Here is a 72,089-nt window from a genome sequence, read left to right on the forward strand (position 1 = left end):
AAGTTAATAAAGATGTAATCGAAGCAATTATGCATATTAATGGGAGAAACACAAAATCAACAGATCAATAAGTGGGCATTATGCTATAACAAATTTGGCTTGCTTAAAATGAAAAAAACTTGGGGAGGCAACAATGATGGGTGTAAGAAATGATGATGATTGTTTATGATCAAACAAAATGAGTGACATCTGCTGCTGTCTATATATATTTGTGTGGCTTATTGCCTGAATGCAACAGAAAAAGGACTGGTTGAGAATTGTACTATCTGATATATCTATAAGTTTCCATGACATAAGAGTAGTGGAATTTTAATTTTTAAATTAAATTTTTTTTTTTGAGTTGCCCTTTTTCCTTCTGAAATGATGCAGAAAATTAGTTTGATGTCATTGAAGGGCAGCACCACCTTGATTGCTCTTTCCCAAGTCACATTGTCCAATGATTCGAGCAATAATTGTGTCCTAACTCTCTCACATTTTAAGGAAGTACTAGTCTTGCAAGATTTTTGCTTCTTCCTTAGTTTGAATTGAAGTGAGGTGTGTGTGTGTGATAGTATTATTATTATGGAGAGAATTTCATTCCAACAAATTCATGAGAATGACTCTTCAATGTGGGCCAGCCATCAAGATTGACATAGACATCTCATGAGGGTTATTACCCTCTTGCTTGTGTTGTGTGTGTGGGTTAAGACAATAACTCATGACAAAAACTATACTTGTGTGTGTGTGTTTTTGGAAGTTTTGGTTAATAGTAATACAAGAGCACTCTTTTCCATGCATACAAGGGTGGGGGCTCATGGATTTCAACTTAATACAAGAGCACTCTTTTCCATGTGAAAGATAATGGATTTTTTCTTTTTTCAAGTGGAGATCAAAAGCAAAGATCTCTCTTCTCTCTCTCTTGTCTCTCTGCTTTTGCTTTTTCATCAGCTCTCCCTTTAGGACTATTCCATCTTCTAATAAAGCTCAATTACACATTACTATAGTGAGCATTTGGTCCCATTCCTGTAGGACAAATTAAGGAGGGAAAGAATAAAGCACAAGAAAAAAAGAAATTAAAAGAAGATGGAGGGAAAAAAAGCTTTCTTGGTTGCTTCTCCCATGCAGTCTATTCATGCTAACATAATTATATTATATATTGAACATTCTTAAAAAGAAAAACAAACATTGTAATGATATAATAATAATCATCATCTTTTGCTTCTCTTACATCCTACCCTATGTTGCAGGCACATGAGCCCTCTTTTCAGCTGTGGGAATTGCATTGCAAGAGAAAAAATGCTTGCTTTTAATGCTCTCTCTGATTAATACCACTTATACATCAAAGTACACAAACCTTGTGTCCTCAGCTACTAATTAATTAGTTAATTAATTAAGCTTTTTTGCACAATTTTCACAAATAATCTTCTGGGATTTTCTGTCAGCATAAAATCTTTAGCTCATTTCCCACAACCTCTTTTTTCTAATTTAAATAATTCAGTCAAGAAATAAAGAATATATAGAAGAAATTAATTTGAAAAATTTGGTAATGCTCCTTGTAAAGGGTACAGTGTGTGAGCCATGCAGAATCTTGAATGAATGCAGGAAATGGTCCCAAAAATTCAGATATAGTATACTTTTGTTTTCATGCATTGCTAAAATACACAAAACATTAAATTACTGAAAACTACAATGCAAATCCACACATCTTTATGCTGTCACTCTCATTACATGGGGTCAATCATATATATACTAGATGAGTATCTTTGTAATAGTGGCATTAATTGATTACATTAACCCCACCATTTTTATTTATTTTTTAATTTTTTTAGATATATATCGATGAAGAAGACGACCATGGCTATGATATATATTTATCAGAAATGAGTGAGCCAGCTCAGCCATTTCTTGATTGCTCAAAGTGCAATTTCATCACCTCCCACTCAAAAGTGAAAGAAAAAAGCAAAGAAAAAAACTATATTTTGATATCTCTTCGTTTAAAGATATGAAAGTGTGACATTGTAATTTGAATAAAGAGAGGGAGCAAGAAAGAAAGTGTGTGTGTGTGTGTGTGTGTGTGTGAGAGTGAGAGAGAGAGAGAATCAACTTTTGCTTTTTGTTTCTTCATAATCTCTCAACTTTAAATTTCTGTTATCCAACGGCTGTTTTTAACCCTCTCTTCTTCTTCTTCTTTACTTGGGCCTAACCTCGTGCTTAAAATTAAACCTCTGCAAAAAATCAAAATTTTCAAACATGTTCATCTCGGATGAGCTGATGATGATCAAAGCAAAAGAGGAAAGCAAGAAAAGGCGACGCTTAGCTTCTTCCTTGAAGTTGAAGTCTCTTTTTGCAAGATGATTGATTCTTTACCTCTATACAAAAACTTCAACTCTTTCATATTCCCTCTGCTTTCATCCCTTCCTCTCCAAATCCTCCATTAATTTCTCTTACACAAAAAAATGGTGCCCCTCATTGCTCTACTACTAATAGCAAACACCTTCTTCGTCTCCTCCTCCACCCTCATATCCGACTTCCACGCGCTGATCGCGTTGAAGCAAGGGTTCGAGTCCCCAAACCCGGCGATCAGCGCGTGGAACTCCTCAAACCCCACCTCAATCTGCTCGTGGCCCGGCGTGAGATGCCTCCACGGCAGGGTGGCGTCTCTCGACCTCTCCAACATGGCGCTGTACGGCTCCGTCTCCCCCGACATTTCAAGGCTCGACCGGCTGGTGGAGCTCTCCCTCGACGGGAACAACTTCACCGGCGAGATCAAGCTCGACACCATGAGCTCCCTCCGCTTCCTCAACCTCTCCAACAACCAGTTCAGCGGTGGCCTCGACTGGAACTACTCCACCCTCCCAAACCTCCAAGTCTTCGATGTCTACAACAACAACCTCTCCTCCGCCCTACCTCTCGGCGTGGTGGAGCTGAGCAAGCTCAAGCATTTGGAGCTCGGAGGGAACTTCTTCTACGGAAGTATACCCCCGAGCTATGGCGAGCTCGCCGGATTGGAATACCTATCGCTGTCCGGGAACAATCTGCAGGGGAGGATTCCTAGAGAGCTCGGCAACCTCACAAGCTTGAAGGAGATCTACCTAGGCTACTTCAACGTGTTCGAGGGCGGGATCCCTCGAGAGTTTGGCAAGATGATGAATCTTGAACACATTGATCTATCCTCGTGCGACCTCGACGGCTTGATCCCTCCGGAGCTGGGCAACATCAAGTCATTGAACACATTGTACCTGCACATAAACCGCCTGTCGGGGCCCATCCCGAGGGAGCTGGGCAACCTCACGAGCCTCGTCAATCTTGATCTGTCTCTGAATGCGCTCACCGGGGAGATTCCCTACGAGCTGGTGAACCTCAGGCGGATCCGCTTGCTCAACCTCTTCATGAACCGGCTGCACGGCTCCATCCCGGACTTCGTGGCCGAGTTCGTAGAGATGGAGACGCTCGCCCTCTGGATGAACAACTTCACTGGGGTGATACCTAGGAATCTTGGACGGAATCAGAGGTTGCAGATTCTTGATCTGTCTTCGAACAAGCTCACCGGTACTGTTCCTCACAGCCTGTGTGAATCTGGGGAGCTTAGGATACTTATTCTTCAGAAGAATTTCCTTTTTGGGTCGATTCCGCAGGATTTAGGCACGTGTTTGAGCCTGGTGAGGGTGAGGTTAGGGATGAACTACTTCAATGGCAGCATTCCTAGTAGCTTCATCTACCTGCCTCAGCTCAACTTTCTTGAGCTGCAAAACAATATGCTGTCTGGTTCCCTATCCGAAAACACCGATGCCGAGAATCGAACTCAACTGGGGCAGATGAATCTCTCAAACAATCAGCTTTCCGGGCCCTTGCCCTTTTCCCTCTCCAAATTCACATCGCTCCAAATCCTACTGCTCGGCGGCAACAGCTTCTCCGGCCCGATTCCGCCTTCTGTCGGAGAGCTGCACCAGGCGGTCAAGATTGATCTAAGCGGAAACTCTCTCACCGGAGAAATCCCTCATGAAATCGGTGAATGCCTACATCTCAACTATCTGGACTTGAGCAAGAACAACCTCTCCGGCCCAATCCCGTCGGAGATATCCAACATCCGAATCCTCAACTACCTGAATTTATCACGGAACCATCTGACCGACGCCATACCCCAATCGATCGGCGGCATGAAGAGCCTGACGACCGCCGACTTCTCCTTCAACGACCTGTCGGGCAGGCTGCCGGAGACAGGGCAGTTCTCGGTGTTCAACGCCACCTCTTTCGCGGGCAACCCCAAGCTCTGCAACCCCTGCAACGCCACCGGCGCCGCGGCGGCGAGATCGCACAACGCGTTCAAGCTGGTGTTCGCGGTGGGGCTGCTGGCGTGCTCGCTGGTGTTCGCGACGGCGGCGATCGCGAAGGCGAAGTCGTTCAAGAAGAGCGGCGGCGAGTCGTGGAAGATGACGGCGTTCCAGAAGGCGGAGTTCACGGTGGCGGACGTGGCGGAGTGCGTCAAGGACGGGAACGTGATCGGGCGGGGCGGCGCGGGGATCGTGTACCACGGGAAGCTGGCCAACGGCGTGGAGATCGCGGTGAAGAAGCTCCTAGGGTTTAGCAGCATCAACAGCCACGATCACGGCTTCAAAGCCGAGATCCGGACGCTGGGGAATATCAGGCACAGGAACATCGTGCGGCTGCTGGCCTTCTGCTCCAACAAGGAGGCCAACCTCCTCGTGTACGAGTACATGAGGAACGGCAGCTTGGGGGAGGCGCTGCACGGCAAGAAGGGGGGATTCCTCACCTGGAATTTGAGGTACAAAATCGCGCTTGATTCCGCCAAGGGCCTCTGCTATCTCCACCACGATTGCTCGCCCTTGATCGTCCACCGCGACGTCAAATCCAATAACATTCTGCTCAACTCAACCTTCGAAGCTCACGTCGCCGATTTCGGCCTCGCCAAGTTCCTGGCCGACGGCGCCGCCTCGCAGTGCATGTCCGCCATTGCTGGCTCCTACGGCTACATTGCTCCAGGTACTTTCAATTTCAATTTTTACCCCCAAAAATCGAGCAACAGCGACATTAACCATAACCCTAATGGAGTGAATTGATTGGAAATTGCAGAGTATGCGTACACGTTGAGAGTGGACGAGAAGAGCGACGTGTACAGCTTCGGCGTGGTGGTGCTGGAGCTGGTGACGGGGCGGCGGCCGGTGGGGGAGTTCGGGGAAGGGGTGGACATCGTGCAGTGGGCCAAGTGTTCGACGAAATGCCGGAGAGAGGAGGTGAGCCAGATCCTGGACCCGCGGCTGACGGTGGTGCCCAAGGATGAAGCCATGCACCTCTTCTTCGTCGCCATGCTGTGCGTGCAGGACAACAGCGTCGAGCGCCCCACCATGAGAGAGGTCGTGCAAATGCTCTCCGAGTTCCCCCGCCGCGCCTCCACCTCCAACCACCAATCCGATCACAAATCACTTAATTAATTAATCATTCAAAAACCAAACCCTTTTTCTTTTCTTTTTTCAAGCTTAATTATGTGTTTTTAATTTTTGTTTTTGCGGAAATTAGGTGGAGAATAACTGATTATATAAGTAGGGAGGTGGTAATTACTAATTAGTTTGCTTTAGTGTCCTTGTATTATATAGTGTACACACAGAGAGTATTACCATTTTTTGTTTAATTTTGGGGTGAATTACGTGTTTTCATTTCTATCAACTTTTTTTTTTTTTTTTTTTTGGTAGGTTTAGTTAAATATCTCGAGATTGTGTGGAGTTATAATAACTAGTGTTATACCTGTGCGAAGCACGGTATGAATATTCATACATATTTGTCATGTATAGTAGAATTACTATATAATTGTAAAAATATATTTAAGCGATACAAAACATAATACATAAAAATTAAACAAAATTGAAAATTTACATTATATAATACAAAAAATAGAAATTAAAAAAACTAAAGAGTTTTATATCATACAGTTTATATTATAAGACAGTACAACACAAATATAATGTGATACACATAGAATATTAAATTAGTGATTGTGAAAATTTATACATTACTATTGAAATATAATTTATCGTGTAAACATACCCTAAAGATAACAAATTCTTTTTGATATAAGCATGCCCTGAAGATAACAAATTCTTTTTTTAAAATTTTGAAAGAATCCCATAGTTTATGCCAAACGCATTAATGTATTTGTATTATCATTTTGCAAGTAAACTTACTATTTTCTATGATTTCTTAAACTTTTTTTACAAAAGGTAGTGTTTGTAAAAAAAATAAAATAAGAGATAATATCTTTCTCTATCGTTTTATATATTTCTTCGGTAATGTTAACTAAACATTCGATACCACAATCTTCTTAATTTTTTTTTAAAATTATATTTACTTGTTTACATAAATATGCGGCACAGAAAAAGGATATGCCGTATGCGCGACAGAAAGGGATATACTAATTTGATGTACTAACAATTAATAAAAATTAATGAAACATTGGTAAATTTAATGATGTGACTAAAAATGGTCCATAGTACTTAAGATAATGAAGCTAATAAATATACTAATTTGACAATGACATAAGGAGATGCAGATTAATCTAACATATACTTAAGTTGGAGTAAAAAATATATAAAAAATTATACTACCATTTAACTTTTGTATTTAAGTGCATAATTATGAAAATCATCTTAAATACTACAACAAATATGATAATAATATAGTGGGCGTGTCTTCTATTAAACAGAGAAGTCAAATATAAATTATAAATTCCGAAAAATTTGTTCATAAACCACATTATCAGTACTATTACATTATTCATCACCATCACCACATACCAAGATTTTTAAACCTTGCCGACTGATGACCCTTGAGATAGCAACATAAAGTTGATCATGGCTGAACACAAGTTTCTTCAAATACAAGCTCACATCTGCCAATGATTGTCCTTGACTTTTATTAATGGTCATTGCATATGAAACAACCAATGGAAACTGTCGTGTTTGGAATTTGAAAGGCAATCTTATATCAGAAGGTATCATATTGAGCCTATGGATCAAAACTAATTGACCAACATTGCCACCACTTAGTAATTTTTCCTCCAACACATGAGAACCCAACTTTGCAATCACAAGTCGAGTGTCATTACACAGTTCATTATGATGATCAATATTTCTCAAAAGCATTACCGGAGTCCCAACTTGTAACACCCCGTACTTTTCCTTATGTTGTGAGGTAGTGTCTTAACACTATTGAGAGTACTGAGATGTCGAGATGCGAGACTACTTTTTTTTATGACCAGATAAGACAGATTGTCTTTTTAATAGAGATATGAGTGGACAAACCAATGATAGAGTTAGAGTGAAGAGATTTAAGAAATGAGTTGAGTTAGAGATACTGATTGAATTGAGTTGAGATTTTATTTTATTTCCGACTACCGGGAATAGAATTACCGGATACCGAGTTATCAGAGATTTACTGTCCTATTAAGAAAATAGGAATAATGAGTTTGACATAGAGTCGAGGAAGAAAGAGTGAGAACCTTGATGAAAAGAGTCGGTCAGAGAGACGTCTAGTTTGTTTGTGTTTGCCGACTGCTTTGACGTGATATTATGTGAACTTACGTGACTAATTGATTATGTGATTTTTGTTACGTATGTCTTTATGAGCAAATTATTATATTTTTTATTTGAGGACTTTAGCGCTTGGAATTTTGATTAAGTTTTCAAAGCAAGTGCGGTTTATTTTTACCGAGAAATCGAATGATGTCGGTTTATGGAAATTTTTCCAAGCATAATATTTTTTTAAAATTATTTTTCCTACGAAGAGGAATATTATAATTGAGTGAGTGCACTAATAATAGTGCTATAATTATTATTTTGGTCACATGAATAATTATACTATGGTATTTTATTAATGAGTGACATTTCCATAGTTATTGTGATTTTTATTTAATCACCCTTCTCACACTTTATTTTAATTTCACTACCATATGTTATATGCCTTAAATGACTAAGTATAGAGTTTGAGAGAGTAGAGATTGAGAGTATATTATGGAGAGTGTAGAGATTAGAGAGAGATTAGAGAGAGAGAGATCATCCATTAATTGCAAATATTCTCCAAGATTTGGAAATCTCCTTTAAAGATCACAAGATCAAATTCAATCTTGCAAAGCCAAACCTCTCTCTCCCTCACTACAATTTTCGGCCATCATCTCTCTCCCTCACACACATTTTCTCCCAACACACACTCATCTTCTCCATTTATCAATTCCACCATTTTCCTCCATTGATGGAAACCTTCGAAGCTTCCTAAAATATTACCAAACACTTCAAATCACTCTAATATCCTCTATAAACCTATTCTATCCACTTATAATCAAGAAAATCCTTGAAGAAGAAGCTCCAAAGTAGAGTGAGAAAGTGAGAATTTTGGTGAGAACTTGGGTAAGTGGCCATGTTTTTTTTTAAATTCTTGCTTGAAGGATGTTGTGTGAGTGTATTCTTGAAAGATGAAGCAAGAAAATCACCCCTCCCTATTTTCCATAATTTTCGAAAAAAAGGGTCTCCATCCCTTCAAAAAAAATTTCTTTTTCTTTTCTTGATTTGGGGTGAAAAATGAGAGTTATGTGATGTGTATTGATGTTTGATATATGTTGTGAAATATGTGTCTTGAGATGTGAAACTTTGATGGAAGTTAGTTTACCCAAAAAGGGGAACTATAGAGTCAATGAGTTAAATGATGAATTGATAAGGTAAATGAGTCTATGAGATGTATATGATGATTATTGATGGAGTAATTTGAGTATATGATGTCAATTGGAGTTTTTGATGTGAGTTAGTTTACTAAAATTAGGGATATGTGTATACATGCCCTTATTGGTGAATTGATGGTTTTGATGTGGGATTAATTGGTTAAAAATGAAAGATCTATAAGTTGATTAAAGATTTGTGTGTGTTTGTAAAAAAATTTCAAAGAGTTAGTTTAGTAAAAATTAGGACTTTCTAGTCTATGTGTTATTTAAGTGGTTTTGCTTGAGATGTATGTTTTTAAGCATGATAGTAGTGTTTTTGTATATTTGATTAAGTCTATTGTAGGCTAAATAAAATTTTGGCTTATTTTAGTTTGTATGAAATTTTGAGTTTTTATATGATGTGAGTTTGATGCTTTATAAAATAAGGTTTAATTGCTCTATGATCATTATGAGAACTTTATCCTTGTTTGTTGAGAGTTTTATGTTGATACATGGATTTTCTATAAAATCTAGTTTATATGATAAAAAGAGAGTAAATATGTGAATAATGAGTTATATGATGTAAATGATCATATTTGAGTATTTGAGAAATTTCGAGCATGATATTGAAAAGGAATTTGTTAGATACGTTCGTTGAAATGTTTTCTATGAGATTTGAGTTGATGATGAAAGACAAGAGTCGAGATTGTATATTACGAGTATTTTGATGTATTTGAATGTTTTTAAGTGCTTTAAGTGCTTAAAATGAGTTTTGATGAGTTTGCATGGTTTAAATGTTGAGTTGAGCATGTTTGTTTGTGTGTATGTTTCGGAGTCGTTTTTCACGACGCGCTGACTCACTGTTTTCGAGGGGTTCTTGATACCCAAATACCCTGACCATTTTATGGTAAGTATATTTGAGAGTCTTGAGTATACCGGTAAAATTTCAAGTCATTTGGACTTCGTTTGCTATTTTTATAAAATGTAAAACTAAAACTGCTACGTTCTGCCGAATTGTTCGGTGAGTAGCCAATAGAGTCATCGTTTCCAGTAGCTTTCCTTAGCATTCTGGAACCCAAATGTTTATGGTTGAGACCTGAGTGTCTTAGCTAAGTTACCACAAAATTTCGGATCGTTTTGACAACGTTTACTATTTTTAAAAAATCAAACTTTTCGATTGCTAAAAACTGCCGAATATGGTAGACTGTAGTAAAACAGTCATATCTCCTAAAATACTTGGATTTTTTGATCCTACTTTTTTTTAAATGAAACTAGACTCAAAGAGGTTTCTTTTGGTATAAGTTACGACCCCAGGAGAGTTCGGTACAGAGTCTGGTGAGGTTTTAAAGTTGAGTCAGTGCAGAGTAAAGCTTGTTTTCGACTTGTCTATGTGTGTTTTTAATATGCTTAAGTGTTTATACTTGTTTATGTGCTTGTTTGCTATGAGTTTGAGTCGAGTTGAGAGTTAAGTCGAAAATTGGACGTGTGAATCCTTAGAAGCCGAGTATACCTAGGGATTGAGTTATAACGGGTAAATAGACGTTGAGTGAGAAGTTAAAGTAAAGAAGAGATTGGATTTGGAAATTGAGTTCTGACACATGAACCTTCGATGACGATGACGATGTGATGATGACATATGAAGGCCCGAGCGAGACGAAGAAGTAAGTTGCCTGATTTCTTTCCAGAATAAGCGAAGGACTTCAGGTGGGCAATATTTTGAGTATACATATATCATACGAGCTTTCGAAACTGTTTTGATGATGTTATGAATTTATCAAATGCTTTGAGATAAATGATATTTGAGAACTGTTTGACTTGCCGATTTTTGTTGATAATGACTTGTGTGTTACCCTCTACTGAGACGAATTCGGTCCTGCCACAAGCGGGATTTTGTGCACAGAGGTGACTGTGAGCCGTCTTCGGGTCGGCCGGTCACGGTACTTGAGAGGGAGGCCTACTTCTCAGTACCTTTGATAATAACGAGTTGTAGATGTGGTGCATACATGTTGAGATCTTTGACTGCAGTCGTTTCTTTATGATATCATGATTATTAAAACTGCTTACACAGGTTAATTTACGCTAAATTTATTCCTGTGTATTGCTGAGATGGGGCAAGTTTCAAACCTATAGCTCTAAGAGCACATTTCTTGTTTTTCGGCGTTTGCTCACTGAGTATTATGTACTCATGCCCTGCATGTATTTCTAAATGTGCAGGCTAAGCGAGGAGCGAGATTGGTCTGGTGCTAGTGGGGGAAACGTTTCAATCGATGTAATTATGTTTTCGTATTGCCTTCATGTTAATAGAGTCTTGAGGATTGAGATACTTTGTTTTCTTTTGAAATCAAGCAATTTACTCACGGTTATGTGTCTTCATACATGTAATCGATTCGCCTTTTGCTGCGATACTCTGCATTTTATGATTCCTTATGAAAAATGAGCTATACCCGTTTTGTTTTTGTTCGTGAAATTCCTGATAATTAAAAAGTTATAACGACGTTGACGATTTTACCCTTGGGTTCATTTATGATGATTTTCCTTAGCATGCTTTGATGCAAGCTTCCGCTTGATGTTCGACCTATTCTTCTTATCTTTTATTCTTTTAAAAATAGTCGTATTGATACTCGTACCCCACTATCACTAGTGTCGGGAATCGGGCTGCGACAGGGTGGTATCAGAGCGGGTCATCTGCTCTGAGTCTATTGCTTGACTGAGTTGAACCTTTGATTGCTTCTACTCTTTAAAATTGAGTACTAGTCTAATTTGAATTCTTAGGCTAGTTTGAGAGTTAGTTCGAAACGAAACCCCAGCACCCCATCTCCTCCGGCTTAATGAGGTAAGAGGTTGATGTTGTTTCTTGTTGCTTTCCTGTTGAGAGTTGAGTTTGTTTACCAATGAGTTATGAATTGTTTTGATGACGGAATTGTTTTAGATGATGGATTCTGATATGAGGCAGTAGTTGGGGATTATGAGGAAAGATGTTGAGACTAGTATAGCCGATGCCCCACCGTACTAAACAAGGATGAGTCGAGCGACGATAGCATCTACCGACAGATCGACGAGTACGAGAGTCAGGAGTCAGAGCCGAGCGAAGAGACGGAGCCGAGTGAGGATATGGGGGTTGACGATGCGACAAGCAGGATTTCATGAGACGACGACTAGCGATCACGTGTATCTAGTAGACGCGTACATATGTATAGATGCATAGTTGTTATATATATATATATATAGGTAGAGAAGCATAGTATAGTGTGTATGTGTAGATAGCATAGATCTATAGATGCTTAGTACCTATGATACCTGTATAGCCAGAGCATCATCTTAGTGTTAGGACCTTTGTACATAGGATCCTACTTTTGTAAAAGACCTCGAGAGAGAGGCAGTTTTCCTTATATATATATATATATACAGAGATGTTGATGATTAATGAGTTTCACTATCTTTATCAGAGCTTTGAGAGTGATGATGATGTTGAGGCTTGATGATAAATGAGTAATAGAGATTGATGAGAATTACCAACGATGATAGACGAGAAATAGAGTAAACGAGAATTTTTAGAATTTTGAGATCACGTATGAGATATAGAAGTGAAGTAAGAAAAAGAGAAATTGCATTTAGTAATGACGAACGATTAGTTTCGAGGCCTATAGTTATATGATTCTTTTTCCTTATAGTATACCTCCGAGAAGAAGAGGGAACGGAAGGAACATAAACCGAGAAGAAGATGAAGAAGAGGAGTAGAGAAACCAACCGTTGAGACGATACGGAGAGAGTTAGAGATTTCATCGCAAATTATAGACACGACCCTAATAGGATGAACGTATTATGGAGACCTTTTGGGATGCATAGATACTATTGACCAATTGTACTTTGAAATAGAGGTACTTTCACCGGGACCGCGTTTATCATCGCTAGAGTAGTCATGAGAGTAGACTTATTGAGTCCCTATCCCGCTTGGTCGCATTTAAATTTTTCTGCATCCATTTGAACTCCTACATGAGATGAACTATTTGCTATTGAGAAATTTTTCCAGATCCACTGTGTTTGAGCCTGAGCCATTTGTGTTGGAAATCCTTACCCCTTGCTTTAACAGTGGACAATTTATTCATTCATTTTCCACTTAGTGGATTGCTTCTACTCCCAGTATTGATTTACTTCTATCATATCATATCTCAGTTTTTATTCTGGATTATGTTCTAGCTTTTGATCTTACCTTGATTGTAACTTCTTCATTATCCTTGAAATAGCACTGGCTGTTATGGAATCATTCCATTACTTGAGCTCGTCTTGTTCAAGATCAGACATTTTTCTTATTTCATTTCATCACATCCTATTACCCTACCACATCCGACAAGAGTTAGGAATGTCTAGGTGACTAGGATAGTATAACAAAGAGAGTGTTTGGAAGAAACACGATTTATGTGAGCAGTCGTAGAATATATTATTACGGGACGAGCACAACTTTTCGATTATGGATTTTCTTATATTAGCCAAGTATGCAAAAAGCTAACCAATTCGAGGATGAGAAGAAGTGATGCTAAGCCAGAGTAGGCAAATAGCAGATTCAAGGAGATCGAGATGACAAATTAGAGCAGATAATGTTTTCACGATAGCAGACTGAGATGACGACTAGTATAGATGTAGCATCGTCGTAGTATTAGGGGATGTTTTATTTTCGTTATGCCCCGCAATTAGTAAGAGTTCTCGAAAGAGAAAATTTTCTTAAGTGTTTATATGACGATAACCAAAGTCTCTATGCTTGAGTAGAGTTTTGATCTGATGTTGCGATGATAGACATGAAATATGTCTTTGACGTTGAGTTATGAGAATTTAGAAAATAGTATGATGTTGAGTAAGAGTTTTATGATTTGTAAGTTATGAGAATTAGTTCTAAGGTTGATATATGTTCCCTTAGACTTTTGTCGAGGAAGAAAAACCGATTGAAGAAAGAAATAGAGTTGATAATATGAGATAAGGCAATAAAACCGTAGCTGAATACGAACGTCAGTTTCGCGACTTGGTTCGGTATGCCACATATCGAGAAGAGATGAACGAAAAGATGTTAGAATTGTTTCGATTAGGTTTGAGACAAGAGGTACGAGATGATTTAACGAGTCAGAGTGCGGTTATGTGTACTGAAGCATTAAATAGAGCATTTGATATAGATTTGGCAATGCAGCTAGAGAACGCGATTTAAGCTTCAGCACCCCGAACGAGTTAGAGCACTCAAACGTGCAATTCACATTTTTCTAGACGAGGGCAAGAAGGAAAGAGAAAATGGGATGACCGAAGTCAAGGTCCCAAGAAGCCGTGGCAGAGTCAGAATGCGCCACCGCAATTTCAGAACAGAGATAAACGACCTTATGTTGGCCCAGCTGCCCCAGCAGCAGGTTTTCAAGGACCGCGAGGATTACTGCCTTGCCTGAAGTGCAATAAACTCCATTTGGGAGAGTGTAAAATGGGACAGAATACCTGTTACACCTGCGGAAAAGTTGGACACTACTCTAACCAATATCCGAATCGTGGGAGCGGAGGACGACTGAACCAGTTCCGGCCGCAACTCAAAGCAATGGATGGAATCTTACCGCTACTTCCGCCACAACGACAACAGCAAGCCTATCGACCGCGACAGTCAATAAGGCAACCACCAGCCCCGCAGGCAAATCAACAGCATCACCAGAGGGTGTTTGCACTGGATCTGAAGGCACCAGAGAAGAATCAAAGAAATTTGACAGGTATAAGCGAGTTGAAAGGAGTTCCTATCGTAGTTTTGTTTGATACTGGAGCTTCGCATTCTTTTATCTCACATACGTGTGTCGATACCTTAGAATTGAAAGTAGAGCCTGCCCCACAATCTCTAAGAGTACTCACACCCATAGGCAGAACTACGACGGTTTCGCACGTGTGCCCTAACTTAGAATTTAAGTTAGAATCGATTAAGCTCGAGGCTAGAAACCTGAGATTGATGCCCATGTGGCACTTGGATATAATTTTGGAATGGACTGGTTACAGGAAAACCATGCGAAGATACAATGCAAGGAGAGACGGATATCTTTTCAGCCACTTGGCCAAGAACCTACTTCCTTCATTAGCATTGAGAGAAAATGAAAGAAGACGCCGATTATCTCGGCACTACAAGCAAGGAAACTCTTGCGAAGAAAAGATACAACAGCGTACGTTGTATATTTGAACCAGAGAGACGAATCCAAGGCAAACGTTGATGACGTACCCGTCGTGCGAGAGTACAAAGATGTTTTCCTGAAATTTTACCAGGATTACCACCAGATCGACAACTTGAGTTTACGATCGTTTTAGAGCCCGACGCAGCACCGATGTCGAAAGCACCATACAGAATGGCCCCTGCTGAGTTGCAAGAATTGAAGCTGCAACTTCAAGAACTTCTAGATTTGGGCTTCATTCGACCTAGTGTTTTCCCGTGGGGAGCACCAGTTCTTTTTGTTAAAAAGAAGGATGGAAGCTTGAGGTTGTGTATCGATTATCGAGAGTTGAACAAAGTGACGTTAAAGAATAAATATCCGTTACCTCGAATCGCTGATCTGTTCGATCAACTACAAGGAGCGAGCACTTTTTCAAAGTTTGACATGAGAACGAGATACCATCAGCTGAAGTTACGATCGGAAGATATTCCGAAGACGGCATTTCGTACGAGATACGGACACTATGAGTTTATAGTAATGCCTTTCGGTTTGACGAATGCCCCGACAGTATTCATGGATCTCATGAATCGCGTTTTTCACAAATACTTAGATAAGTTCGTGTTAGTCTTCATAGACGATATCCTGATCTACTTGAAGAGTAAACGAGAACATGAAGAGAATTTGAGGATCGTGTTGGAAAGATTTCGAGCTGAAAAGCTTTATGCGAAGTTAGCAAATGCGAGATTTGGCTGGAAGAAATCAATTTTCTCGCCCATATTGTTTTTGCAAGAGAAATTGAAGTGGACCCAACGAAAGTCCAAGCGGTACAGGAGTGGAGATCGCCAACCACACCGCACGAGATTCGCAGTTTTCTGGGATTAGCAGGATATTATCAACGTTTTATTGAGGGCTTTTCGAAAATCGCTAAGCCATTGACGCACCTGCTAAAGAAAGAAGTCAAGTTCGTTTGGGCGGACGAATGTGAGCGAAGTTTTCAAGAGCTGAAGAATAAAATCCCGAGCGAAGTTCATGACACCCCTTACACCGCACATGCAGAAAATACGAAAATGTACTGAGACTGAAACGACGCTTTGATAGGAGAATATGAGGCGAGAGATGGCATCTTTCATAGAAAGATGTTTGATGTGTTAACACGTGAAGGCGCCACATTGGCAACCTTATTCAAATTATGCCTATTAGAGACTTCCACAGTAAAAGTGAGATCACATAGCCATGAATTATGGCATCGATTAGCAAAATCGAGAGAAGAAAATCCAACAGTTGAGTAATCACTGATAGATTCTTTTGACGTTAGAGACAGTGTTTATGTAAGTTTTCCTCATCTCGAGGAGTATGTCATTTTCGAGTTAACAAAGAACTCAAACCGAGATATATATAGGACTTTATGATATATTAGAGTAGGTAGGCCATGTAGCCTATAAACTAGCGTTGCCTCCGAGCTTCGCGAACGTCCTTGACGTTTTCCATGTTTCTCAATTGAGAAAGTACGTGTTTGATCCAAAACACGTCATCCATCAAGAAGAAGTATCCCTGGAATCAGATTTGAGCTATGAAGAGAGACCTGATGCTATTCTGGACCGGAAGATCCAACAATTGAGGAACAAGTCGATTCATTTGGCGAAAATCCAATGGAGACATCACGGTCAAGAAGAATCAACATGAGGACTTGAAAAGAAGATGAAAGAGAAGTACCCAGAACTTTTTCCCGAAGGTGAATAACTCAAATTTCGGGACGAAATTTTTTTTAAGGGGGGTAGGATGTAACACCCCGTACTTTTCCTTATGTTGTGAGGTAGTGTCTTAACACTATTGAGAGTACTGAGATGTCGAGATGCGAGACTACTTTTTTTTATGACCAGATAAGACAGATTGTCTTTTTAATAGAGATATGAGTGGACAAACCAATGATAGAGTTAGAGTGAAGAGATTTAAGAAATGAGTTGAGTTAGAGATACTGATTGAATTGAGTTGAGATTTTATTTTATTTCCGACTACCGGGAATAGAATTACCGGATACCGAGTTATCAGAGATTTACTGTCCTATTAAGAAAATAGGAATAATGAGTTTGACATAGAGTCGAGGAAGAAAGAGTGAGAACCTTGATGAAAAGAGTCGGTCAGAGAGACGTCTAGTTTGTTTGTGTTTGCCGACTGCTTTGACGTGATATTATGTGAACTTACGTGACTAATTGATTATGTGATTTTTGTTACGTATGTCTTTATGAGCAAATTATTATATTTTTTATTTGAGGACTTTAGCGCTTGGAATTTTGATTAAGTTTTCAAAGCAAGTGCGGTTTATTTTTACCGAGAAATCGAATGATGTCGGTTTATGGAAATTTTTCCAAGCATAATATTTTTTTAAAATTATTTTTCCTACGAAGAGGAATATTATAATTGAGTGAGTGCACTAATAATAGTGCTATAATTATTATTTTGGTCACATGAATAATTATACTATGGTATTTTATTAATGAGTGACATTTCCATAGTTATTGTGATTTTTATTTAATCACCCTTCTCACACTTTATTTTAATTTCACTACCATATGTTATATGCCTTAAATGACTAAGTATAGAGTTTGAGAGAGTAGAGATTGAGAGTATATTATGGAGAGTGTAGAGATTAGAGAGAGATTAGAGAGAGAGAGATCATCCATTAATTGCAAATATTCTCCAAGATTTGGAAATCTCCTTTAAAGATCACAAGATCAAATTCAATCTTGCAAAGCCAAACCTCTCTCTCCCTCACTACAATTTTCGGCCATCATCTCTCTCCCTCACACACATTTTCTCCCAACACACACTCATCTTCTCCATTTATCAATTCCACCATTTTCCTCCATTGATGGAAACCTTCGAAGCTTCCTAAAATATTACCAAACACTTCAAATCACTCTAATATCCTCCATAAACCTATTCTATCCACTTATAATCAAGAAAATCCTTGAAGAAGAAGCTCCAAAGTAGAGTGAGAAAGTGAGAATTTTGGTGAGAACTTGGGTAAGTGGCCATGTTTTTTTTTAAATTCTTGCTTGAAGGATGTTGTGTGAGTGTATTCTTGAAAGATGAAGCAAGAAAATCACCCCTCCCTATTTTCCATAATTTTCGAAAAAAAGGGTCTCCATCCCTTCAAAAAAATTTTCTTTTTCTTTTCTTGATTTGGGGTGAAAAATGAGAGTTATGTGATGTGTATTGATGTTTGATATATGTTGTGAAATATGTGTCTTGAGATGTGAAACTTTGATGGAAGTTAGTTTACCCAAAAAGGGGAACTATAGAGTCAATGAGTTAAATGATGAATTGATAAGGTAAATGAGTCTATGAGATGTATATGATGATTATTGATGGAGTAATTTGAGTATATGATGTCAATTGGAGTTTTTGATGTGAGTTAGTTTACTAAAATTAGGGATATGTGTATACATGCCCTTATTGGTGAATTGATGGTTTTGATGTGGGATTAATTGGTTAAAAATGAAAGATCTATAAGTTGATTAAAGATTTGTGTGTGTTTGTAAAAAAATTTCAAAGAGTTAGTTTAGTAAAAATTAGGACTTTCTAGTCTATGTGTTATTTAAGTGGTTTTGCTTGAGATGTATGTTTTTAAGCATGATAGTAGTGTTTTTGTATATTTGATTAAGTCTATTGTAGGCTAAATAAAATTTTGGCTTATTTTAGTTTGTATGAAATTTTGAGTTTTTATATGATGTGAGTTTGATGCTTTATAAAATAAGGTTTAATTGCTCTATGATCATTATGAGAACTTTATCCTTGTTTGTTGAGAGTTTTATGTTGATACATGGATTTTCTATAAAATCTAGTTTATATGATAAAAAGAGAGTAAATATGTGAATAATGAGTTATATGATGTAAATGATCATATTTGAGTATTTGAGAAATTTCGAGCATGATATTGAAAAGGAATTTGTTAGATACGTTCGTTGAAATGTTTTCTATGAGATTTGAGTTGATGATGAAAGACAAGAGTCGAGATTGTATATTACGAGTATTTTGATGTATTTGAATGTTTTTAAGTGCTTTAAGTGCTTAAAATGAGTTTTGATGAGTTTGCATGGTTTAAATGTTGAGTTGAGCATGTTTGTTTGTGTGTATGTTTCGGAGTCGTTTTTCACGACGCGCTGACTCACTGTTTTCGAGGGGTTCTTGATACCCAAATACCCTGACCATTTTATGGTAAGTATATTTGAGAGTCTTGAGTATACCGGTAAAATTTCAAGTCATTTGGACTTCGTTTGCTATTTTTATAAAATGTAAAACTAAAACTGCTACGTTCTGCCGAATTGTTCGGTGAGTAGCCAATAGAGTCATCGTTTCCAGTAGCTTTCCTTAGCATTCTGGAACCCAAATGTTTATGGTTGAGACCTGAGTGTCTTAGCTAAGTTACCACAAAATTTCGGATCGTTTTGACAACGTTTACTATTTTTAAAAAATCAAACTTTTCGATTGCTAAACACTGCCGAATATGGTAGACTGTAGTAAAACAGTCATATCTCCTAAAATACTTGGAGTTTTTGATCCTACTTTTTTTTAAATGAAACTAGACTCAAAGAGGTTTCTTTTGGTATAAGTTACGACCCCAGGAGAGTTCGGTACAGAGTCTGGTGAGGTTTTAAAGTTGAGTCAGTGCAGAGTAAAGCTTGTTTTCGACTTGTCTATGTGTGTTTTTAATATGCTTAAGTGTTTATACTTGTTTATGTGCTTGTTTGCTATGAGTTTGAGTCGAGTTGAGAGTTAAGTCGAAAATTGGACGTGTGAATCCTTAGAAGCCGAGTATACCTAGGGATTGAGTTATAACGGGTAAATAGACGTTGAGTGAGAAGTTAAAGTAAAGAAGAGATTGGATTTGGAAATTGAGTTCTGACACATGAACCTTCGATGACGATGACGATGTGATGATGACATATGAAGGCCCGAGCGAGACGAAGAAGTAAGTTGCCTGATTTCTTTCCAGAATAAGCGAAGGACTTCAGGTGGGCAATATTTTGAGTATACATATATCATACGAGCTTTCGAAACTGTTTTGATGATGTTATGAATTTATCAAATGCTTTGAGATAAATGATATTTGAGAACTGTTTGACTTGCCGATTTTTGTTGATAATGACTTGTGTGTTACCCTCTACTGAGACGAATTCGGTCCTGCCACAAGCGGGATTTTGTGCACAGAGGTGACTGTGAGCCGTCTTCGGGTCGGCCGGTCACGGTACTTGAGAGGGAGGCCTACTTCTCAGTACCTTTGATAATAACGAGTTGTAGATGTGGTGCATACATGTTGAGATCTTTGACTGCAGTCGTTTCTTTATGATATCATGATTATTAAAACTGCTTACACAGGTTAATTTACGCTAAATTTATTCCTGTGTATTGCTGAGATGGGGCAAGTTTCAAACCTATAGCTCTAAGAGCACATTTCTTGTTTTTCGGCGTTTGCTCACTGAGTATTATGTACTCATGCCCTGCATGTATTTCTAAATGTGCAGGCTAAGCGAGGAGCGAGATTGGTCTGGTGCTAGTGGGGGAAACGTTTCAATCGATGTAATTATGTTTTCGTATTGCCTTCATGTTAATAGAGTCTTGAGGATTGAGATACTTTGTTTTCTTTTGAAATCAAGCAATTTACTCACGGTTATGTGTCTTCATACATGTAATCGATTCGCCTTTTGCTGCGATACTCTGCATTTTATGATTCCTTATGAAAAATGAGCTATACCCGTTTTGTTTTTGTTCGTGAAATTCCTGATAATTAAAAAGTTATAACGACGTTGACGATTTTACCCTTGGGTTCATTTATGATGATTTTCCTTAGCATGCTTTGATGCAAGCTTCCGCTTGATGTTCGACCTATTCTTCTTATCTTTTATTCTTTTAAAAATAGTCGTATTGATACTCGTACCCCACTATCACTAGTGTCGGGAATCGGGCTGCGACACAACTTTCAAGAACAATTCATGATTTGGCAAACCAGAACACTTCAAACTATTCAAAAACTCAGAAGTGTGAATATCGTTGATCAAACTGCTACTTGAATCATATCTGCAAGAACTGTTTGAACTAAAGTACAGTTTACCATCTCCAACCCTCAAATTAGTCATGTATTCATTAATGGAATGAACTACATCTAAAGTAGGAGCAAGTATTTCCCTATTATCCAAGTAAGACAAATCAAAGTTATCACTATGAAACAACGGATATGTGCTAGATACGATAGTTCTTAACGGATCAGCACCGCTCTTAAGCACAATATCATAAGGTAATCTAACCACAGAAACACCATCACTATAACTCCCAACTAATCCATCTCTAACATCAGCAATCCAACTCGAAAATTCTTCCAATTCAGTGGTCATTATTCCCATACATTTGTTTTAGACGCATATTCTTTGTCAACCTCAACACTTTGCAACTGCTCCAAATGTATGACGAATTTTTCGTTGCATTAACTATATCATATGTCTATTACCTTTAGGGATAACAGGTAATATTTGCCAAAAATCGCCACCAAATACAATAATTTTACCATCGAACGACACATCTAATCTTTGATTCATCACGCACTCACATTATACTACGAATACTTCTATCTAAAGCTTCAAAATAATACTTGTGCACCATAGGAGCTTCGTCCCATATAATAAGCTTTGTCCTCAAAATTAACTCTGCCAATGGACTTCCTTGTTTTATAATACACATAGAATCCTCATTGATACTAATAGGAATCTTGAAACGTGAATGCGCTGTTCTTCCACCAGGCAATAACAATGAAGCAATTCCACTTGATGCAACATTCAAAACAATTTCCCTTTTTGAACGAATAGCAGCAGACAATTACTTCCATATGAAAGTTTTTCCTGTTCCTCCATATGAAAGTTTTTCCAGTCCCCACTTGATGAATATTTCTTAACACTAATATTAATATTTATTCAATTATAAAAAATGAATTTATACCTCTAAAGAATATTTATATATTATACTACCTCCGTCCCACTTAAAGTGGACTGTATTTCATTTTGGGTTGTCCCACTATAAGTGACATATTTCCACAAATGTCAAAGTTTAACCCATTTAAAAAGTGTGGACCCTACCACTTTTAACACATTTACACATTCTCCTTAATTCTCATGCCAAAACGTTTTGAGCCACTTATAGTGGGACGGAGGGAGTAGTTAAATTATAATGTACGTTTGGACAAACTAAAATATAAGAGCAATTGATTAACAATTATAAAAATTAAGATCAATTGATTATAAAAATAATTCCTACATTTTTATAAGAGCATTTCCAATGTAAAGTTGCACATGAGATGCATCCTCATAAAAATTCATTGGGTGTTGTATGTTGAGTAGGTATAATTAGGAGAGAGGGGATGCAATATTGCACCCGCTATAATTGGCAGAAAGTGGGGACATTCGATATTTTTTACTTTAATTTATTTTCTATTTTTTATTTTACACAAAATCATGCGTACCCAGGTGTACCGTACAATCGGGTTGATCCGTACTCAAAATAGTGTTAATTACTCCTTCCGTCCCATTAGTAGTGTCCCACTTTCATTTTTGGGCTGTCCCATTAGTAGTGTCTCATTCCCTTTATTATTTCTATTAATTTATCATATTAATGTCTTCTCCTTCTTTCCTTTTTTTTCTCTCTGAACAACTATAGTTTTTCTCTATTTAATTTATAATAATTATTTTTAATTATTAATCTCAATAATTGTGTAGTAGTTCTTTTGATTTACAATTTTGTTATTATTTCAAAAGCTGTCTATTGCCAAATAGTAACACTTTTTTCTTAAATTTACTTTTTTTTGTGAGTTCCTATTTTTCTTATTTAGTATGCATTCCTATTTTACTTTTTTCATGTTATACGGTTTCCATTAAATAAAAATCTTTATTCTTCCTAATATTTATAAAATAATTAATCTAATATTAAATTAATTGAAGCGGGTGGAAAATGGGTCCACAATGATGTCAGCAAAAAATTGCGTTTTAAAAAGGTATTATTGGAAGTGAAAAAAAGAACGGAGAATATGATGATGTGTATATGATGATGCCACCAAAAACCTTAAAATTAAGATGCAGTGTTGGAGATGGTCTAAATGAATAAGTTATTTAGCTCATTGAGATATCTCATAATACAATCCATGCAATAAGTAGTATTTTTCCCTATAATTTTTAGAAGCGAGCAACGTGAATTACTATAGTTATACAAATAAATTTACAATCAAAATAACAAAAGTTCGTCAATATGATAAACAAATTTAATTTATAAAATAGAATCGTGTTTTGTGTCAAGAATAAATAAAATAAAAATAAAAATAAAAACATTCACACTCCTCGTAATTTTTAAAAACACGCCCACCCATATTACATAATAGTAATTGGCAATATTATTTTGTAAATAATATATTAATAGATATTTTGCTACATCATCCATATTTTTTGTAAAAAATATTCACTTTTTTGTTTTTATGTAGAGTAAACCCAATCAAAAATGTTATCCAAATTCAAATATTTAATAATCAATTATTTAGGTAAGAGTACTGAAAAGATACGTGCGCACAAATTTTTGTAAATAATTTTAAGAAATATTTATAAATCAATTAATTGGATTAAAGTTTGAGAAAATATAAATAAAAAAACATAAAAATATATATATTATTTTTAATTTTAATTATATTTTATAATTCTAAATACAATGTTACTAAACTAACCTTACCTTTCAATATAATTTATAATTTATAATTCTAAATCCTAACGCACACAACTTTCAACACTCCAACTCCGGTCGCCCCCGCCACCGCACCGTTCCCTACTCTCCAAATGTGTGCAGTCCATCACCGCCGCACCGCAGGAGGCAACAACTCTTCAAGGTACAAATCGTCTCTGCCCATGCGCACTGCACGCCGCTCTTCAGTCATCGCATCGGAGCCGCGCCGTACCACCGCCTCCAATTGTGGCCGCTCTGCTGGCAGCCTCGTGTCATCGCCGCCGCACCACAGTAGCTCCTCAAGCCATCATCGCCGCACCGCAACAACTCCTGTTAGGTCCAGAGGGTCTCAAATAGGTGTATGGGGGGGGGGGGGAAATACACCTATAGGCTATTTTTAAATTCCTCAATCAGAGGGATCTCAGATAGAGATCAAAATGAAACTTTTCATGCAAACACAGACTCCTGTTTTACTAAAAACAATTTTGACCAAACAGGGTTGACGACTGATACTGAAAGCTCTTCAGTAAAGAGTTATCAGTTAAGTTGTTGGAACTTAACTGATGCAAGTAAGGGCTTCAGTCGGGTTTGCTAAAACAGAGATGATAACACTCTTCCTGACTATCAGAAGATAGATCAGTCAGACCGATATCATACGCAACGGAAATTAAACTTAGTTTCGCAATAGCCTCGGTGGAGCACGTTGTTGGTTTTTAGGTTTCTCTTTGCAGTTAATCAGTGTTCAGTTTATCAATTGAAATAACACAAGTAAGAATATAAAACTGAAAGCTGTAAACAACACAGAGACTTTTATGTGGTTCGGAAAAACCCTTTCCTACATCCACGGTTGGTTGATCAGACCAACAATCCACTCCGCAAGTGCTTAACAGGTGCACTGCAAACCAAACCGTGTGCTTGCCGGGTGCACACAACCGTACCACTGAGGAAAACCCTTCTTCAGTACCCACGCTTCACTCACGTCGGATTTCTCTTGCTCAGCACAACCCGTGCTAAGACTTCTCACTCAGAGTCAGAGTACCTTCCTGAACTTCGAATCACTCAAACACTCTTTTGGGGGGGGGGAGGTTTGAACGAGTATTATCTATACTACAAAGAACAAGTTCTTTGAAGCAAGTTTGACCTTTGGCTTCTGGGTAAACAGAGGTTTGCCTAAGGTCTAAGAGAATATGTGTAATCAGCAGTGACTGATTTTGGCTTTGGAATTCTCTTATTCGATTCAAGCTTTGGGGAGGTTAAGCTTTAGGATGAGTAGCAATTTCGGCAGAGCTTCAGCTTATGTCGTTGAATCGGTGAAGGTTGAAGTGATCCTCGAGCACTATTTGTAGGAGAACTCTTGAATAGATCCGTTGGCGTAGAACGTCATCAAGATTTCTTCCGTTGGAGAGCAATTTGAATTTGGGCTGAGGCTTCAATCTTCGAGGTTCCTTATCTGGGTGGAAACGGCTCTCTTGATGGACAGGAGATGTGACGTCTCTGAAAAGTAACCACCAGATAGGTATGACCTCTGCAGAGATAAGGATATCCTGAGATCTCTGTATTTAATGCGGCTGTACTTTGTGAGTACGTGGCTTCATCTGAACGTTGGAAGATCAGTCCGAGGAGGAATGTTCAACTGATACTTGACTTTAGTATCAGTCCATTGCGCGCATTAAGTAATCAGTTCTTAACTGATTCTTCAACTGATACTTCAGTTGGTATCTGCAGTCTTCAGTCTTCAGTCCTTCGTTCTTCAGTCTTCAGTCTTCGACACCGCAAGCTAAACTAGAACTGAACTCTAACACTTGAGTTCAAAAACAATTATAGTCTATTACAATTTCGACCTATGAATTTTGGTATCATCAAAACAAGGATTAGGATATTCCACAAGGTTCCCAACAATTTCCCCCTTTTTGATGATGCCAAAACCACACAGCAGTTCTAGACAACAAAAAGACTGAACTCACAGTACAAGTTCTAAAACTGGGGTGAAAACAGTTCCCCCTTAACAATAGAACCTAAAAACTTGTACTTAGAGTTAAGAACGAAACAATTCTAAAAATAGAACAAGGAGAAGACAGAAAAACATAATCAGAGCCTGGACAAAGAGTCATTGTCTTCAGGTTGAGACCAATCAGAAGTTCTTTTCATTAATAAAAGACTGATAAGCCATCAGTCGAGGTACAGAGCAAGACTTACATTGGAGTAAAAAAAACAAAACAACATGGGAAACCCATGGACTCCAACAGTCTGCTTGGCTGCGCCTTGAACTTCTTGATCTTCATCTTCTGTCTTCGTGTCTTCATATTCCTAAGCTTGTTCCACTCTCACTTGTTTTCCGTTGATTTGAGGTCTTATCCTCTTGGCTAATCTTCCTCATGATCATCGGATGAAATCGGATGATCATGTTGCTTAACCAACTTAAGTTCGGTTCAGAAGGTTTTTCTTCTTTCCCCCTTTTTGGCAACATAAAAAAGGAAGGACGAACCTAAGAAGGAAGCGAAGAGCATGCGAAGGTAAGTTCGTATGAGGAAGATATTGGGGTTATTGGGGATGCAGAAGGCGAAGGCTTAGAAGGAGGTTAGGAAGAAGAGTGAGATGATGAGGGAGACAAGAAGAGAAGTAGAGGTTTTGAGAGGTGAGGGGACGTCAATTCAGTGGAAGTTGTGGGGGTTCCACTGTTGACGTAGCGCCGATTGACAACAAGCTCCTGCTCATTGTTGTTGCTCCGCATCGAAGCTTCACAAAATGCGAGAGGTCTTTCGGAGAAGTCGATGAAGTCTGTTCTATTTCAGACAAGTACTTCAAACCGATGCACCGGGCATGAGGATAGAAGACACTCGCTTCGCTGGATACAAGTGAGGGTAGAGCAAACTTTGACGTCGGAGAGACGTTGAGATCCAGTGGAAGGGTCCGGTGAAGACCAGGTATGTGAGCGTCATTCTTCCACTCCATGACTTTGCAGTCATAGATTTCTCCTTAGTCGGAACAAATTTTCTCTGCAACTTTGAAAAGTTTGAAAGATTTTCTCACAGTGAAGGCTGTGGAGGTTTGTTAGTTGATGCAGAAAAAAATAGTGAATACAACATGGTATAAATAGACAAGATGTGTACCACATAAGAAGATGAAAAGTTTTTCGAAAATTGTGCCTAAAATGTTTTTGAAGAAAAATTCACGTCTGCCGTCACTGCAGGGGACTGAGACTTCAAAAAGGTGAGAGACATCATTGCATTCTGTCATGCCAATGAGGTTCTCAAGAAATTTTATCACAGAAGCAAAGAGGTTGGAAAGATTTTTGGCAAAAGATCAGGACAAGTTCAATCAAAACAGATTTTCCCTTTTTAAAACCCTTGTCCTTCTCGGATATTCCATTTTCCAACAATCAGTTAAAGTTTTTGAAAGAAACTGATCAGTTAGAGAAAACATTTTGAACTTAAAAACTCAAAGCTCTTAACTGAAATAACTGATTTAAAAGTAGTAAGTTTGAGAAATACTTACTGATCGACTGATCATTGTAGTCAGTCGATACCACTTGATCCTGGTTGAATCATCAGGATGGCTTCTTCTTCAGATGAGCGTTCTGACTTCATTGCTTTCAACATCGGCGATCGTAGAACGGCAATTGGAAGACCACCAGTCAGCATGACTGTTTGAGAAGGTCTTGAAACACAGCATCACTCTTCAGGGTTGATGAGGCCGATCTTTCCACACAGATCGTTGAACCTCTCTTCTGGAAGAGCCTTGGTCAGCAGGTCCGCTCTCTGAATAGCAGTGGGAATCCATTCCACAGAGATATTCTTCTTTTCGACATGATCATGGATGAAGTGATGTCGAATAGCAATATGCTTGACTCTGGTGTGATGAACTGGATTCTGGGAGATTGCAATAGCACTGGAGCTGTCGCAATAGATTGGGACTTCCTTTTCGTTGATCCCATAGTCCTTTAACTGATGGACTAACCACAGGATTTGTGAGCAGCAGCTTCCGGCAGCAATATATTCAGCTTCAGTTGTGGAAGTGGCGACTGAAGTCTGCTTCTTTGAAATCCATGAGATGAGCTTGTTGCCTAGGAATTGACATGTTTTGGAGGTTGATTTGCGATCAAGCTTGCATCCACCGAAGTCTGAGTATCCGGTGAGCTTGATGTCGTCATCTGCTGGATACCACAATCCTAAATTGGGTGTGCCTTTGATATATCTTAGTATACGCTTTGCTGCATCCAAATGAGCTTCCTTTGGATCTGATTGATATCTTGCACATACCCCGACTGCAAATGAAATGTCTGGTCTGCTCGCAGTCAAATAGAGCAAAGATCCGATGATTTCTCTATACTTCATCGAAGAGACAGATTTTCCTTCTGAACCTGGATCAACTTTCCAGTTTGTGTTCATTGGGATCTTGACTGATTTCATGTGCTGAATACCGAACTTGTCTATCAGTTCCTTGGCATACTTGGACTGACTGATCAGTATTCCTTCGCTGGTCTGCTTGACTTGCAATCCGAGAAAGAAATTCATTTCTCCCATCATGGACATCTGGAACATGTTGGTCATGATGTCAGCAAACTTCTTGCACATGCGTTCGGATTTGGATCCAAAAATTATGTCATCGACATAAATCTAAACAAGCAAGAGATCTTCTCCTTCTTTGAGAGTGAACAGAGTTCTGTCCACAGATCCTTTCTTGAAACCTTGTTCAGCAAGATACTCCGAGAGAGTATCATACCACACTCTTGGTGCTTGCTTCAATCCATAGAGCACTTTCTTCAGCTTGTACACCTTTTCTGGTCCAGCAACCTCAAACCCTGGAGGTTGTTCCACATAGACTTCATCTGTGAGCACTCCATTGAGAAATGCACACTTGACATCCATTTGGTGTACCTTGAAACCTTTGTGAGCTGCGAAGGCTAAGAAGAGTCTGACTGCTTCCAATCTGGCAACTGGAGCGAATGTCTCGTCGTAGTCGATTCCTTCTTCTTGACTGTATCCTTTTGCTACAAGCCTTGCTTTGTTTCTCACAACGTTTTCTTCTTCGTCTTTCTTGTTCTTGAAAATCTATTTCAAGATAATCACCTTTGCATCGTCTGGTCGATCCACAAGCTCCCAAACTGAATTCCGGTTGAATTCATTGAGTTCTTCTTGCATTGAGTAGACTTCAGAGCTTCTTCAATATCTTTGGGCTTTGTAGATGATAAGAAACAGCTGAAAATCTTATCTTCATTGATGCAGTTCTGATTGATGTCAAAGACGAGGTTGCACATTGATCTCCGAGTCTTGACGCCATCTGATGGTTCTCCACTGATGTTCTCCTTTGAGTGGAGTTCAAACCATCTTCGATACTTCTTGATCTCTTCTGGAGAAGGTGGGGCTTCTTCGGTCAGAATGGTTCTGAGGTGTTGAGCACCTTCTGGAGTAGGGGAGAGTTGAACTGGAGCTGCTTCTGCACGTTCAACTCGATCTTCAGCAACTGGAGTTCCCCCTAGACTGATGCCATCTGCATTGGCTCCAGTCTGAACTTTAGACCTTTGGCTGATCTTTTGATACTGAATCTTCTTAGTATCTTCATCTTTGCCTGGTCCCCACACCAAGACAGTAGAGGGCTCGGTGTTGTGGATTTCAGTTTTGGAACCTTCAGTGTTCAGAACACACTTTTCAATTTCCTGTTCCCTGAAATTATCTGTAGACTCATCAAAGACCACATGAGGTGTTTCTTCAACACAAAGAGTTTGAGAATTAAACACTCGATAGGCTTTACTTGAATGTTCAGTTCCAGAGTATCCAAGAAAGATTCCTGGATCAGCCTTGCTATCAAAAGTGTTTAACCTCCTCTTTTCATTGTTGTGGATGAAACACTTAAAACCGAAAGCATGAAAGTAGGCAATTGATGGCTTTCTGTTCTTCCATAGCTCGTATAGAGTTTTTCCATGTCTCTGAGTGAGGAAGGAGCGATTCTGCGTGTAGCATGCGTTGTTGACTGCTTCGGCCTAAAACTTCAAGGGGAGTTTTGATTCGGCTAGCATCGTCCTTGCTGCTTCATTCAAAGACTTGTTTCTTCTTTCTGCAACTCCATTCTGCTGAGGAGTTCTTGCTGCAGAAGTTTGATGACTGATTCCTTGTTCATCACATTACTCACGAATGACAGTATTGAGGAACTCAGTCCCACGATCTGATCTGATGCTGATGATGTTGACTTCCTTTTCCACGCTCAGTCTTCTCAGCAGCTTTGGCAGTTCCTCCAGTGTCTCTTTCTTCTTGAAGAGAAAGATTACCCAAGTATATCGTGAATAATCATCCACAACTACTAAGGTGTACTTCCTACCGTTGTAGCTTCTTGGAGAGACAGGGCCAAATAGATCCACGTGAAGTAGTTGAAGAATTCTTCCAGAGGAGTGTCCTGACTTTGACTTGAAAGACATCCGTGTCTGCTTTCCTCTTTGACATGCTTCACATTCTTGCTTCTTCTGGAACACAATAGAAGGCAGTCCTTCTACCAGTTGATATTTAGCAAGCTTGTTGATCGTCTTGAAGTTGAGATGGTTGAGTCTCTTGTGCCACAGCCAGTTGAGCTCCGAGCTGCTTTTGCTGATGAGGCATGTTTCTGGTGGGCTGTCTTCCCATGAAACAACGTAGAGACTCCCTTGTCTGAATCCTTTCAGAACTACCTTCTTTTGATTGTTTCTAACAGTGAATTCATCATTCTTGATCTTCACTGTGAAACCGCTGTCACAAAATTGACTCACAGACAACAGATTATGTTTAAGACTAGAAACAAAGCTAACATTACTGATACTGGCATTACCCATGTTGAGCACACCGTAGCCTTTTGTTTCTTCGATTGAGTTATCTCCGAATGCAACTTTGGATCCAGCTTTCTCAAGATACTGAGATAGATATTCTTTGTAGCCCGTCATGTGCTTCGAGCAGCCACTATCCAGATACCATGTTCTGATTGAAGCTTTAACCTCTTCCTTCTTTTTGTGTTTCCTGACATTGACCTGCAAGGAAGAGTTGCTTCAGGCACCCAATCAAGATTTGGGTCCTTCGATGTTAGCTCGAATTCCCTTTGGAACCCATATCTGCTTCAGAATTGGTCTAGCTGATCTCTTGCGCTTTGTTGATCGTCTGACTGGAGTTGTTGGCGCTTTAGTTGGCACACGAGCATTCTTCTGTTGAGAATTTCCTTTGAAGGCCTCACTCTTGTAGCATTTCTGTCTGATGAGTGGTTGAGGTCTTCTTTGCTCGGTGAAGTATCTTCCTTGAGATACTTGAGTCTTTTCAGACTGATGGAGACTTGACTGATGTCGTGTGACATGAGTCATTTGATGTCCAGTTGCTTGTCGTCGTGGATGTCGCTTGGCTTGACTGGATTCATCATTGTTTTGTCTCCATGGATGTTGTTCCTTCTGAAACTGAACTGATGTCAGTCTCTGACTGATGTGGCCTTTCTTCCCCCTGGACTGTTGAGGAAGATTCTTCTTGATTCCTGATGTTCCTTCCCCGATCTTTGACTGAAATCTGCTTTCCAGTCTTCTCAGTAGGATGAACTGGTTGGGGGCCTCCTTTGCTCGTCTATAGCTCCGTGGAGGTGGAACATTTGATCTTGCCATCAGTTTGCGTTTGCGAACTTCATCCATAACATGATCTTTTGATTCTTCTGATGTTATGACTTAGAAGTATCGTCCATTGAAGCGATCATGATCTTCTTTCCTTTGTCAGCTGCAACCTTTCCTCCAATGCTTTTAACAAGGCCTTTTGATGGAAAGTTACTCATCATGGGAGACTGCATCATGCAGTTCTTGACTGTTTCTTCCAGCTTGTGATTTAGCCTCTTAACTTCATGAGAAGCTCTTTCACATTCTGAGTTGGAGATTCTGAGCTTTTCTTCCAGTCGACTGTTCTCCATGATTAGCTGATCAAGACAAGTTTTATCTGGAAAGTAGATGATTGTCTGATTTCTAGCTCGTTCATCATTGATCTCCTTGTCCATTTTCTGATTCTGCTTGAGGAGATCTTCGAACATTTTCCTCAATTGGCAGTGATCAGTCATGAGCAGATCAAACTCGTCAATTTCATCGGATGAGCTTTCTTCAGATTCTGAGTGGTCTCCTGAAAGCATCAGGAAGTTATCAGTATAAGGAGTTTTTGAATGAGAGATTACCTCTGAGCCATTCATTCCATTGTCGTAGCTGTTGTCAGCCACACTTTCAGATTCATTGGCCATCAGGGCTCGGCTCTCATCGTCTGAGCTGGAACTGTCGGAGTCGGATGATTCTGATGTGTCTTTGGAAGAATCAGCATCGTCAGCAACCATCGCTTTCTTCTTCGAAAAGCCGCGATCTTTCTTAGCTTTCAGCTCTCTGCGCTCAGCTTGAGTCAGATCAGGGCATTCATTTCGAAAATGCCCTTTCTTTCTACATCCAAAGCATTCCATGTCTTTGATGTCGTAAGCGGCTGACTTCCTTTCTCTGCTTCGATCTGTGGAATGTCTGGAGTTGCTTTCTCTTTCCTTTCCTTTGTAGTGCTGCTTGTGGAACCTTCTGTACTTCCGGAACTTGGACTCCATTTTGTTAAACCTTTCAGTTAACAAAGCATATTGACTGAAGAAGTCCTCAGGGTTGAGTTCCGTTGGTTCCTTGATCTGCTTCTTGCCTTCTCTTGTTGAGGCTTTCAGTGCTGCTCCTCTTGAGGTTGATGGACCATCTTCGTCTGATCCTCCAGCCTTCTTGATTCCAAGATTTCTCTGAAGGTCGAACTCATTTTCCATTAGATCGGAGAAAAGCTTGTTTGTCGGAGCTGACTGAATCAAGGCTTATGCTGATGAGCGACTGAGTAGATCTGCCATTCTCCTCGTGGCAGTGCTCGAAGAATCTTCAGGTTGATTTCTCGTTGAGTGTATTTGTCTTTTGAAATAGATTGAACTTCATTCAAGATTTGATTGAATCTAAGTTCCATTTATTCGACAGATTCATTCTTGAGCATGAGGAAGGAGTCGAACTTCTGGCAAGCTATGGACAACTTATTCTCCTTGATTTCCTCGGAACCTACGCACATTCTTTCCTGAATGTCCCACATCTCCTTTGCAGTTCCGCACTTGATGATCTTCATGACATGCTTGTCGGGAACGGTGCCGGAGATGATGCTTTTGGCGAGGTTGTCAAGCTCATCTTGCTTCCTTTCTTCTGTGGTGAAGTCTGCCTTTTGTTTGGGCTGGACCTCATCGTAAGGATCTTGTTGAGGATCAACAGGAACCCTTTTGACGGTTTCGGTGATGGTGATTGGTCCGCTGGTGATGACTTCCCACATTCGGCAATGTTGGGCGGTGAGGAAGCTTTCAAGCCGAAACTTCCATATGTCGTATTTTTAAATACTAAACATAGGTAGAGAAGATAATCTGCTGTGGTTAGTCTCCATCAAAAAAGAGAGAACAGATAACAACAGATAGAACAGATAGCAAGCACAAAAAGAAAAAGAAAAACTTTTTCGAGACCTTTGAGAAAAATGATCTAGTTCAATTAGAACCTAGGTCAGATACAGAGTGTTCTTGCCAACAACCTACTCTGATACCAATTGTTAGGTCCAGAGGGTCTCGAATAGGTGTATGGGGGGGAGAAATACACCTATAGGCTATTTTTAAATTCCTCAATCAGAGGGATTTCAGATAGAGATCAAAACGAAACTTTTCATGCAAACACAGACTCCTGTTTTACTGAAAACAGTTTTGACCAAACAGGGTTGACGACTGATACTGAAAGCTCTTCAGTAAAGAGTTATCAGTTAAGTTGCTGGAACTTAACTGATGCAAGTAAGGGCTTCAGTCGGGTTTGCTAAAATAGAGATGATAACACTCTTCCTGACTATCAGAAGATAGATCAGTTAGACTGATATCATACGCAGCAAAAATTAAACTTAGTTTCGCAATAGCCTCGGTGGAGCACATTGTTAGTTTTTAGGTTTATCTTTGCAGTTAATCAGTGTTCAGTTTATCAATTGAAATAACACAAGTAAGAATATAAAACTGAAAGTTGTAAACAACACAGAGACTTTTACGTGGTTCGGAAAAACCCTTTCCTACATCCACGGTTGGTTGATCAGACCAACAATCCACTCCGCAAGTGCTTAACAGGTGCACTGCAAACCAAACCGTGTGCTTGCCGGGTGCACACAACCGTACCACTGAAGAAAACCCTTCTTCAGTACCCACGCTTCACTCACGTCGGATTTCTCTTGCTCAGCACAACCCGTGCTAAGACTTCTCACTCAGAGTCAGAGTACCTTCCTGAACTCCGAATCACTCAAACACTCTTTTGGGGGGGAAGTTTGAACGAGTGTCAACTATACTACAAAGAACAAGTTCTTTGAAGCAAGTTTGACCTTTAGCTTCTGGGTAAACAGAGGTTTGCCTAAGGTCTAAGAGAATATGTGTAATCAGTAGTGACTGATTTTGGCTTTGGAATTCTCTTCTTCGATTCAAGCTTTGGGGAGGTTAAGCTTTAGGCTGAGTAGCAATTTCGGCAGAGCTTCAGCTTATGTCGTTGAATCGGTGAAGGTTGAAGTGATCCTCGAGCGCTATTTGTAGGAGAACTCTTGAATAGATCCGTTGGCGTAGAACGTCATCAAGATTTCTTCCGTTGGAAAGCAATTCGAATTTGGGCTGAGGCTTTAATCTTCGAGGTTCCTTATCTGGGTGGAAACGGCTCTCTTGATGGACAAGAGATGTGACGTCTCTGAAAAGTAACCACCAGATAGGTATGACCTCTGCCGAGATAAGGATATCCTGAGATCTCTGCATTTAATACGGCTGTACTTTGTGAGTACGTGGCTTCCTCTGAACGTTGGAAGATCAGTCCGATGAGGAATGTTCAACTGATACTTGACTTTAGTATCAGTCCATTGCGCGCATTAAGTTATCAGTTCTTAACTGATTCTTCAACTGATACTTCAGTTGGTATCTGCAGTCTTCAGTCCTTCGTTCTTCAGTCTTTAGTCTTCGACACCGCAAGCTAAACTAGAACTGAACTCTAACACTTGAGTTCAAAAACAATTCTAGTCTATTACAATTTCGACCTATGAATTTTGGTATCATCAAAACAAGGATTAGGATATTTTCACAAGGTTCCCAACAACTCCTCAAGACATCGTTGTTCCCATAAGCTAACGGCAAGCTTTTTGTTCCTCCTTCTCCCTCGTCTCATCTTCAATTCCAGGAGCCTGGAGATACAGCAACAGATTGAAGAAAAATTACCTTCTCCATCGTCTACATCTTCCCATTTTCCTTATATTTGTAGATCTTCTCAAATCACAATTAATTCCCTTGCTCCCTTCTGCATCTTCCCCGATCTCCCTCGTCTGTTCTGCATCTTCGCCTTCTCCCTTGTCTGCATCTTCAATTCCAGCGCTACCCTTTTCCCACGTCTGCATCTTCCCTTTCTCTCTCGTCTGCATCCGTCGCTTTTGTTATTGTAGGCTGAAGAAGCAAGGTAAGCTATGGCAATATACAAAAATCACTTGGGGATTTGAACGCTAAGTTGCTCCAATGTGAACTGCTTGCCTTCCCTTTTTGAAAAAAATCTCATTTGCAATCCTAGTTCACAGTTACATTAAATTTCTCTTGTTTTATCATATGTTTCTGTTTTCTTCATATTTCTTTAGAAAAAAATTATTTTTTGCTAGGTAGATTATTTTAATGTCTTTTGATAAATTTAAATAAATACTCTCTCCATCCCAATATTCAAGTCTCGTATTCCTTTTTGAGCCGTTCCATGTAACTAGTCTTCTTTCCCTTTTTAGCATAAATTAAGATACAATTAGTGGAGTTAATTACTAACAATTCTCTCTCTCTCTCTCTCTCTCTCTATTTCTAACCCTAGCCTATTATCAAACCTATCACTCTCTCTCTTCGTCTTTTCTCTCTGAATCAAACGCCGCCCTCCTAAAGGGAAAAACCCTAAGGCTCGCCGTCTTCCTCCATAGCTTTCAGTCCGCCGTATTTCTCCATTCTTCTCCTCTGTCGTGATGAACCCTTCGTATGGTTGGAAGGAATATCTGAACGATGAAGTGATTCCCGACACCGAAGATGATCTCTCGTTGTGGGGTGATCCGCCGCTGGTGTACTTCCCCTTTTCCATGTCGGAGACGTTGCCCGAGGAGTTTGGTCTAGGCGCGTCAGAGAACGAGGAGCTCGGAGAGTATGTGGTAGATCGGAGTCCGACTCCTCCATTCCGACCTCCGATCTTCCGACGCCCTTGCCCCGCAAGGATGAAAGTGTATGTTTCTCCCTCTTCACCTCTGTGTTCGACTAAATCCTCTAAAATCAACGCCGTTGACCTTCTCTGTTATGAATCTTGGGGAATTGATTTTCTGAGCGAGGAAAACCTTAGATTTGTGGCGAAATTGGAGGATTTGGACTGCATACGAAGGATTTCCACTACGGAATTGGAGGATTTGGACTGCGAAATCGGAGGAATCGAGTGGTGGCACACTGCATCCGAAGCCCACCTTCACTTGCTCACCATTTTGTGTCCAATGATGTTTCAGGTGAGATCTTCCATGTTTTACTATGTTGTTGTTTAAATTGAACTGAGAAATATTGTAAATGGGGATTTAGTGGCTGCATGCAAGAGTACTAGGGTATGATGGTTAAATTTTTGCTCTAAAATGATATAAGCATGCTCATCTTGGTGAATCTGATTTCATGTCTATGATTGTTATGAGGCGGATATGTATGTAATTGTGCTGTTCATGATTTGTGTGTTAGTGTGCTTACATTGTGATGTGTAGTTGGCTGCCATCTTCGTTAATGTGTGATGTGTAGTTGGCTGCCATCTTGGTATTTCATGGATGTGTGCTGCTATTTGTGTTGGTCCGTGTTCTCCATTTCATTTTGTGTAGTTGGTTTTCATGTTGGTGTTTCATGGTTGTGTTCTGCTGTAGGCAATTAAATTTATAGCCTATTAAATCATGCCATGTGGAAATTATAAATTAAATATGAAATTATGTATTTTATTTTATATTTTGAAATTAAATTAAATATTATTCCAAGATTAAATAAATATATAATTAATATTTGATTATGTGGATTTATTGACCAATTAGAAATTGACATGTGGAAAACCTACATAAAATATTAAATATTTTATGTAGATAAATACAAATGTTGAGGAGCCAATCAAATTGCGCCACCTCAGCCCTAAAATCCCAATATGATAGGCCAAAGCCCACAGCCCACTCCATTCTTCACCTATAAATATGGGTCATTTGTGGAGTCAAAGGGAATAGAAATCATTTGAGAGCTCAAGCATTGAAGGAGTAATTCTCTCAACAAAGTCATCTCCAACAATCAAGGTGTTCTGCAAAAGAAGTTCAAAGAGTTCTTCATCAAATTCATCCAAGTCAACGATTGATTTAGAAATAAGGTGGAAGCCCTCTGGATTATCGTTATCAAATCAAATTTAAGTCAACATTCAAGTTCAAGGAGATCAAGAAATTATATTTTTCCTCCAAGGATTTGAAGAAGTTTGAAGAGGAGAATTAGAGGATTAAAGTAGAGAATCGCAACCCGCAACAAATTCATTTCAATCCACATATTTTGAATTTGTACACATTTTTGTATTTCATTTATTGAATACAATAAAATTTGTGTTTACAACAGCTGCCATTTGTGTTGCTCAGTGTTATCCATTTCATTTTGTGTAGTTGGTTGTCATCTTCATTAATGTGTGCTGTGTAGTTGGATGCCATCTTGGTGTTTCATGGATGTGTGCTGCCATTTGTGTTGTTCAGTGTTCTCCATTTCATTTTGTGTAGTTGGCTGTCATCTTCATTAATGTGGGTTAGTTGGCTGTCATCTTCATTAATGGTTTGTGTAGTTGGCTATAGGGGCTAAAATCTACAATTGAGAATGACGTCTGTACGTCCGGATCGATCGGGCACTAGCAACCTGTCAACACAAGAACACGTAAGAGTCATAGGTTGAGCACCGGGAGGGGGTGTCGACCGTAGAGCCTCCGACGCTCAAGTCAGTAACGGAATACCAAAGTGATATAAAGAACAAGATGAAATAAGAGAGAAAGACAGGCTGGAATGCGTGGTTATTCCAGGCTGTAGGCGATGTCGGAGGGTGGAAATGGTGACAGTGTGTTTTGATAATGGAATATGGGAGGTAGAGATAGGCCAAGTTGGCTATTTCCAGTTCGGAAGAGTATTCAGCGCAGCGGCAGAGTAGAGAGAATTCAAGAAGTAGCGAGCAAGTAAGATTTTTTGTCTGCTTTTGATGACCTAGTTGGGCTGTTTATATAGTGGACGTCCAGCTGCTAGAGTTTCTACAGTCTGGCCTCATCAAGGCCCTTATCTCCCAGGTTGTTGCGATTTAGACGGGATCATAAAGATTTACCCATCTGACCGCGTCAGCTTGGTGGGAGACGTGTTTCAGGGTTTGATGGCTGCGAGATGTTTTTTAGGGTTTGACGGTTGGGTCTGACCACCTTGTCAATCTAGGTTGACACAAACCCTTGGGCCGCATGCGATATATCCAGCTTGGTTGTGGACTTAAGTCGATTTATAGCTTTCTGGGTTAGATGGACCAATCTGTTGGACTAATTGGATTTTTAGGGTCATGCCAGGTTGGCGAACTAACTTGATGGGTTTGGGCTGAGTGCGAATTATTCAGCCTGGCTGTTTAGACAAGTTGGACTTGAAGTGGGATAATCAACCTGGGTCGGTCCAGGTTAATCTTTAAATAAGTATAACTTGACTTATCATACTGGGCGAACAAGTTTTCTTAAGTAATTAGGTCAGCCGTTATTGATCCAAGTTGGTTCGAAGTTTGTCGGGCTGGACTGACTAGGTTGTTTAGCTCACTGGTCCAGCTTGGAATGTTAATTGGGCTTGAGCCAAGTTAACGGATTTTGCCCACTACATTGGCTGCATATAGGCATTGAATGGAAAGGCAGAAAATAAACACTAGAAATTTGCCATACATTTTCTGTTTACAAAACATGTTTCTAACTAGAAATTCAATGAGCACTATAGCTTCATGTAGGCTTTTACAAAAAAATCAAAAAACATTCCAGTCTTGGCATTAATCAAGCAACATCATGGCATTGAAAAGTTCTTCAATGCCATCCATATTTGCCTCATTAATGCCTAATTTGTCCATCATGTCTTCAAGTCCTTCAGCTGCACCTTTCACTTTCAAATATCTTATGCAATCTGTGACAAGTTCAAGGGGGACTTCCAAACTTAATGGAAGTAAATCTTGTCTCATCACCCTTTCTTCATATGTGGTAGCTTGTAACAGTTCTGCCTTTGACCTTCATGATCTCCAGCATGCAACCTTGTAAGCTCAGAAAAACACAGTTTAAAGTCATTGAAGATAGTTCATAATAAGCTTTATGCACTGCATTTACTAAATCATCAACATCACTGCATGCAATTTCTGTTTGTAGGCTTTGGATAGCTCTAAAAAACCCAAGGTCATTGATATTGGTGTCGGGTGAGTTTGGAGGTTGATTGACAATGTTGATATTGAAACCATGTTGTGTGGCAGCCTCTCTAAACTCCAAGTCATCATTGGTAATATGTGGTCTTGCATTATCTTGTCGAATAAACACATCTTTGCTTGCAAAAGAGGGCCAATTGGCTATGATGGCAGGGACAATCTGCCACATTCAATGCATAAGCATTAAAACTCTTTGAAAATAATAAAATCTGCCACATTCAATGCATAAGCATCAAAACAATCTGCCACATTGACGAAGCTGTCGTTTGAACTTTGTGCAAATAAAATATCCTGTGCCCACAACTAGACTAGCTAGTGGTAAGTCCAGAGTCGAATCCACAGGGAACTGAGCAGTAACTCCTCCTGCAAGGGTGTCACTAAAAGGGTTTTGTATTCTGCAGTGTTCTGACCACAACGTGCTTATGGGCAGAACGGGGTTTCCAACTAAAAACTGAAATAACAAAGGTAAATGAATCAAATAACAAAATAATTCTGACTTGGGTTTGAATCACTAAACATGAACTGGACACTCGATCATTGGTGCAAAGATAAATCACTATACTCGCATACCAGTGGTTATAGGCATAAGAATTATTGTGCCCCTATTGTCACTTGTCACGCACACAAAAAACCCCTTGCCCAATCTATCCTTTCAGTTTATGATCCCTTAGAAGGGTCAGCTAATGGAAATCAACTACCCCGGGCAACATCCACGCTCTCGGCGATGGCCTATCGCTAGTTGTGCTTTGCCCAGAATGCTTTAGGATTTAGATAGACCCACTTGACTCTTACGCCGATATTTCACAGCAGTCACGGCTCCAACACTCGTTGTACTATTTTGGAGGTCGATGGCAACTCGCCTTTTACCCAAAGTATTACTTGTGGCCAGAACTCCCTAGTTAACTAGTGATCAATTAATTAACCAAGTCGTTACAACCTATTTGGAATCAAACCTAGTGTATCGAGAATATGCTCATACAGTTGTTATGCCCAAATTAGACCTCTCGAGTTAAGTGTTCATGCTTAGATCATCTTGCCCAAATCAGAATATAAAACTTAGTCGAGCATAAAGTAAATAACACAAGTAAAAGATATAAAGGAAAACATAACTGAAATTGAAACTGCTTAAAGGAAAATAGAAGTACCTACGGCCAAAAGTGCCATGCAAAACATGAACAGAAAAGTACTAGATTATGCTCACAGCCTGGGCTAGCTTCAACTTCACAAACACTGCACAACAGGACGGTTTTTCAGCACCCCTGGCTTTTGAAGCTCTTCGGGTATTTATAGGAGTGATTAGGGCAACAAAGGCCCAGCCCATGAGGTGCGGCCGGATCCATTCAAACATGGAGATGCTTATCCTCTTTCAGACCTAATCTTCATGAAGATATGTTTCCTTTTGGATAAGGCGGTGGTTTGGCCTTATCGGTCTCTTTTGGATAGCTGCCGCCTTCGGCCCACATCGAACTCCCACTTGCAGTCCTCCCTCGCCCGCTTGTTGTGCCTCCGTCTTCTTCCCTTGTCGTCATTCTCTTGCCTGCCAGCTCTTGTGCGGTACTTATGGGCATAAGGGATGGTTTTGCCTCCAAATCCCCCTTGCTTCCGGCGCATACCTCTTTCACGAGAGGTGACAGCACTTTCGACCCCTGGAGCACCTCTTGCCCACAAGCTGGTCCTGCCACTGAACTATGCCCTCCCAGACGACCAAACAACACAATCTAGACCTAAAGCAAACACAAAAACAGAGCACAAACTTGGGCTCATCACACGCACACACTTTAAACACGATTGTCCTCAAGCGTGCATGCATGATTTTGCCCAAGTACAGACACGGACGAAACAGACTCACAAAACATAAAAGACAAAAGCACACAGCATGCTATACTTTCTCAGTCCAACAGCAAAATGAAGATTAAAGAAGCAATCAGCAGTATGATCAAACAAACAAAAATGCCATCTGTTGAGTCAAGATCGGGTTCTGTGCATAAGGATGTTCCCTCCCTTTCACTCTTTCTCTCAAGTGTTTTGGCTCGTGTTTTCACTCTGGACATCTTGAATTGGTTCTGACCATATGCTTGCCTATCTTCTATTGTCTTCCCCTTTAGTCAAAGCCCTAGGTGCATCTCATTAGGTCTTTCATTGGTTGTAATGTGGCTTAAGGCATAAGGTGGGAATTTTTGGGCACGAGGCTAAGGTCATCCTGAACTTCATTTTGGGCAACAGACTTCCCAGATTTTTATGGTCCCTTGCCTATTCTTGCGGGCCTAAGCACATTCTTCCCTTTATTCTTCCTCTTTTTTTTTTTTTTTCTTTTTCTCTCTCTTTTTTTTTTCTTTTTCTTTCATTTTATTTATGGACTTTTTTCTATAGTGGGATAAAATTTCCCATCTTTACAATTTTTGTACTAGTCCTGCCCATAAGGTCCACTACACTATCTTCCCTTCTTTTGCCCTTAAGTTCAGTTTGACCGGGATGGTTCAATTCTGGGAAAATTTATAAGTGAATTCAAATGAATTATTAAGCTCAAAAGGGTTCACAAGTGATAGATGTAGGGTTGGTCAGTTTGGCTCTGTGGGCTAAAGAAAGAATTACCTAAATCATTTAACACACCTAGACTATGTACACAGGGTTCGACTAAGAATCAAGGCAAGTTCTAACATTACCCTAAATCAAGATGTCAATATTCACACAATGAAAGAAAGAAAACTGTTATGGGCATAAAACAGCATATCTTAAAGCTCAAATCCTCACATGGTATGCCCAAAATCCTCATCCATCGTCCTCAACTACATACGGCACAAAGTTTGTAGACTTCTACTCACATAATTGAACTCTTAAATCATCAAAACTGGAGTAACCTCGATTGTACAGCATGCTTGACACAAAACTTTTAAAGCACTAAAAGAGAAACCGAGTCTTCCCTCCCACTCACACACTTTGCCTTAAGTCAAAGGGTGCGAGAACAAGGATTACCCAGTACAACAACAACAGACGCCTTGCCCCCCCCCCCACACACACTTTGCTTTGGGCAAAGTGGGTGTGTGGAGGGGGTCAAGGAAAACAACAGACACAAATAAAACAAACGGGACAAGCAAACAAAAGAAAACACAGAAAAAAGGCCATTGCTTTGGGCGCCTGCACCAAGTGTGTTGCCTTTTGGGCAAAACACCGGTGCAGGCAGAAGGTTACCCTTCCCGCAGCTTTGGCCAGACAGACTCAGCAGACAAACAGAACAAACACACAAAGACCCATCAAAATAAAACAAACCAAAAACTAACAACCTAGGGAGGGTGAAATTCAAGGGGCAGGTGCAAGCGGATACCTGAACCCTTGGTACTTGAAGAAGGCCAGAAGGGCCTTTTGGGTTGCTGCCAGTGCAACCTGGGTCTCCACGACCATGGACTCAATCCTGTCCAGCTGACTTTCCTCTTCCTCTGACTCTGGCTCCTCCACCTTCTCTTTTCCTTTGCCCGCAGCAAGGCTTTGGCCTTCGGCCACCGAGACCTCTCTCTCCTCAGGGTTGGTAAATTTGGGCACACCCCGATCTATCCTGACATCCTTCATGTGGATCAGGGCTTCGATGTTCAGCTTCTCTGCTTCAATCTTGGTGTTTCCCTCTTCGATCTCGATCTCGTTCACTTGGGCAAATGCGGTGGTGAACTGGATGCAGGAGAGCCTCTGATTAGGCTTGCTGATGATGGAATCGATGTGCTCGATCAGAAAAGCTCCAAAGTTTAGCTTCACCCCGCTATGCATTGCCCAAATGATATAGAGATCCTTCTTGGACATAGCATTCCCGTTGTCAATTTTGCCAAAGAGGGAGTACGAGAGGATGCGGTGGCAAACCCTCAGGGCTGAGTCGTGAATCCTATGCCCTTTGACCTTTTGGGTCCTGAACTGTCCTCCATCGCCGATTTCTGCCCACATAACATCCCATTCCTGTGTAGTGAAAGTGGGGATTCCTCTCTTCGCGTCCTTGTACTTCTTCTTCTGCAGGTCCTTCAGCTTCACCATTCCCAGATTGAGGTTGAGCTCATTCACGGAGATATCCCTGGTTTCTCCCTTCATGGTGAAGCTCATGCCCAGAGGCCCGCAGGTTGGGTTGATGTCCACCTGCACCGAGTCGAACACTTCTCTGACCACCTCTTCATATGCGTGCCCTGGCCACTTACGCCTTCCAGCCAATGTTTTCGAAATACTCCTTCACCTTATCCACTATGCCCAAAGGCTCCAGTGCGTCCATATTTGGGATCTTAGGCACAGCGATCCCTTTCGCTATCTTCTTCCTGCTCATCGGTGCTGACGTCGGCTCTCCCTTGATCATTCTGATCGGGGTTGGGGCCATCACCTTCCTCCTCCTCTTCGCCGGAGTTTCCTCTTGCTCTTCACCGGACTCCCCCTGCTCACTCTGCATCACTGAACCCGAGGGTTCATGTCTCTCGTTGGATGATCCTTCGGCCGGCGTGGCCGATTTCTCAGCCGCCGACTTCTTCCTCTTCGGAGCGGTGGGAGTCTGCTTCTTCTTAGATGGCTCTTCCTCGCCTTTTTTTGCCAATTTCGGTGTGGCCTTGCCTTCTCCTTCGGCTGCATGCTGTTCGCCAGTCCCGAGTGTAGGGACGTCTATCTCCGCCGTGAGTTGCTCGATGACATTTTCATCCACCGGCGAGGGGCTCTCGGCTTGTGGCAGGGTTTTGGATGAAGGGGTTGGTGTGGTTTCCATCGGGAGTGGTTTCCGACGTGGGGTTTTTTTTGAAGCTTTGGGTTTCGACGGTGAGGGGCTTTCTCCGGTGAGATCGATCTATGTGCCTTGGGGTATGCCTCAGAGTTTGTTTTTGGGTCTGGTGGAGACCATGGTGGTTGGGTGGTGGTTTTGTATGCTAAAGGCCGAGAAAGGGGGGTGGTGATTATGGGAAGTTGGAAGGTTAGGGTAGTGACGTCGTGGGTAGAGGTTTTAGGGTTTTTGGGGGTGTAGGGCTGACAACTGTCACTTGATGTGACGTGCATCAGGCGGTTTCAGCCATATTTTGCCCGAGAGCCCCTTTTTGCCTTGGAATCGACACTCCTCCATTCAACTGCTTATGCCCATAACTGCTTCCCCTAGATCTGCAAAATAAATTCAAATTCCCGCGAAGGCGGGAAACTCAAACTCGCCCACTGCTGTGGGCAAAACCTAGTTCCTAGGCACACAAAAAAAAGAAAATGAAACAAACTAAAAGAAATAAACGAAATGAAAATACCAGGTTACCTTCTGGCCAGTGCCCTATTTATCATCCCAAGCATGACGTTATACCTTTCGATCAACCCATGGTGTTTGTGGCTGGGTCGAGATCCAGTTCTTCCCCAGCGTTGGGTTTATGCCCATAATAGGCTTTCAACCTTTGTCCATTCACCTTGAACACTCTTCCAGACTTTGGATTCTTGATCTCGACGGCCCCATTTGGAAATTGGGTCTGCACTTCAAATGGGCCGGTCCATTTGGTACTCAGTTTGCCTTGTGCAAATTTGAACCTTGTTTGGTACAGGAGAACCTTTTGCCCAAAACTGAATTGCTTGTTTATGATCAAGGCATCGTGGCTTTTCTTCATTCTTTCCTTGTAGAGGACAGCATTGTCGTATGCCTCTCTTCTGATTTCTTCGAGCTCTTGGATTTCTAGCTTTCTTGCTTGCCCTGCCTTGTCCCAGTCATAATTCACTTTGTTCACTGCCCAGAAGGCCTTGTGCTCCAACTCCACCGGTAGATGGCACCTCTTGCCATACACTATCCGATATGGTGACATCCCGAATGGAGTTTTGTACGCAGTGCGATATGCCCATAAGGCATCTTCCAACTTAAGACTCCAGTCCTTCCATGTAGGGCCAACAGTCTTTCGCAAAATCGTCTTGATAATGCGATTTGAGAGTTCGGCCTGTCCATTGGCTTGTGGGTGGTAGGCTATTGAGACCCGATGTTGGACACCATACTTTTTGAAAAGGTTCTCGACCGAAAAATTGCAGAAGTGGGATCCTTGGTCGTTGATGATTGCTCTGGGCACACCAAACCTGCAAAAAATGTTAGTCTTCAAAAAATTCACCACTACCTTTGAGTCATTTGTCGGGGATGCTTTTGCTTCCACCCATTTGGATACATAATCCACCAAAAGTAGGATGTATAAGTTTCCTCTCGAACTGGGAAGGGGTCCCATGAAGTCTATCCCCCAAATGTCGAATATCTCCACGGGCATAATGGGCATCATGGGCATTTCATTCCTCCTGGTTATGTTCCCTTCTCGTTGGCATTGTGGGCAATTCTTGCAGATGGTGTAACTGTCCTTAAAGATTGTCGGCCAATAAAACCCACATTCCAAAACCTTGGCTGTTGTCCTTTTATGCCCAAAATGTCCCCCACACTCTTTTGAATGACAGAATTTTAGGATGCTTCCTTGCTCTTCTTGCGGGATACATCTTCGTAACACTTGGTCCCCGCATTGTTTCCACATATACGGTTCGTCCCAAATGTATTCCCTGCTATCCTTGGCCAATTTCTTCTTCTGGGCATAAGTGTATCCAGGGGGTACATATCTAGAACATAGATAATTGCACAAGTCTGCGTACCATAGGTCTTCCCTTCTTCCTTGGGCATAGAACAGCTGTTCATCCGGGAACATCTCCTTGATTGGTTCCCCCTCTTCCTTCCTTACGATCCTGCTTAGATGATCGGCTACTTGGTTCTGTGCTCCAGCCTTGTCCTTTATTTCCACGTCGAATTCTTGTAGAAGTAGGACCCATCGAATCAATCTGGGCTTAGATTCCTTTTTGGCCAAAAGGTACTTCAGGGCCGCATGATCGGTGTAGACTGTGGTCTTTCCTCCAAGCAAGTAAGACCTGAATTTTTCAAAAGCGAATACCACCGCTAACATCTCTTTCTCAGTTGTGGAATAATTGATTTGGGCTCCATTCAGTGTCTTCGAGGCATAGTAAATGACGTGACTTTCCTTTCCCCACTTTTGCCCAAGAACTGCCCCTATGGCATATCCACTGGCGTCGCACATCACCTCAAAGGGCATACCCCAGTCAGGGGGTTGTATTATGGGTGCGAAGATCAGATTGTTCTTCAAAATCTGGAAAGCCTCCTTGCAATCCTCATCAAAATTCCACTCCACTTCATTCTGTAGCAACCTTGTCATGGGTTGAGCAATTTTTGCAAAGTCCTTAACGAACCTCCTGTAAAATCCAGCATGCCCAAGGAATCCTTGTAACTGCTTGATGTTCATTGGGTAAGGTAGTTTGGCTATGATTTCAATCTTTGCTTTGTCCACTTCTATTCCCCTGCCTGAGATCACATGTCCGAGCACAATTCCTTCTTTGACCATAAAGTGGCACTTTTCATAATTCAACACCAAGCTCTTGTCAACACACCTTTTGAGTACCTTTTCCAGATTGGCTAGGCATGAGTCGAAGGTTTGCCCATAGACCGTGAAGTCATCTATGAATACTTCGATGCAGTTTTCAAGGATATCCGAAAATATGCTCATCATACATCTTTGGAATGTACCCGGGGCATTGCATAGCCCAAATGGCATCCTTCGATAGGCGAACGTTCCGAAAGGGCAAGTGAACGTCGTTTTGCCCTGGTCCTCCTCTGCAACCCAAATCTGCATATATCCCAAGTATCCATCCAGAAAGTAAAAGTATTGATTTCCCGCAAGTCTTTCAAGCATCTCATCGATGAAAGGCAAAAGGAAGTGATCATTCCTTGTCTTCTGATTGAGCTTGCGGTAGTCAATACACACCCTCCTGCCAGTTTGCAACCTTGTAGCAATCAGTTCCCGGAATTCATTCTCCACCACTTGTATGTCAGACTTCTTAGGCACAACGCGCACCAGGCTTACCCATCTGCTATCGGAAACGGGGTATATTATGCCCAAATCCAATAGTTTGAGTATCTCTTTCATCACAACTTCCTTCATGGCTGGATTTAGCTTCCTTTGGGGATCCCGGACTGGAACTGCATCTTTCTCTAGTAATATGTGGTGCATGCATACGGTAGGGCTTATGCCCTTGATATCGGCCAGGGTCCATCCGATTACTTCCTTGTACTTCCCCAAAGTCATCTTGACTTTGTTCTCGTCTTCGAGTGTCAATTATGAATTGATGATTACGGGCAAAGTGTCATTATCGCCCAGAAATATATACTTGAGATGCTTGGGCAGAGACTTCAGCTCGAGCTTGGGTGCCCTTTGGATCGAGGGCACAAGTCGGTCTTCCTCCTTCAGGGTCGGGATTTTCAAAGCCTCCGTGTGGTTGACCCCTTCGCTCCATGCATTTAGTACCTTCACCGCCTCTTGCAACGACTCTTCTTGCAAGTCCTCCTCGGTTATTCCATTCTGGATTATTACATCGTATGGCTCTTTGAATGCTGTTCTGGGCAGAAACTCCTCAACAACCTTCTCGATCATGTCAACACTCTTCACCATTTCTGTATCAGCTGGATGTTTCATGGCACTGTATATGTCGAAGGTCACTGTTTCCCCTTCGAACTGACATGTTAGCTTGCCCGTATCACAATCGATGTGAGTCCTGGTAGTTTTTAGAAATGGTCTGCCCAAAAGCATAACCGGGTCCCTTGCTTTTGACTTCCCCATGTCGAGAATGTAGAAGTCCGCTGGAAAGATGAGTTCCTCCACTTTGACCAAAACGTCTTCTAGTATTTTCTCTGGGTAGACATTTGATCGATCTGCCAATTGGATTACCACTCGGGTGGGCTTCAGTGGTCCTATCTCCAGGTCCTGGTACATGGATAAGGGCATAACGTTGATGGATGCCCCTAAGTCGAGCATTGCCTTCTCCACCTTCATGGTTCCTATTACACATGGGATGTAAAACATGCCGGGATCCCCACATTTTATGGGCATATCTCGTTGTAAAACCGTGGATACGGACTCGCCCACTTGAAATTTCGCATCATCAGTGTATTTGACCTTCCGAGTGCAGAGTTCCTTGAGAAATTTCGCGCATCTGGGCATAGAGCGTAGCGCGACCAAAAGGGGCATATTGACCTCCACCTTTTTGAAGATTTTCACCAGTTCGGTTAGTTCTTCCTTCTCTTGTTCCTTGGCCATTCTGCCTGGGAAAGGGATTATGGGCTCAGTCTGGCTTGATTTTTCTTTCCCCTTTCCTATCGCCTTTCGCTTGGCCTCTCTCTCTTGGGCAAGTTCTTCCTCATCTGCCGACCCCATTCCGACTTCCTCATTGATCTCTGGCTCTTCTTGGTTTTTCTTTTTGACAACCTCGGGTAACTCCTTTCCTCCTCTAAGTGTCATAGCATTTACCTTTTTCACCTCTACTTGGGAGGGAAGTTCTCCTTGTTTGCTCTCAAGTCTGGCAACTGCTTGGGCAAGATATGATAGTTGGAAATTCACATTCTGCATTCCTCCTCTTGTCTCCATTATGAACTTCTCGGTCTCTTGCTGGAACTTCACTTGTTGTTGGGCCATTTGATGCACAAGCTCTGATAGGGAGGATCCTCTTGCCCGTTGGGGTTGTTGCGAGTATTGTGGTGGATTACTCGTCTGCCCTTGGTTTGGCCCCAAAAAGTTATTATTGCCGTACCTAAGGTTCTCATGTTGTCTCCACCCTTGATTGTTAAACTGTTGCCTGTAAGGCTAAAACGGTTTCTAGTGTTGCCCACCGTTATTTTTTCCCGACTGTTGCCCAACAGCATTAAGCTCTTCCTCTTCAAAAAGTTGTGGACATTCATCGGTTGCATGTGAGTTTGCCATGCAAAGTTGGCATGCCTTCACAGGCTTCCGAATGTTGGTGTTCCCTTGATTAGGTGCTCCTTGGTTTGTCATGAATTTCTCGAACATGTTGCATAGCTTGTCCAACTTGTCGTCTTGGGCAGAAGGAATTTGCACCAGGGTAGTTCTGACTATAGTCCCTTCCTCATCTCTCGATTCCTCGGCCATATCGGCTATGAGCTTGAAAGCCTCCACTGCGGATTTATTTAGGATCGATCCTCCACATGCAGCATGTAACCATTGCCTATCTTGCCTTCGGAGTCCTCCCATGAAATACCGAATAAGGTCATGATCCGGTATTTGGTGTTGTGGGCATTTGGCCAACATCTGCTTAAATCTTCCCCACTACTCATAGAGAATTTCTCCCGATCCCATCTTTATGTTGCTTATTCGAGTCCTCAAGTTCTGGATTCGGGCAGTTGGGAAGTATTTTTCCAAAAACTTGCTCTGCAACTCCTGTCAGGTCCGAATGCTTCCTTCGGGCAAATCATACAACCACTCCCTCGCTCCTTCTAATAGAGAGAACGGAAAAGTGAGGAGTCGGATGTACTCTCCAAGGGCTTGACTAGCAGTGCGCACTGTTTCACATGCCATCTCAAAGTCTTTGAGGTGCCTTTGAGGGTCCTCTCCGGGCATATCACTGTACTTGGGCAAAATTTGGATGAGAGTATGCTTCAGCTCCCAATTTCCAGTGATCTCCGGTAGTACTATGGCTGATGGCCGGAGGTTCAAGTTGTTCGGGAACATCATGTCCCGAAGAGTCTTGTTGGTGTTGTCATTCGGTGGTTCCGGATTTTCTGCCATCTCTCTCTCCGCTTCTAACTGTCTTTCTCTTGCCTGTGCTTCCTGTTCTGCCCTGCGTCTGTTAGCGTTGTTCAGTCGGACAAGTCGCTCGATCTCAGCGTTGAACAAAAGATCTTCATTTCCTGCACTCCTGGTACGACGCATACACAAACGTTAAGGGAAAACTCACAATTAAAATCACAAAAGAATTTACTAGCGCTCTCAGTTCCCCGGCAACGGCACCAATTTGACGAAGCTGTCGTTTGAGCTTTGTGCAAATAAAATATCCTGTGCCCACAACTAGACTAGCTAGTGGTAAGTCCAGAGTCGAATCCACAGGGAACTGAGCAGTAACTCCTCCTGCAAAGGTGTCACTAAAAGGGTTTTGTATTCTGCAGTGTTCTGACCACAACGTGCTTATGGGCAGAACGGGGTTTCCAACTAAAAACTGAAATAACAAAGGTAAATGAATCAAATAACAAAACAATTCTGAATTGGGTTTGAATCACTAAACATGAACTGGACACTCGATCATTGGTGCAAAGATAAATCACTATACTCGCATACCAGTGGTTATAGGCATAAGAATTGTTGTGCCCCTATTGTCACTTGTCACGCACACAAAAAACCACTTGCTCAATCTATCCTTTTAGTTTATGATCCCTTAGAAGGGTCAGCTAATGGAAATCAACTACCCCGGGCAACATCCACGCTCTCTGCGATGACCTATCGCTAGTTGTGCTTTGCCCAGAATGCTTTAGGATTTAGATAGACCCACTTGACTCTTACGCCGATATTTCACAGCAGTCACGGCTCCAACACTCGTTGTACTATTTTGGAGGTCGATGGCAACTCGCCTTTTGCCCAAAGTATTACTTGTGGCCAGAACTCCCTAGTTAACTAGTGATCAATTAATTAACCAAGTCGTTACAACCTTTTTGGAATCAAACCTAGTGTATCGAGAATATGCTCATACAGTTGTTATGCCCAAATTAGACCTCTCGAGTTAAGTGTTCATGCTTAGATCATCTTGCCCAAATCAGAATATAAAACTTAGCCGAGCATAAAGTAAATAACACAAGCAAAAGATATAAAGGAAAACATAACTGAAATTGAAACTGCTTAAAGGAAAATAGAAGTACCTACGGCCAAAAGTGCCGTGCAAAACATGAACAGAAAAGTACTAGATTATGCCCACAGCTTGGGCTAGCTTCAACTTCACAAACAATGCACAACAGGACGGTTTTTCAGCACCCCTGGCTTTTGAAGCTCTTCGGGTATTTATAGGAGTGATTAGGGCAACAAAGGCCCAGCCCATGAGGTGCGGCCGGATCCATGCAAGCATGGAGATGCTTATCCTCTTTCAGACCTAATCTTCATGAAGATATGTTTTCTTTTGGATAAGGCGGTGGTTTGGCCTTATCGGTCTCTTTTGGATAGCTGCCGCCTTCGGCCCATGTCGAACTCCCACTTGCAGTCCTCCCTCGCCCACTTGTTGTGCCTCCATCTTCTTCCCTTGTCGTCCTTCTCTTGCCTACCAGCTCTCGTGCGGTACTTATGGGCATAAGGGATGGTTTTGCCTCCAAATCCCCCTTGCTTCCGGCGCATACCTCTTTCACGAGAGGTGATAACACTTTCGACCCCTGGAGCACCTCTTGCCCACAAGCTAGTCCTGCCACTGAACTATGCCCTCCCAGGCGACCAAACAACACAAACAAAAGGAAAAAGACTCGATCTAGACCTAAAACAAACACAAAAACAGAGCACAAACTTGGGCTCATCACACATTCAATGCATAAGCATAAATCATTTTTCATCAATACCTTATTGATGAAAGTCTCTAATCACTGGTTTGCTGACACTTTCTATGGGCTTTTGCTCTAGAGTCCCAGCCGCCTTGTTCTTACTTTTTCTCTTTGTTGCCACCATCTCTGTAAATGGGAAGATGCTTATATTCACATCAAATAAAACACTGTCATCTTCAGCAAACAATGGCTGACACACTGCAGATATAAACATCATCTTTTAATAAATATGATTTTTATGAATTTCTTTAATTTTTTTTTTAAAATAGTATAATTTTCAGTTGTCATGATTTACTTTGTTCTATATAGTTGATTTTTATTTTTATTTTTTGCTTTGAGGGGCTATAATTTTGTGGCAAAGTTCATCTATTGTTTTTTGTTATAATTGTGTAGATTTGCGAGGAACACCCTTGTGAAAAACTTCACAACAACACATGTAAGTTTTTTAGGATTTTTTTAATAAATAAAGATGATTTTGATGTTTTTTGGGAGTTTTTTTAAATAAATAAAATGATTATTTCATTTTGATTTTAGTGCAGATTTTGAGATGTATAGAATAGTATTATCAAAGCTTTGAAAACCTTAAAGCTAAGTATTTTCATATGTTCGTCAATCTTTGAAAAGCTTTGGGTTTCTGATTGGTGTAGCTTGTTTATCTTGAAAATGATTTCTTTTATTTAGGATGCTGATGGGTATTGTTTCTTGAGGTTCCAAATTAAGCTATATACATGGATTAGAATTATTATTGAATTTACTAAGGTTATTTGCAAGTCAAACATCTCGATTGAGCTTAAATATTTATGGGATTTGAAGCTCATTTTGTTGTTTTTTGGATTGTGTGCTAAGTAAATAAATTTGATGTATGCTATTTGATGTATTCTAAATCTGAACACAGATTTAGTTGGTCTGGTTTGTTGGAATTTTGAGTGGATGATATAGGTAAGATTTAGATATGAATTTGAAGTAAAATATGAAAATTTTCCCGCCAACAGCAGCTAGTGTGCTAAGCTTTTGTTAAAAAACCACTGTTTTGGCAGCTAGTGTGGTTAGCTTGAATGTCCTTTGATAAGAAAAAAAAAAACCATTTCTTTTTTATCTTGTTTCAATCGAAAATATTCAATATCAATACTCCTTGCATCATATAGAAGAATCATTAGGAGCAATTATATATTATATTTACTATTCATTTGTAGCAAAAAAAAAAGAGTAACAGAAATGGTAGATAACATGATAGTATTAAATTTCTCTTATGAAAATAACATATGATTTTTTTTCTCCTTGACGATAATATATATAAATCTACTAAAACCATTTTTCTTGTGGGTGTTGCAATAGGAGAGGTTCCATTTTCATGCTCTCATATGAAAATAACATGATATGATTGTTTTTCTCCTTGATGATAATATATATAAATCATGAATATATACTAAAACCATTTTTCTTTTCGGTGTTGCAGATTGTAGAGGTTCCATTTTCATACTCCAAATTCAGATATCATAGTTTTAGAATTTATTGTAATAATTGGGTTGTAAATTTTCAAAATTAAATAAAAATAAAAATAGAAAGACCACATAAAAATTATAAAACACAAAATGACATAAAAAAAATATTAGAGCAACCAAGAATAGAGAGAGAAAGTTACCTTAGTGAAATATGGTCTGAAATGGTTTGGTATTTATAGGCTGAGTATTCATCAATTTGGCTCTAAAGTTGGTTATTTTTTAATTTCAAACTTGTATCTGGGCGCCAATTTTTGGAGCTAAATTCTAAGTGTTAGGTCCTGAAGGTCTCGAATAGGTGTATGGGGGGAGGGGGAATACACCTATGGGCTATTTTTAACGAATCCTCAATCAGAGGGATCTCAATCAGAGATCAAAACGAAACTTTACATGCAAACAAAGACGCCTGTTTAACAGAAATCAGTTTTGACCAAACAGGGTTGACGACTGATACTGAAAGCTCTTCAGTAAAGAGTTATCAGTTAAGTTGCTGGAACTTAACTGATGCAATTAAGGGCTTCAGTCGAGTTTGCTTAAAACAGAGATGATAACACTCTTCCTGACTATCAGAAGATAGATCAGTCAGACTGATATCATACGCAGCGGAAATTAAACTTAGTTTCGCAATAGCCTCGGTGGAGCACGTTGTTGGTTATTAGGTTTCTCTTTGACATGCTTCACATTCTTGCTTCTTCTGGAACACAATAGAAGGGAGACCTTCTACCAGTTGATGTTTAGCAAGCTTGTTGATCGTCTTGAAGTTGAGATGGTTGAGTCTCTTGTGCCACAGCCAGTTGAGCTCCGAGCTGCTTTTGCTGATGAGGCATGTTTCTGGTGGGCTGTCCTCCCATGAAACGACGTAGAGACTCCCTTGTTTGAATCTTTTCAGAACCACCTTCTTTTGATTGGTTCTAACAGTGAATTCATCCTTCTTGATCTTCACTGTGAAACCGCTGTCACAAAATTGACTTACAGACAACAGATTATGTTTAAGACCAGAAACAAAGCTAACATTACTGATACTGGCGTTACCCATGTTGAGCACACCGTAGCCTTTTGTTTCTCCGATTGAGTTGTCTCCGAATGCAACTTTGGATCCAGCTTTCTCAACATACTGAGACAGATATTCTTTGTAGCCCGCCATGTGCTTCGAGCAGCCACTATCCAGATACCATGTTCTGATTGAAGCTTTAACCTCTTCCTTCTTTTTGTGTTTCCTGACATTGACCTGCAAGGAAGAGTTGCTTCAGGCACCCAATCAAGCTTTGGGTCCTTCGATGTTAGCTCGAGTTCCCTTTGGAACCCATATCTGCTTCAGAATTGATCTGGCTGATCTCTTGCGCTTTGTTGATCGTCTGACTGACGTTGTTGGTGCATCAGTTGGCACACGAGCATTCTTCTGTTGAGAATTTCCTTTGAAGGCCTCACTCTTGTAGTAGTTCTGTCTGATGAGTGGTTGAGGTCTTCTTTGGTCGGTGAAGTATCTTCCTTGAGATACTCGAGTCTTTGCAGACTTATGGAGACTTGACTGATGTCGTGTGACATGAGTCATTTGATGTCCAGTTGCTTGATGTTGCTTGGCTCGACTGGACTCATCATTGTTTTATCTCCATGGATGTTGTTTCTTCTGAAACTGAACTGATGTCAGTCTCTGACTGAAGTGGCCTTTCTTCCCCCTGAACTGGTGAGGAAGATTCTTCTTGATCCCTGATGTCCCCTCCTCGATCTTTGACTGAAATCTGCTTTCCAGTCTTCTCAGTAAGATGATCTGGTTGGGGGCCTCCTTTGCTCGTCTGTAGCTCCGTGGAGGTGGAACATTTGATCTTGCCATCAGTCTGCGTTTGCGAACTTCATCCATATCATGATCTCTTGATTCATCTGATGATGTGATTTCAGAAGGATCGTCCTTTGAAATGATCATGACTTTCTTTCCTTTGTCAGCTGCAACCTTTCCTCCAATGCTTTTAACAAGACCTTTCGATGGAAAGTTGCTCATCATGGGAGACTGCATCATGCAGTTCTTGACTGTTTCTTTCAGCTTGTGATTGAACCTCTTGATCTTATGAGATGCTCTTTCACATTCTGAGTTGGAGATTCTGAGCTTTTCTTCCAGTCGGTTGTTCTCCATGATTAGCTGATCAAGACAAGTTTCATCCAAAAAGTAGATGATTGTCTGATTCCTAGCTCGGTCATCATTGATCTCCTTGTCCATTTTCTGATTCTGCTTAAGGAGATCTTCGAACATTTTCCTCAACTGACAGTGATCAGTCATGAGCTGATCAAATTCGTCAGTTTCATCGGATGAGCTGTCTCCAGATTCTGAGTGGTCTCCTGAAAGCATCAGGAAGTTATCAATATAAGGAGTTTTTGAATGAGAGATTACCTCTGAGCCATTCATTCCATTGTCGTAGCTGTTGTCAGCCACGCTTCCTGATTCATTGGCCATCAGGGCTCGGCTCTCATCGTCTGAGCTGGAACTGTCGAAGTCGGATGATTCTGATGTGTCTTTGGAAGAATCAGCATCGTCAGCAACCATCGCTTTCTTCTTCGAAAAGCTGCGATCTTTCTTAGCTTTCAGCTCTCTGCGCTCAGCTTGAGTCAGATCAGGGCATTCATTTCGAAAGTGCCCTTTCTTTCTACATCCAAAGCATTCCATGTCTTTGATGTCGTAAGCGGCTGACTTCCTTTCTCCGCTTCGATCTGTGGAATGTCTGGAGTTGCTTTCTCTTTCCTTTCCTTTGTAGTGCTGCTTGTGGAACCTTCTGTACTTTCGGAACTTGGACTCCATCTTGTTGAATCTTTTAGTCAACAAAGCATATTGACTGAAGAACTCCTCAGGGTTGAGTTCCGTTGGTTCCTTGATCTACTTCTTACCTTCTCTTGTTGAGGCTTTCAGTGCTACTCCTCTTGAGGTTGATGGACCATCTTCGTCTGATCCTCCAGCCTTCTTGTTTCCAAGATTTCTCAGAAGGTCGAACTCATTTGCCATGAGATCGGAGAAAAGTTTGTTTGTCGGGAGCTGACAGAATCCTGGCTTATGTTGATGAGCGACTGAGTAGATCTGCCATTCTCCACGTGGCAGTGCTCGAAGAATCTTCAAGTTGATTTCTCGTTGAGTGTATTTGTCTTTGGAAATGGATTGAACTTCATTCAAGATTTGATTGAATCCAAGTTCCATTTCCTCGACAGATTCATTCTTGAGCATGAGGAAGGAGTCGAACTTCTGGCAAGCTATGGATAGCTTATTCTCCTTGATTTCCTCGGAACCTACGCACATTCTTTCCAGAATGTCCACATGTCCTTTGCAGTTCCGCACTTGATGATCTTCATGACATGCTTGTCGGGAATGGTGCCGAAGATGATGCTTTTGGCGAGGTTGTCAAGCTCATCTTGCTTCCTTTCTTCTGTGGTGAAGTCTGCCTTTTGCTTGGGCTGGACCTCATCGTAAGGATCTTGTTGTGGATCAACAGGAACCCTTTTGACGGTTTCGGTGATGGTGATTGGTCCGCTGGTGATGACTTCCCACATTCGGCAATGTTGGGCGGTGAGGAAGCTTTCAAGCCGAAACTTCCATATGTCGTATTTTTCAATACTAAACATAGGTAGAGAAGATAATCTGCTGTGGTTAGTCTCCATCAAAAAAGAGAGAATAGATAACAGCAGATAGAACAGATAGCAAGCACAAAAAGAAAGAGAGAACTTTTTCGAGACCTTTGAGAAAAAGGATCTAGTTCAATTTGAACCTAATCAGATACAGATAGTTCTTGCGAACAACCTGCTCTGATACCAATTGTTAGGTCCTGAGGGTCTCGAATAGGTGTATGGGGGGGGGGAATACACCTATGGGCTATTTTTAATGAATCCTCAATCAGAGGGATCTCAATCAGAGATCAAAACGAAACTTTACATGCAAACAAAGACGCCTGTTTAACAGAAATCAGTTTTGACCAATCAGGGTTGACGACTGATACTGAAAGCTCTTCAGTAAAGAGTTATCAATTAAGTTGCTGGAACTTAACTGATGCAATTAAGGGCTTCAGTCGAGTTTGCTTAAAACAGAGATGATAACACTCTTCCTGACTATCAGAAGATAGATCAGTCAGACTGATATCATACGCAGCGGAAGTTAAACATAGTTTCAAAATAGCCTCGGTGGAGCACGTTGTTGGTTATTATGTTTCTCTTTGCAGTTAATCAGTGTTCAGTTTATCAATTGAAATAACACAAGTAAGAATGTGAAACTGAAAACTGTAAACAACACAGAGACTTTTACGTAGTTCGGAAAAACCCTTTCCTACATCCACGGTTGGTTGATCAGACCAACAATCCACTCCGCAAGTGCTTAACATGTGCACTGCAAACCAAACCGTGTGCTTGCCGGGTGCACACATGTCACGACCGGACCTAATTAAGGATAATTAGGCCGGGAAACCGTGACTAATGGAGGGAGATTAGAAGCGGGGTAGAAAGGGGATAATCAAACAAGGAAGGATCGCATTTCATCATTGTTAACAAAAGGAATATTTATAATATAACGGAGGTTTCGTCGTATAGACTCAAATAACTAGTAAGTTCGGATAACTCCGACTTAGCCAAAATAACATAACACTTCTGAGTACGCAGCGGAATAAGGTTCTGAATACATGTATGAAGACATGTATCCCTAGAGTTCATTAATACATAATAAGACAAAAGAGTCCCGCTCGTTACTTCATCACCATCGGCAGCTACTCAACCTGCACATTTAGAAATATATGCAGGGCTGAGTACAAAAGTACTCAGTGGGCACGTATGCCTAAGTATAAAAATACATGCTTTAAAACTGTAAATTGTCATGCCATCTTAAACAGTACAGCAAGGGAGTTTTTCGCTAAAAGGCCCAAGCTTACTAAATTCATTTGTGATTCTTAAAATTCGACTGCAGTCTAAGTTCTCTTGTAATCTATCATATCTGGAACTGTGTGCCGGAGAGGTGGCCACCTCTCACGGTCACTTGACCGGCCAACCCGCTAGATGACTCACGGTCACTGGTGTACACTAGCCCTGGCAGGATAGCTATCAACTGCTCAAGACCCGAATTCGATTACATGATAAAAGTCACATCAGATAGATATCATACTGAAATTTAAATATTTTATGGCAAGACAATATTTGAAATAACTTCAATTAATTTAGTCATGAAATAACTTGCTTGAACGTAACATTTAAACTCATTTGATATATGAAAGTAATGCCCACCTGTTAAAAAAACTTTCTGTGGTACAGTAGCTCCTTGACTGATTATAAATCTCGTGCTTGACCTTTATTACGAGAATATAAATAAGATACTGCTCGAGTAAAATCCTCAAATAATGAGAATACGGAATTAACTATGCATGATCCTTATGCATGAATTATTATTCTGAAATAATAATTAGGGAATTTCTATTGTTAATCCAGGCTATCGAATTTAAACAAAAGCTAAGTCTCGTCTCATGAAGCCGGATAATTAACAAAAATTAATCCGTTCTCTTAGGGTGTTCTAATCCGTCAATTAAATAAACCCCGCTCCTCGTAATCAATAGAAAATAAATAAATACTTCAACTTATTCGCTTTATAACCTCATAATTAATCGGGCTTAATAAATAGGATCAAGTAATGTTATAAGATTAAATGAATAAAAAGGCTCAACATAAGGCAGCCTAATAATTAATTAAGTAGGAGTGGGCTTGAATAATTAACATGAGAGGCCCAATTGAAATAATTCATCGGCTCAAGTAATTAAATAAATCTTGGTCTAATAAATAAATAATTTGATTAGCTGGACTCAATTAAATAAATCAAACGAGGCCCAACGAAATAATATAACAAAGGCCCAATAAATTAAAATAAAGCCCAATTAAAATAAAATGCAGTTGGGCTTTCATTAGTAAACTCGGCCCAAAGAGAAACAATAAAGGCCCACATGAAAATAAATACAACAAGGCCCAAAGAAAATAAATAAGAGGTAAAATTTTCGGCCCAATTATTAAAATAAATAGAGCCCAAAAATTTGGCCCAATTCAATTAAATTAAAATTAAGCCCAACATAAAAAAAACCCAAATCTTTAAAAATTTCGGCCCAACTTAAAATAAAAAGAAGCCCAAAATTCGGCCCACATAAAATGGCCCAAATCCTTCCTTATCTCTCCCACTCGGTCTCTCTCTCTCTCAGACGCACGCTTCTCTCTTTTCTCTCTCACTGAAAAACTCAAAATCCAGTCGAGCTCTCTCGACCTCGGCTCCGACGAGGTTGCCGGCGTCGCCGCCGCCTAAGCCCGGCAAGGTCGTGCCTCCTCCCTTTTTCCTATCAGTCGGATCTCTCTCTCTTTCCTCCCCAAAATCTGCTCTTCTTCTTGATTCAAAAACCAGTCGATCGGCCCTTCCCAGCTCGCTCGACGTCTTCTTCTCCGGCCATCCAGCCGCCTGCTCCGGTCGTCGTCATCTGTCGACGCGTCAAATCCCCGGCGTTCTCCTCCCTCTCCCTCTTTCTCGGCCAAGATCTGATCTTGCCGGCGTCAGCTGTCCCTGCGCCTAGTTCCGACGCCAACGGAAGCTCATTCGTCGTCGTGTAAGTTCTGCTCCGGTCCCTGAAACCGGTTGGTCTCCTTCCTCAGCCATTCCGCTTCCGCTTTGATGTTTCTGATTTTTCGGCGACTGGAGTAAGAAGGCCTACGCCTCTCACCGCGCCGCTGCTGTTATTCCGATGCAGGCAAGACGACGAGAGTTCGCCGCCCGTCTTCTTTTCCCGTTCAGCAGTAGGTGGTTCGCTGCCCCTTGGGCAGCCGGCCCCTCCCTTACTAAAAGCTAAGTTCCACTCTTCTATTCTTCTCTATTGTAAAGCTTGATTTTCCTTGTTGTGCTTAGTATGTTGAGTTGCTCGAGTTCTACACACTAATTCTTACATAAAATAAATGTAACTGGTGTTCTGCATTATGAAGTGTAACTACGCTGCTAAGTCCATTATGCTTATATAGGTCTTCTATCATTTGAATTTGATCATGTTTGATGGTATGAATGCAAACTGGATTGAATAACTGAGGTCGCATAAATACCTTGAGTATCTAGCTTGTTGGTTGGCTGTTGTGGTATTGATGATTGAGATGGGGAATAACTGAAATACAAGGAAGGTGTTATTGCTTTAAAATGCAGGTGGAGGTTATGGCAGGAAGTGGAAACGTTCAAGCCGAAGCTTACCTTGAGGATTTGGCGGAAGTTGGGCAGCTCTGTCCCTCACGTTAATGAAGTCTCAATGAACTCTCTAGCAAATAACACTTCTGCTAGGTGGTGTTTTAGTTGTGTTTTTCTGCAGGCTGCTATGGAGCTCTATTTATAGAGAAGTTGAGGTGGTTGGTGGCAGCAAGTGTTGACAAAAGGGAATGTTGCTGCAAGCAGCAAAAAATGGAAAGAGTTGCTGCCAAACTTGAAAAAAATTGTAGAACCTTTGACTAACAGATTGGTGAAGTGGGGCGGCTGGCAGCTGCTAAGGAATAGGGGTAGGGTGTAGGGAGAAGGGGATTGGTAGAGTTGGGCGGCTGTGGCAGAGCTGTTGCTGCTTTACACACGCACGCCTCCTCTCTCTTTTGTTTCTTCTCCTATTTCCTCCCTATTTCCTTTCTTTCTCCTATTTCTTTTCTTCTTTCTTTTACTCATTCACCTTTGATGATGCAGCCGGTGTGTAATAGGAGTATAGGAAAGAATTTTTATAACTGCAATATGTAACGTGTGATGGTGTATCTGCTTGATATTAATATCGATAGACTGTAAAAATAATTCTAAATTAAATATGTAGATTTAAATTCGTTTGCTCATCTAATATCTAAATTAAATCCGAAGATTTAATTCTCCTCACAAGCGGGAATAAATTCACGACTTAAACAAGTACAAAAATAATAACAACTAATAATATAAATAATATTTCTACTAAATAACATGACTTTGCTAAGTCAGTTATGAACTTGGAATAAAAATTATTGATTGCTCAATAATCCTTATCGCGGTTTCTCACGCGAAATAAAATAATAACTCTGCTTTAAGTTTTATATAACTCAAAATCATAAGTCGAAAACAAACATAGATCAACATTGGGTTTCATCACTGAAAGATGCAATAATTAATTATCGCATTACTAATCTTAAATATAATTAAGAGAGCGGGTTACTACATACTACCCCTCTTAACAAAAATTTCGTCCCGAAATTTGCATATCTCTTCTAAAATAGTTCGGGGTATTTCTCCTACATCTAATCTTCAAGCTCTCACGTGGCTTCCTCTTGTCCGTGGTGTCGCCATAAGACTTTCACTGATGTGATTGCCTTATTCCTGAGTTGTTGCACTTTTCGATCTAGAATGGCCTCTGGTCTCTCTTCTTGGTGGATCACATGCTTTGGATCGTAGACGTATTTTCTGAGTTGTGACACGTGAAAAACGTTGTGAACGTTTCCAAAACTTGGCGGTAATGCCAACCTATAGGCCACTGGGCCTATCCTCTCTAGAATCTCATAAGGTCCTACGAATCGGGGCCTAAGTTTTCCCTTGACACCAAACCTAGTTATCCCCTTGGTAGGAGATACCTTTAGGAAGACCTTGTCTCCTATTTCAAAACGTAACTCAGTTCGACGTGCATCAGCGTAAGATTTCTGTCTATCTTGTGCCTCCTTTATTCGCCCTCTGATCTGGCGGACTATCTCAACCATCTCATTGACCATGTCTGGTCCTAAAACTTTTCTCTCACCCACTTCATCCCAGTAAAGCGGGGATCTGCACTTCCTCCCATACAGCGCCTCGTAAGGCGCCATATCAATGGTCGCCTGATAACTATTATTGTAGGTAAACTCGATCAATGGCAGTACCGATTCCCAATTTCCGCCTCTGTCTAACACCACTGTTCTTAACATGTCTTCGAGGGTCTGAATCGTCCTTTCAGATTGCCCATCTGTCTGTGGATGGAAGGCGGTGCTGAAATTTAGCCTCGTGCCTAACTCCTTCTGTAAGCTCATCCAAAATCTAGAAGTAAATTTTGAGTCTCGGTCTGAAGTGATCGACACGGGTACGTCGTGTAAGCGCACAATCTCTCGAACATACAACTGAGCTAGCTTATCTGACCCGTGTGTGATCGATATTGGTATAAAATGAGCACACTTTGTGAGTCGATCCACTATTACCCAAATGGCAGTGTTTCCTTTCCTTGTCTTGGGCAAACTGGTCACAAAATCCATTGCTATGTGCTCCCACTTCCATTCTGGAATTTCCAATGGTTGTAGCTTTCCATATGGCCTTTGGTGTAGGGCCTTCACTTGTTGGCAAGCTAGGCATCTCTCTACAAAGGATGCTATGTCACTTTTCATGCCCTCCCACCAAAAATGTTTTTTTAGATCTCGATACATCTTAGTGCTCCCCGGGTGGCCAGTATAAGGGGTATCGTGAGCTTTGCTCATGATTTTATCCTTAAGTTCATCATCGTGGGGGATGCATATCCTTCCCTCAAAGAGGATATCATTATCTGATGCTTCTTGATAATTCTTGACGCCTCCTTTCCTTACCGCTTCCCGTAGCTTTTCCATTTTCCCGTCTTTTCTTTGTGCTTCTACGATCGTCTTCCTCAAGTTAGGTACCGTTGCCACAACACTTGCTATCGTTCCTGGTGGTTTGACCACTTCTATGCTCATTCTACCAAATTCTCTTATGAGCTCCATCTCTCGAGTGATGAGAGATCCCAATTTAGATTGAGTCTTACGACTCAATGCATCAGCCACTACGTTGGCCTTGCCTGGGTGGTAGTTAATACCACAGTCATAATCTTTCACTAGTTCGAGCCATCTCCTTTGTCTCATATTAAGGTCCTTTTGCTCGAAAAAGTATTTCAGGCATTTGTGGTCCGTAAATATCTCGCACCTAACTCCATATAGGTGATGTCTCCAAATCTTCAGTGCGTGTACCACTGCAACCAATTCTAGATCATGGGTCGGATAGTTCAGTTCATGTGGTCTAAGCTGTCGCGACGCATATGCTATCACTCTTCCTTCTTGCATCAGCACGCAACCAAGTCCATTTTTGGACGCGTCTGTGTAGATCACGTATTCCTTGTCAGCTGTTGGGACGGCTAACACTGGTGCCGCAGTTAACTTTTTCTTGAGTTCTTGGAAGCTCTTCTCGCACTCCTCTGTCCAAGAGAATTTTATTCCCTTCCTGAGTAGTTGCGTCATTGGCCTTGCTATTTTGGAAAATCCTTCTATGAATCTCTGATAGCAACTTGCTAGTTCCAAGAAACTTTTGATCTCATTGGGGTTAGTAGGCGATCTCCACTCATGTACAACTTGTACTTCCTCAGGGTGCACTTTGATCCTTTCTAATGAGATAATATGTCCCGAAAACGTGATTTTGTTGAGCCAAAATTCGCACTTGCAGAACTTAGCATAAAGATGCTTTGTTTTCAACATTTTTAAGACTATTCTCAGGTGTTTCTCATGGTCCTTCTCGTTCCTCGAGTAGATCAAGACATCATCTACGAAAACTAAGACAACTTGCCTAAGTATGGGTGGAACACTCGGTTCATGAGGTCCACAAACATGGCTGGTGCATTGGTCAATCCAAATGACACCACTACGAACTCATAGAGTCCATATCTGGTTCGGAAGACCACCTTGGGTACATCTTCTCATTGAATCTATAGTTGATGGTACCTAGACCTTAAATCTAGCTTTGAGGACACACTCACTCCTCTGAGTTGCTTGAAGAAGTCGTCTATCCTCGATAGAGGATACCTGTCCTTGAGTGTCACCTTGTTCAACTCTCTATAAGTTGATGTGTATCCTCGGTAGAGGATACACATTCTCAATGTGCCATCTTTATTCTTTTACAAAAAGAACGGGTGCACCCCGGTGAAATCTCCAGGAAACATTTGGAAATTCACGTACGATTGTCACGTCTCCTATACTTTTCTCGGTTTTTAGTTTTCTGTGCAACTACACAAGGTAGGGTGGACACCATTTTCTTATCATCTTTGTTACTTGAGGGACGGAGATGATCGTCTTTCTCATACCCATGCTGATCCCATGAAAACGTGTCAGTTTCTTCCCCGTGGTCGAAAAGAAATTTGACTTTCATTGCAAATGATGGTGGCATAGTTCTCAACTATCCATTCCATTCCTAAAATTATGTATATGTCTCTCATCGGCATAACATACGAGTTGTTCACTCCAATTTGAATAATTTTTATGCTTAGCTCTAAATTCAAGCACACATGTGCTATTATTGTTGTTGTTGCTATCGCTGGTGTGGTTACTGCTCTTGGTATGGTTGGGCAAAGCTTGGATTGCTCAAATGCAGAGTCTGAACAGGCGAGTTTAGCCTGAGACCCGCCCTTTGTTGCTTATTCGGGTAACGATTTGTATAATGTTCATTCCAGTTACTATGCAACATCCTTCATTACCAGTCCTGGAGAGTTTCCCATGGTTCTTGTTCCACTTTGGGTAGGGTGGAGTCCCATACTTGTTATCCCCCATCTGTTTTGGGGTGTCATAGCCACGTTGCTGGGACGTCTGCCCCTGCCATGACCCTTTCCTTAGCTTGGCCAGGGTTACTATATCCCATTCTCTTTTTCTTTCTCAAAAAGTTTTTTTTTTTTTTTTTTTTTTTGAGCCCGAGTTTGTGGAGGTGCAGACGTAGGCGCAATTGCTGGTATCTCTCCCAGCATTGCTGCCTCAATGCATAACGCTTTGCTAAGCGACTCCACGTAAGACGATCCACCATGGCTTGCCCAAGCCATTCTAATCTCTTGCCTCAGTCCGGCACAAAACTTTTCAGCCATCTTCTCATCTGTGTCAACTTGTTCCGGCGCATATCTAGACATATCGCAGAACATCCTGTCGTATTGAGTTACCAACATCTTCCCTTGTTTCAGATTGTAAAATTCAGCCTCCTTTTTCTTGCGGTAGCTCTTGGGTATATACTTGTCATATATACCGGCTTTGAATTGTTCCCAAGTCAGGTTTTCTAACTGCTCTGCTGTCATCGTTTTCATCCTTGCTTCCCACCAGAAATCAGCTGACCCAGTCAACTGAAAGGACATACAAATCAGACGTTCTTGGTCGGTGCAACGCAGGAAGTTGAAAATGCGTTCAATAGCGCGAACCCAAGTTTCAGCTTCTGCCGGGTCTCCTGTCCCGTTGAAGGTAGGTGGGTTCTGTCGCAAGAATAATTCTTTAATCTATCGTTTTGGCTGAACAGGTGGTTGAACTATTTCGGTTTCTGGTTCTGGCCCTGTTTCTGGGTCTCTTCTTTCATTTCGGGGAATCCTGCCCCCTCCTCTTGGTCGTCCTCGTTTTGGCGGCATTCTATTAGGTCAAAACACAAGTTGTTAATGCAACATCACAAGGCATACTATTGTTCTTATCGTTCTATCCAACTTCTCTCGGACGCCTTTGCTTTGTTGGCATTCCGATGAGTCGACATATAGTCACCAATGTAATACACAGATGCATATCATCGATTCTGTAAATTGTTTTCTTGATTCTCAAATCTCGCTCATACTCTTCCTTATGAAAGTATATAAATAACATAGCGGAAGTGACTTGCCGCAAAAGACTGATAGGGTCGCTACATAGACATGGGAAAATAGTATCAATGAGGACTATTTCATCAACAATTGAATATAGATCTGGTGATCTATCCAAGCATTATACACGATGAACTAGCTATCTAGCAAGGTCATCATGAAAGAGCTCAGTTCCGAAATGCCCTATGAACCAGCATTTTCGTACTAATACTTGTCAAAATAACTAAGCCAACGTAGGGGCATACAAAAGCATCGAAATGATCATCGTTTTCGAAGTACACAAATAACGTCCTACTAAATGCACAAGAGAATGTCTGTATGCATTACGTGCTTGACCTTTGGGTTGAAGCATACGTGTTTGACTGATTTAATCTGATGAGTATCTGTTTGTCCTTGGATCACAGAAAATCTACCAATAGCTAGTAGATCGCAATGATTCAAATCACAAATGGAAATTAGGCAAAGTGTTTCAATAATTTGCCAAACAATTGAAAATGAATAACCATAGGGTAGAAATGAATTGACTGAAAGGTCGAAACGAATTGACCTAATAGTCTGAAACCGTTTGGCTTTTCAGATGAAGGTTTAAAATATATAGGTTTAAAGACCCATATATGACGACTACTGAGATTTTGGCCATGTGGACTGGCCAGGTCCGACACAACTACTTCTCAGTCATTCGGAAATACTTTTCCGAACTTGGCAACTCTTGTTCCTTGGCTGCAAAAGGTATATTTGGTCTAAAATCACCACTTTCTTCTTAATATCTTGAACATGTCCTTGAGAATATTCTAGAGCTTCTCAAACTTGGAGTCTGCCTCCTAGTTTAATGCAATCATTAAACATCTTCTAAAGGCGAAATAAGGTAGGCTCGACCTTACTCAAAAATCTTCCTCTACATGATCTTTATGTAGTACTCCTAGTACTTAGTGTTTTCTTCACATAGCGCTTGAAATGCAACCATATAATTTGAAGTACTCTTCCGTGTTATTGCAAAAGACCTTCTGAATCATCACACATTCAATAAGGAAATAGCCTTTGCTCATCTGAGCATCTTTATAGGGTATGTGTCACCATATGTAATGCTAAGTCATTGAATGACCTTAGTCAATGCTCTTATTTCGGCTACCAGACTAAATACCTAATCCAAGATGTTCTAACTGAGGCGATGTCCTCGATAGGTTAAGGTATATATATATACTTATCTTGAGTATATCCTTAGGGTCTCATTAGAATCTTAATCCTTTAACCCCAACGTCGAACCGTTGCCGACATTTCAAGCTCTTATTAAACTTGCAACCATCCTTGGGAATTTATCCCATTTTATGCATTTGCATAGATTTTTCTTTTGTCAATCATAATGGTTGGTAACTGCTAGTATCCATGTCACATCTCGTCTTTCGGATTCGTAGCACGTGATCATAATCAATAAGGGTTCTCAACCATGTCCCGTGTAATGTAATAGGTAATGTAAAAGGTTCCGTATATCAGGAATTGCAAGCTGAAAGTTCTAGTCGCAATACTATATCATCATTAAACAAAGCGTTATGACCCGATGCGAGTCTAACTCTAAAGGTTGAACATAAATCATAAAGGTTCTCTTCATGCCATAACTGGTGATAATCGAGAGTTAGTAATGAGTCTTAGCTCATTATGCGATAGCTAACTGATTACATAAGTCACACTCGTCGCTACGAGCAATGACTCACGTGATCTATCCTCAAATAAGGCAATAGTCGATTCGGTGTTCTGTCACGCGTGAACAACCTGAATGAAGAACTATGCCTGTTTCAGTGATTCGTGCGTGGCACTCTGCTTGCACTGCTTTCATTGGATTCTCTTCCTCTTTCTCAGCTCTTCACCATGGCTATAGTGAAATATAACTGAGTTTCTAGCTTCTATTGTTCTTCTCGTAACAGTGATCATGCATTCTTAACGCATCTAAGTTCATTGAGATATCTAATCAATCAATAATGCATAAACTTGAATGTAAGCATCAGTACATTCATATAAAACATGAACTTCTCAATGTTTTAAAATCATTACCACCTTCTTTCTTGCTGAGCATGACGATGTGATGAAGTGATGAGCTTTGGTCGACTGACTCTTTCATAGCAGTGATCATACTAGAAAAATTGGTTAACTCTAGGGTTCAGAGCAAATGAACTGCTCTGATACCATTCTGTCACGACCGGACCTAATTAAGGATAATTAGGCCGGGAAACCGTGACTAATGGAGGGAGATTAGAAGCGGGGTAGAAAGGGGATAATCAAACAAGGAAGGATCGCATTTCATCATTGTTAACAAAAGGAATATTTATAATATAACGGAGGTTTTCGTCGTATAGACTCAAATAACTAGTAAGTTCGGATAACTCCGACTTAGCCAAAATAACATAACACTTCTGAGTACGCAGCGGAATAAGGTTCTGAATACATGTATGAAGACATGTATCCCTAGAGTTCATTAATACATAATAAGACAAAAGAGTCCCGCTCGTTACTTCATCACCATCGGCAGCTACTCAACCTGCACATTTAGAAATATATGCAGGGCTGAGTACAAAAGTACTCAGTGGGCACGTATGCCTAAGTATAAAAATACATGCTTTAAAACTGTAAATTGTCATGCCATCTTAAACAGTACAGCAAGGGAGTTTTTCGCTAAAAGGCCCAAGCTTACTAAATTCATTTGTGATTCTTAAAATTCGACTGCAGTCTAAGTTCTCTTGTAATCTATCATATCTGGAACTGTGTGCCGGAGAGGTGGCCACCTCTCACGGTCACTTGACCGGCCAACCCGCTAGATGACTCACGGTCACTGGTGTACACTAGCCCTGGCAGGATAGCTATCAACTGCTCAAGACCCGAATTCGATTACATGATAAAAGTCACATCAGATAGATATCATACTGAAATTTAAATATTTTATGGCAAGACAATATTTGAAATAACTTCAATTAATTTAGTCATGAAATAACTTGCTTGAACGTAACATTTAAACTCATTTGATATATATGAAAGTAATGCCCACCTGTTAAAAAAACTTTCTGTGGTACAGTAGCTCCTTGACTGATTATAAATCTCGTGCTTGACCTTTATTACGAGAATATAAATAAGATACTGCTCGAGTAAAATCCTCAAATAATGAGAATACGGAATTAACTATGCATGATCCTTATGCATGAATTATTATTCTGAAATAATAATTAGGGAATTTCTATTGTTAATCCAGGCTATCGAATTTAAACAAAAGCTAAGTCTCGTCTCATGAAGCCGGATAATTAACAAAAATTAATCCGTTCTCTTAGGGTGTTCTAATCCGTCAATTAAATAAACCCCGCTCCTCGTAATCAATAGAAAATAAATAAATACTTCAACTTATTCGCTTTATAACCTCATAATTAATCGGGCTTAATAAATAGGATCAAGTAATGTTATAAGATTAAATGAATAAAAGGCTCAACATAAGGCAGCCTAATAATTAATTAAGTAGGAGTGGGCTTGAATAATTAACATGAGAGGCCCAATTGAAATAATTCATCGGCTCAAGTAATTAAATAAATCTTGGTCTAATAAATAAATAATTTGATTAGCTGGACTCAATTAAATAAATCAAACGAGGCCCAACGAAATAATATAACAAAGGCCCAATAAATTAAAATAAAGCCCAATTAAAATAAAATGCAGTTGGGCTTTCATTAGTAAACTCGGCCCAAAGAGAAACAATAAAGGCCCACATGAAAATAAATACAACAAGGCCCAAAGAAAATAAATAAGAGGTAAAATTTTCGGCCCAATTATTAAAATAAATAGAGCCCAAAAATTTGGCCCAATTCAATTAAATTAAAATTAAGCCCAACATAAAAAAAACCCAAATCTTTAAAAATTTCGGCCCAACTTAAAATAAAAGAAGCCCAAAATTCGGCCCACATAAAATGGCCCAAATCCTTCCTTATCTCTCCCACTCGGTCTCTCTCTCTCTCAGACGCACGCTTCTCTCTTTTCTCTCTCACTGAAAAACTCAAAATCCAGTCGAGCTCTCTCGACCTCGGCTCCGACGAGGTTGCCGGCGTCGCCGCCGCCTAAGCCCGGCAAGGTCGTGCCTCCTCCCTTTTTCCTATCAGTCGGATCTCTCTCTCTTTCCTCCCCAAAATCTGCTCTTCTTCTTGATTCAAAAACCAGTCGATCGGCCCTTCCCAGCTCGCTCGACGTCTTCTTCTCCGGCCATCCAGCCGCCTGCTCCGGTCGTCGTCATCTGTCGACGCGTCAAATCCCCGGCGTTCTCCTCCCTCTCCCTCTTTCTCGGCCAAGATCTGATCTTGCCGGCGTCAGCTGTCCCTGCGCCTAGTTCCGACGCCAACGGAAGCTCATTCGTCGTCGTGTAAGTTCTGCTCCGGTCCCTGAAACCGGTTGGTCTCCTTCCTCAGCCATTCCGCTTCCGCTTTGATGTTTCTGATTTTTCGGCGACTGGAGTAAGAAGGCCTACGCCTCTCACCGCGCCGCTGCTGTTATTCCGATGCAGGCAAGACGACGAGAGTTCGCCGCCCGTCTTCTTTTCCCGTTCAGCAGTAGGTGGTTCGCTGCCCCTTGGGCAGCCGGCCCCTCCCTTACTAAAAGCTAAGTTCCACTCTTCTATTCTTCTCTATTGTAAAGCTTGATTTTCCTTGTTGTGCTTAGTATGTTGAGTTGCTCGAGTTCTACACACTAATTCTTACATAAAATAAATGTAACTGGTGTTCTGCATTATGAAGTGTAACTACGCTGCTAAGTCCATTATGCTTATATAGGTCTTCTATCATTTGAATTTGATCATGTTTGATGGTATGAATGCAAACTGGATTGAATAACTGAGGTCGCATAAATACCTTGAGTATCTAGCTTGTTGGTTGGCTGTTGTGGTATTGATGATTGAGATGGGGAATAACTGAAATACAAGGAAGGTGTTATTGCTTTTAAAATGCAGGTGGAGGTTATGGCAGGAAGTGGAAACGTTCAAGCCGAAGCTTACCTTGAGGATTTGGCGGAAGTTGGGCAGCTCTGTCCCTCACGTTAATGAAGTCTCAATGAACTCTCTAGCAAATAACACTTCTGCTAGGTGGTGTTTTAGTTGTGTTTTTCTGCAGGCTGCTATGGAGCTCTATTTATAGAGAAGTTGAGGTGGTTGGTGGCAGCAAGTGTTGACAAAAGGGAATGTTGCTGCAAGCAGCAAAAAATGGAAAGAGTTGCTGCCAAACTTGAAAAAAATTGTAGAACCTTTGACTAACAGATTGGTGAAGTGGGGCGGCTGGCAGCTGCTAAGGAATAGGGGTAGGGTGTAGGGAGAAGGGGATTGGTAGAGTTGGGCGGCTTGTGGCAGAGCTGTTGCTGCTTTACACACGCACGCCTCCTCTCTCTTTTGTTTTCTTCTCCTATTTCCTCCCTATTTCCTTTCTTTCTCCTATTTCTTTTCTTCTTTCTTTTACTCATTCACCTTTGATGATGCAGCCGGTGTGTAATAGGAGTATAGGAAAGAATTTTTATAACTGCAATATGTAACGTGTGATGGTGTATCTGCTTGATATTAATATCGATAGACTGTAAAAATAATTCTAAATTAAATATGTAGATTTAAATTCGTTTGCTCATCTAATATCTAAATTAAATCCGAAGATTTAATTCTCCTCACAAGCGGGAATAAATTCACGACTTAAACAAGTACAAAAATAATAACAACTAATAATATAAATAATATTTCTACTAAATAACATGACTTGCTAAGTCAGTTATGAACTTGGAATAAAAATTATGATTGCTCAATAATCCTTATCGCGGTTTCTCACGCGAAATAAAATAATAACTCTGCTTTAAGTTTTATATAACTCAAAATCATAAGTCGAAAACAAACATAGATCAACATTGGGTTTCATCACTGAAAGATGCAATAATTAATTATCGCATTACTAATCTTAAATATAATTAAGAGAGCGGGTTACTACATACTACCCCTCTTAACAAAAATTTCGTCCCGAAATTTGCATATCTCTTCTAAAATAGTTCGGGTATTTCTCCTACATCTAATCTTCAAGCTCTCACGTGGCTTCCTCTTGTCCGTGGTGTCGCCATAAGACTTTCACTGATGTGATTGCCTTATTCCTGAGTTGTTGCACTTTTCGATCTAGAATGGCCTCTGGTCTCTCTTCTTGGTGGATCACATGCTTTGGATCGTAGACGTATTTTCTGAGTTGTGACACGTGAAAAACGTTGTGAACGTTTCCAAAACTTGGCGGTAATGCCAACCTATAGGCCACTGGGCCTATCCTCTCTAGAATCTCATAAGGTCCTACGAATCGGGGCCTAAGTTTTCCCTTGACACCAAACCTAGTTATCCCCTTGGTAGGAGATACCTTTAGGAAGACCTTGTCTCCTATTTCAAAACGTAACTCAGTTCGACGTGCATCAGCGTAAGATTTCTGTCTATCTTGTGCCTCCTTTATTCGCCCTCTGATCTGGCGGACTATCTCAACCATCTCATTGACCATGTCTGGTCCTAAAACTTTTCTCTCACCCACTTCATCCCAGTAAAGCGGGGAT

The 72,089-nt window shown here is 40.6% G+C and overlaps 2 protein-coding genes and 2 long non-coding RNA genes across 4 annotated transcripts; 3 read left to right on the top strand and 1 right to left on the bottom strand.

Annotated features, from left to right (window-relative positions):
• Window positions 1-1,757: 1,757 nt before the first annotated feature.
• LOC130998881 (leucine-rich repeat receptor-like serine/threonine-protein kinase BAM1) lies at window positions 1,758-5,638 on the top strand. The gene is made up of 2 exons (XM_057924304.1): window positions 1,758-4,980; window positions 5,071-5,638. The coding sequence occupies exons 1-2, from the start codon at window positions 2,436-2,438 to the stop codon at window positions 5,427-5,429; spliced, it is 2,904 nt and encodes a 967-aa protein (XP_057780287.1). The 5' UTR covers window positions 1,758-2,435; the 3' UTR covers window positions 5,430-5,638.
• A 1,627-nt stretch (window positions 5,639-7,265) lies between these two features.
• Window positions 7,266-11,188, top strand: LOC130998883 (uncharacterized). Its single transcript, XR_009093320.1, has 3 exons — window positions 7,266-8,393; window positions 10,323-10,384; window positions 10,895-11,188. It is a non-coding gene; the product is annotated as an uncharacterized LOC130998883 (long non-coding RNA).
• Window positions 11,189-17,309: 6,121 nt separating this feature from the next.
• Window positions 17,310-20,602, top strand: LOC130998882 (uncharacterized). Its single transcript, XR_009093319.1, has 3 exons — window positions 17,310-17,859; window positions 19,789-19,850; window positions 20,361-20,602. It is a non-coding gene; the product is annotated as an uncharacterized LOC130998882 (long non-coding RNA).
• A 26,596-nt stretch (window positions 20,603-47,198) lies between these two features.
• Window positions 47,199-48,551, bottom strand: LOC130998616 (uncharacterized). Its single transcript, XM_057924029.1, has one exon. It carries the CDS (start codon window positions 48,549-48,551, stop codon window positions 47,199-47,201), a length of 1,353 nt encoding a protein of 450 aa, XP_057780012.1.
• Between the last annotated feature and the right edge of the window lie 23,538 nt (window positions 48,552-72,089).

This window comes from Salvia miltiorrhiza, chromosome 8, assembly GCF_028751815.1.
Source record: "Salvia miltiorrhiza cultivar Shanhuang (shh) chromosome 8, IMPLAD_Smil_shh, whole genome shotgun sequence".
NCBI lineage: Eukaryota > Viridiplantae > Streptophyta > Magnoliopsida > Lamiales > Lamiaceae > Salvia > Salvia miltiorrhiza.

Bases quoted from the DNA above. Each gene is read 5' to 3' on its own strand.
- LOC130998881 (XM_057924304.1), top strand. From the start codon at position 2,436: ATGGTGCCCCTCATTGCTCTACTACTAATAGCAAACACCTTCTTCGTC. The intron at 4,981-5,070 runs GTACTTTCAATT...TGGAAATTGCAG, and splicing joins CTACGGCTACATTGCTCCAG to AGTATGCGTACACGTTGAGA.
- LOC130998616 (XM_057924029.1), bottom strand. From the start codon at position 48,551: ATGGCCCAACAACAAGTGAAGTTCCAGCAAGAGACCGAGAAGTTCATA.